Source organism: Solea solea, chromosome 15, assembly GCF_958295425.1.
Source record: "Solea solea chromosome 15, fSolSol10.1, whole genome shotgun sequence".
Taxonomy (NCBI): Eukaryota; Metazoa; Chordata; class Actinopteri; order Pleuronectiformes; family Soleidae; genus Solea; species Solea solea.
Window position 1 is genome coordinate 13,401,448 of NC_081148.1, and position 52,041 is coordinate 13,453,488.

The 52,041-nt window shown below is 40.5% G+C and overlaps 1 protein-coding gene across 1 annotated transcript; it reads left to right on the top strand.

Moving 5' to 3' along the window:
• Positions 1-204: 204 nt before the first annotated feature.
• wdr11 (WD repeat domain 11) lies at positions 205-46,121 on the top strand. Its single transcript, XM_058651707.1, has 29 exons — positions 205-414; positions 1,289-1,400; positions 2,745-2,898; positions 3,134-3,307; positions 3,613-3,814; positions 7,389-7,554; positions 8,834-8,936; positions 9,614-9,812; positions 10,596-10,696; positions 13,480-13,656; positions 19,014-19,098; positions 22,241-22,347; positions 25,081-25,156; positions 26,086-26,194; positions 26,892-27,013; positions 29,607-29,754; positions 31,726-31,832; positions 32,072-32,186; positions 33,406-33,577; positions 33,777-33,885; positions 35,492-35,554; positions 35,852-35,917; positions 37,707-37,896; positions 40,439-40,534; positions 41,417-41,582; positions 42,428-42,525; positions 42,733-42,878; positions 43,386-43,465; positions 44,330-46,121. Exons 1-29 carry the CDS (start codon positions 329-331, stop codon positions 44,527-44,529), a joined length of 3,729 nt encoding a protein of 1,242 aa, XP_058507690.1. The 5' UTR covers positions 205-328; the 3' UTR covers positions 44,530-46,121.
• The last annotated feature ends 5,920 nt before the right edge of the window (positions 46,122-52,041 follow it).

Consider the following 52,041-nt stretch of genomic DNA (forward strand, 5'->3'; position numbering starts at 1 on the left):
CATTTGTAGTTTTTTTTATTGTCACTCTTTTTACAAAACAAGCAGATTCAAATATTCATTGCACATGCAGTAACAAATGAGAATGAATTGTTTATTAGTTTTAGTTTCAAGTTGTGATTGGGGTTAATTTTTCAAGTGAAAATGTATCAAGAAACGGGAGTGTCACTTATGGAACCTTGTAACGCTGGGATTTGTTCCCATACGGGAGTCTTTGTAGAGACACCATTTCACTTCCTGTTAGAATTCACAACAGAGCCGAGAAGCTAGTTAATTTTAGCAGCTTTTTTATCAACAAACGTGAATGTAGCATAAATACTTACAAACAACAATGATTCCTTACACCGTCAACATCAAACTCGCGGCTCGAACGTTGACTGGCACTCTCAATTTGCAGAATAAAACCGCGGTGGACTGGTGAGTAGTGCACTGTTGCCGCTAGCAAAATAAAGCAGGATTATTCAGATGCCAGACTAATACAGAATGTAAACCAACTGTTAATCGCAGTATTTGCGTTTCATTGTGTGCTTTCCTTTTGTTGTTTCCTAAAACGATGACAGTGTTAATTTGAGCAGGTAGTGTGTATTTTTTCCGAACAATACAGAGACCTGCAGGATATCTTGTGTCATGTGATGTGATGTGATGTGATGTGACATTTCTGGGCCTGATGCATTTCACAAGGCTAATCTTCCAGCAGCAATCCGGCAGAGATTGTGGCTTCATCTAATAATTTAAAGAGAGTTTAAAATCGACTAACGATGGTTGCATACACGACTTTATCCCACACATAATGCTAGGATTCTTATGATGGTAAACACATAAATGTTAACTAGTGTGACCGCCTGCGTGAATACGTTTTAAGAGGAAAAATAACCCCCTATCTTCCAGTGGGATTTCAAATTTGTATTTGGATTATAATAATGAATTCTGTGAAGTTGGGATTGTACTGAAGTCACAACTTTTATTTAGTACAATATAAATAGGGTGCTGTAAATAAACTAGTACCAGGACATATGATTATTTTATATTCTGCTATCATATTGTGTTCTGTTGGTGCTATGGACCACTCACTTGTTGTGTCCCTAATAAAGAATTTAATTGAATTTAATTGAATTATTTGATGTTGTCTCATTATATCCATAAAATTAACTTTGTGTTTTTGCTCATGGTATGCTGCTTATGGACACTATATTTAATTTGCTGTCTAAGTAATTCTTGGCTCCCCCACGTACCGTGGTCAGATTTTTGACTGTTGTACTCCTCTTCTTCCATGTGACCTTCATTGTTGTAGGGGTTGGCAGGGGCTGATAGCTCAGGGATGTCACTCAAGTATTCTCATCATTGATCCGAAAACAGCTCAGACCATCCAGGTTCTGGAAAGGCACAAAGCCAACGTGGTCAAGGTGAGTTTCCGAACCTAACTATAGTAACGTGATTGTTTAGCTCTGTTGTAGGTTGCAACTAACAGCAATTTAATTTTTTAATATTTAGTTGCTTATCTTATTTTCTTAATTCTGTGAACAATTCATTACCATTCCAATTTCCCACAGCCTATAGCAATTTTACTAACTCTCACAGATAAAAGAATGTAAAAACACACAAAAAGTCATCCAATTTAAAACTAATAAAAATGTGGCCCACAAATGGTATACAAAAATGGATTCATTATAAAAGTTTGTTTTTTCAACTACTGGTAGCAGCTCTGCTCTATTGGCTGCAAAATACAATTTAAAAATGGCAATAAGTTAAAAAGTTCTATAAAAAAATTAGCTAAAAGTTGCAGGAAACAACCCACCAATAATTTTGGTGAAGACATTATGTTGAATGAAGACATTGTATTGAATGAAGAATGATTAATTCAATTCAATTCGACATTGTTTTGATATATTAGTGATATTTTCCCCAGTTGTTGTTATGTTTTTGGAGTTTTAGTGTGTAGGCTTTCTTTTGTATTCTTAATCCTTTTTGCCTCTTTATATACTAGTCAGATTATTGATGCTTTTGGAATTTCCAGGTGAAATTCAAACACATGGTTGCTGATGGAGAATTATTGCACACACTAATGTTAATTGTGTCACCTTGAGATAAGTTATTTTTGTTCCTCTTCAGTAGACATATTTAGCTCTGCTTCAACTCATGTAACATGTATAATGGTTGTACTGATAGAGAATCCTTTTGTTTCATTGTTTTTTTGTGTGAGTGTGTATGCCCACACGCGTGTTTGTTTTGTGGAAGGGTAAATAATGGGCAATAAATTCTACAGTGATTATCAGTGCCTGTGCTCAATCCAAGGCTCCCATTCCTCATTCCAAAGCACACTTTAATCTTGTGAAGCACCACTGCCACAGCAGCAGGTCATTCCTCACCCCGCAGCCTGACACAAGAAAGCTCACTTAAAAAAAAGAATTAACCGCAGTAAAGGACACGTCTCTTCAGGAACAGTTTCAGAAAGATAATTCATTATTTAAACTAAAGCTTGTTTGTGGAGTTGTAGTGTAGACCTTGCATTAGCCTGATTTCAGTGTTGCTTGTTTGGGTCTTTCTCCATTAAGCCCACATTTGCATTGACTGCAGTTACCTAAAATATTACCTGAATTTATTTCAGAAAAAGCTGAAATAGACACCTTAGACATGGACATGCTCTGTTGCCACTTGGAGAGGTAGCAAGAAGACTACTGTAAAATGCATCATCTTCTGCAAAAAAGATACATTATGCCACATAGTTACATTTGTTTTGTGTTTGGTAGGTGAAATGGTCTAGAGAAAACTACTATCACAACTTGAGCTCACCGTACTGTCTGCGGCTTGCCTCTGGAGATGCCTCAGGGAAGATAATAGTGTGGGATGTGGTCAGTGGTACTGCCCATTGTGAGATCCAGGAGCACTCCAAACCTATCCAAGGTAAACCAGGCTTGAATTTATTTATTTTTTCATACCCATCTCCGCACAGGAATGGGACAAATGGGACTTGCCACTGCTGCCAAGAGGAATCTTCGAGTTGTTGCTCTGCTGTTAGCCATTTATTTTCATTAGGATGCTCTTACCGTCACTCGCTGTCCTTCCTTCTGCTGCATTGCACAATCATTTTCTATCCTCTTCATTACCTCTTTCTCTTCTCTGTTTTTCTCCCTGTCAGATTTGGAATGGTTGTGGAATCAGGATGCGTCTCGTGATCTGCTGTTGGCCGTTCACCCTCCCAACTACATTGTTCTGTGGAATGGAGACACTGGCACAAAGCTGTGGAAGAAGAGCTATGCTGAAAACATCCTCTCCTTTTCTTTTGACCCATTTGACCCATCCAACATGGCATGTAGGTGAAAGGCATACTGACCAAAAATGTGGCTGAAGCTATTAAAGCCTAAAGCTTGTTGAAGCCTAGAATTCATCAAACTCATGCGAATTTCGATGCAATATCAGATCATATGTCTACAAATATGTATGACATTCCATTATTCCAACAACTACTGTTTATATAATACATTAAGTTATAAGTTATTTTCTATATTTAAGACAAACATTTAAATATTTTTTGCAAAGTGCAAAGTTTTTTGTAGAATACTGACAGCAGCCACCTGTGATATTTGAAAAGTCTTTACTGTCTTTTCTCTTCTGCAGTGTTGACCAGTGAAGGAATAGTCTTCATCACAGACTTTTCCTTCTCCAAACCCCCGGGCAGCACTGGCAAAAAGGTCTACATTGCCAGCCCCCATGCGAGCCCTGCCCACACCAAACCTGCTCCTGCCACTGCCCCAGTTCCCACTGGTGCCAAGAAGGCCCTCAACAAGGTCAAAGTACTCATCACCAATGAAAAGCCCACGTAAGAGCAACTAAGTTATACTCTATTTCACTGAATGTGTTCATAATATTTTTACCAGGGCAAACTGAGATGCTCTTTATTCATGCATACCCAGAAGACTGTTATTGTTGAGCATTTCCCCTGTTTTGTTTCATATTCAGTCACATACATGTTGCAATTCTTGTATATATCCCTGTTGGTCCAGATGTTTTTGTCACTGACACTAAAATGAGTAAATTTGACTAATGACAACAATAGTTTCTGGTATTTAGAATGTCACATATATTATATTCATGTAAATGTTTACATCAAATAATATATTATTTCCTGTTTCTATTTCATACATTCTTAAATATACATGTTAGACTGACCATTGGTGGTGGGTTTTTAATTCTCTCTATTTCTTATAAGAGAGAGCCCAGAAGCGATGTTTCTATTGTAGGATAAAATAACAGGCTGTGTGTGAGTTTATGGTGAATTGAATTATTTGTGATTGAACTGCATAGAATGACTTGTCTGTCTGTGGTGTGCAACTGACTGATTAAGTGATAATTAAAAAAAACACACTGTAAAACTGACATATCTTTTGCATAAAAATCTTGTGATAAATGAAGGCAAGTATCAGGAAAGGAAGGTAAAGAAGTATTGCTTGTCAGCAGTGCTTTGTTGTCCTGAAAATGCATACAGAGTATGAGCCAGCTTAATTTTATAACATTAAAAAGGATCTTGTGGAAACTACACAAGGCATTACTTACAAAAAGTAGCAATGGATAAGGAAACAAAGACTTATTTGATGTGCTGGTAGCTTCCTGCCTGAGCAGTTGTGACTGTCAAACAGGCATATTTATAGCAGCAGCACTCCGGCCTCTCTGTCCACCCACCCAAGTATCTCTAATAACACACACTCCACTTTATTTATTTTTGTATTTCTTTATTTATTTGATTTGTACCCAAATGTTTAAATGCACTTATTGTAAGTCGCTTTGGATAAAAGCGACCGCTAAATGACATGTAATGTAATTTATTTCTCTTGCCATGTCCATCCAGTCTGTGGCTTCTAATACTAATATGTGAAACCTTTTAACCTTACCTTGGTTTTTATGTTTCTTCAAGCCTGCTTTGTCTAAATATCAAGTTGGGTTTCAAGTGTTCATCAGGGTTGGGTGCCACAGTATCGCTCCTCTCCTGCTCTGTCTGGCTCAGGTTAATCATTGTGCTCTTCCAGACTGTTGTCAGAAACTCAATGAATGCACTACTATATCATATACATTAGTACATTAGTGTCTGATTGGACAGCTATTAATCTTGTTGTTAGCCAGTACAGATTTGGGCCCTTGTTCAAGATGACAGAAAGACATTGGGGGCTGTTAATACTTCTTGAGTGGCTGCTTTGTTAAGAATGATTTATAGTTCTATAAAAATAATTCTTGAGAGCTAGGGAATTATATATATATATATATATATATATACTTTTGGCAACACACAAGTTTGAGCTCCAGGTCAGAGAAAGGATCTTATCAGTAACATTTAAATCAACCTTAAAATGAACCCTTAATTAATTAATAGCCAACATTAAACGGATGCACCATGCACGGAGTGAGCTGTTTATCAACAGCACTGTAATGAATTGGAACAGTCAGCAAAGAGGATCTGAACATTTTGTTGAATTGAAACATATTAGAACATCATACTAACTTTTAACAATTTATAATAATGAGCTTTTGATTAATTTTAAGCAAGCGTAGTAGCGCACACCCATGACGCACACCGCAGCAAATGTAAGATCAACCAGCTAGTACACTGAACATTTAGTTGATTTTCAACACAGTACTTAATCAAACTGTAACCCCCCCACAATAAATTATAAATAGTTTCTTATTGATGAATCTCACAACAGTACAGCACGAAGCCTGCGGCTCATTAACACAGACGAAGCAATTAAAGAGGTAACATTCTGATTCTGAAAGTGTCGGGGAAACACTGTATTAATGCAACATTTTATGAATTTATTAGACTTCAACTGAATAACATTACCATCAGTCATCACACAACTTAGAACTTGCACATCACCTTCTTGGGGTCATCCTTCACTCTCTCAAAATGTTCCCAGACTGTGAACTTCATTCGATATACTAATTATTATTCTGGTTGACCATAAGGGGATAGTCTTACTGTTAAGTTGAAGTAGAGAAAAGGATTAGTGTTTGTTTACTTAACTTGATTAAACAACAGAGGCTGGGTGATGCTTTGACACTTCAGTCCACTGAGGTTGTTTTCTGTGCTGTCCAACTGTTTGCACATGTATGCATTGCATATAGCTGTGTATAATTATGTATGATTCACTGACTGCTCTATCCTTCAGCAGAGAGGAAGATGGGAGTCTGTGATGTTTTTAAAAATGGAAATTGGACAGCTGCATGTTTTGGAAGGGTGTGGGTTGTATAAATATTTTTTTTTACTTTTTCTCTCTGAAGATCCTTTGCTTGCATCTAAGTCTTTGACAGTTTCATATTGCCACTTTGGCTTTGCTGGCTCAGTCATCACAGCCTCTCTCTCTCCCTTGCCTGACTTCAGTGAGCTGGTGATTTAGCTCAGCAACTCCTAAAGGTTTCCCTACTGAGTCCATTTTTCTGCTACCCCCCTTAGATGATAATGATCTCCATAGTGATTTGAAGTTAGTCCTCTCTTACTGTATTTGATCTCACTGTGACCTATTGGAATGGATGTGTAGGAATGAGTTATAGCCATGAACCCTGCTCATGGATTCTGAAAAAAAAATCAGCCACATATTCCTTTTCGACTGAACTACTATGTTTTGAGACTGCTTTGATGTCATACAGACATCAAATCAGGCAGCTGCCATGGATAATAGTATTTATTTAATTCAATACATAACAATGAAGCAGCAAACAGATTTGGCTAAACTGTTTTTTTGGTCTCTACAAATTATGATTTTTGTTTTCAATCTACTGCCTGCTCCTTAATTAACCAACTTCCCACTGTTGGCCCAAATTCACTTCTCCCTTATTTGCTTATGACACACATATACCACAACAATAATACTTAGATTTATTCAGTCTTCTGTATGGAAAGGCACAAGTAAAGATTTCCATCTTTATATTGATATCAATATTTTTTCCATATTTAATTTTCATGTTGTTGTCTCATGTAGTTTACAACAAGGTGTTGTCATTATATGTTAGATGATGTGTCCATTTCATTTTAGATGATGTGTCCATGTGTGATGATGTGTTTTAGTCAATACAACTTAATTTTATGCTTTAACTTTATTTATGCTTTTTGTGCACTAAATTGTTGTACTTGCTTTAACATACTTAATTACTATGCTAACTCTCTGGAATTTACCTTTCACATACAAGTTCAACTACCTACTGATTACTTTTAGAGATGCAGCTGATGCCCTGCTACAGCCTCTGTAGCAACAGTGCTTAATTTCAAAACCTGAGATGAATTAAAATGGTTTGGCTTACCCTCTCTGTTTTACAAACCAATTATTTTTCACTAACACTGACATTAATTTTCTTTTTCTTTTTGTGTGCCTTGCCATCTCTGTTTCTCTTTTGTGGAACTGTAGTGCAGAAGCGGTGACACTGAATGACTGTCTGCAGCTGTCGTACCTGCCCTCTAAGAGGAACCACATGCTGCTGCTCTATCCCAGAGAGATCCTCATCCTGGACCTGGAGCTCAGCCAGACAGTGGGTGTGGTGGCCATTGAGCGCTCTGGGGTCCCTTTCATTCAGGTAAGACATAGTTATGTGTACAACTAATGCACAACTGCATTGTAACAATCACCACAAACCTTAAAAAAGTGTTCTCTGAACTGAAAGAGGTAGCTGTGCTGTCTCACTGTCATGCTTTCTATATCACTATCATGCCTCCCTCTCAAATGAGGGCTGTGCATATTTTCTGAATTCATTGCAACCCCTGATTAATTTTTAATCTCCATCTACCATAGATCACAAAGTTTTCATTCCTGTTGATCACCTCATCAAGGTCTGATAACTGAACAGCAAGGCCATGAAGTCCTTGGCTATAGCAAAAAAAAAAAAAGAAGCCTGTTAACCTACATATTGCTTTACCTCTGCTCCTCTTTATAGTGATATTCAGCAGCATTGGTAGCCTTTAGGTGTCAGTCCACCTCTTTTGGAGTCTGGATTTCTAATCAAAAATTGATAAATGGTGTGGGGGTATTACATAGAGAATTTGTCACAGTTCCAGAGCCAGTAACGGAACATACAGTGTAGTAAAGGACGCTTTGTTCACTTTACTTTCATTCTTAACGCTCTGTGAAGTTCTATTTTGCCGGCTTGTTTGTACTAATAAGATCTCATAGTTTTCACTGTGGTTGTTCTACTGTATTTGAGCCATGGTATTCTCCCCTAAATATAACATGTTTAAGTTTGTGTCTTTATGCTAGTATGCTGTTCCTCAGTATATTAAAAATTGACATTTTCCTTTCTGTGATTTGTATATTGTATTTCCATAAATCATTCTTTGTTCGGGTTGTCATTGGTCCTGTATTATCCATGATTACATTGTACAAATGTTAAGAACAAGACTTTGTAAGCGAGGAGTAAGTTAGCAGGAGAACAGGAGTATTGTACAGCCTCCCAGGGTCTGTTCGACCATTGCCTGTCTTCCCTAAGTGTTATGAAGTGCTTGTCACACAGCCAATTTGCATGACTGATGACACAGGTTTAACAAAAATCCAAGCTGCAGTCTGGAAGCTCCAGTAGCTGAGGAAAGACGGGGAACTATATAGACAGACGCACATCTGTACTACACACTTTCCAAGCGAGAGGAACTACTGAACATTGAGTAGCAAGTTTTGCACCTCAAGGTTATGTAGTCTGCGTGAAAACCATCAAGCACTGGTCCGAAACTAGCGAGGACACTTGCGCTGTGCTTTCTTACTTTACTTAGGGCACTGTCAATGATAGGGCCTGTCAAAAAGACAGCTGGCAAACTTGATAACAGACATGTGTAGTCACCCGTTTCCCCGACTCTCCTTTTGTTAAGGTTATTCCTTGTGCTCAGCGGGATGCTCTCTACTGTCTCCATGAGAACGGTTGTATCACCCTCAGAGTTTGCCGCTCGACTACCACCACAGAGGAGGCAGCAGGTATGAAACTCACACATACAGCCCATACCAGAATGTACTGTACTCATTCACAAACCACTGCTACCGCTGTCAACATTTATTCAGTCAAATTATAGTATTGTCAGAGCTTGTATTTTCCACGCTCCACTGGCCAATTGCCCTTTTATAGTCTCCCTTATCTTATGTATAGTGTTCTAGTCCAATGGGAGTCCATTGTCTCACCCATATCTCTTTCTCTATCTCACGTAATCTTTTTATCATCTTGCTTGTCCTCTTTTTATGCATTATCCTTTTGTGAGTCTGTAGTACTCTCATTCATTCTTGTATGGCCTTTCTTCTTCTCTTATCTCTTTAAATCCTTTCTTGTATCTCTTGACTCTGCTGTAGCTTGTACTCACAAATTGTCTCCGCTGGTCTCGCAGTTGCACTTTCTATAAGTCTTGTCATCTGCCCTTTCTCTTTCTTATCCTCTTCCCTTTTAATGTTAACATCTACCCAATGTTCTCTTCCATATATTCTCTTTTTCCTCCTTCTTTTATTTCCCATGTCTTGACCTATTTTCTCCGATTTCATCTAACCCATTTTTATCTCGCACTGTTCTGTTTTCCCACCCTCCCTCAATGTCAGCCAACCAACCTCTCTATAACTTTTATCTCAGTTCCTCAGGTTATTTCTCCATCTCCGCTTCTTTCTCTCAGACCCAGAACAGAGTGTACAGGAGCTTGTGTATGACCTTCGCTCTCAGTGCGATGCAATCCGAATCACCAAGACAGTCCGGCCTTACCGAATGGTTATCTGCCCTGTCAATGAAAACAGCGCTGGGCTGATGGTCAGCGACGGCAGAGTCATGATGTGGGAGCTCAAAGCCCACACTGGCAAAGCTGCTGCCAATCCTAGGTATGCGCAAACACACATGTGCAAATGTTTCTGTCAAGCTACAATTAAATTCTCTAGGTGTTAGCTAATGGTAAAACACTTGACTACTTTGTAAGGTGACTTTAAACTACATAATCCTCTGACCTTAGTCCTGTTATGGACAAGTCCAGGTCGGGGTGCAGAGAGTTCATTAGGTTTATGAGCCCTGCTTTGCTTAGATGGGACACTCCTTTGTAGCTCTAGAGGAGACACTTTTTTAATTTCTCCCCATGTGTAAGGCTATGTGAGGAAATAAGTTTGATTTGGGAAAACAGGTCTTAATAGAATGTATTTGTTTGAAGTTTCAGACTGGTGGGGTTTCTGTGTCTGAACTACTCAGATGATGGCAGTTGTTTTTCACACTACATTACACTGATATTCAAAAGCTTCCTTGCACTCTGGTGCACAGTGTTCCTACCCAAGTTATTGTACCCGTTTGATTTTAAGTCAAACTGCCAGCATGCCAAGCTGTGTCAGTGGCCATGAAACTATTTCTTTCAGGAAACCTCTTTTTTTTCCCCCCTCTTTTGTTCTATTCAATACAAAAAATCAGTACTCAACTTATTTCTGCAATTGCTGCTCTTTCCATTTTGGGTCAGTAACATTGATTGAAAAATCACATCACATTCATCATTTGCACAAGCAATATCAGTTCATCACTCCTCATAACACTTGCTTTCAATAATGCATGTTTGCCATTTCATTTGAGTAAAAAAAAAACAAAATGCATTTTTAATTATTATTCTCTCTCCCTCTCTCTGTCAGTGCGGGTCTATCACCACTCTACTCTCCTGTGTCATTCTGTGGAGCGCCACTGGGTCCAAACCAAAAAAGTATTCAGGATCTCTCTCTCAACAGCATGATCGGTACGACTATACGCATCTCACTCAACACCATCAACAAGTAAATGATAGTGTCACAAAATATACATGTCTCACATCAATTATTTCTTAAAGAAAAGTGAAGAAGAAAACAACTCTTTTGCCTGAAGAACAGCAATGCTTCTTCAGGATGTAGCCAGACATGTTGCTTTGTCAGAGATCAAGAGAAAACTTCATGGTGGCAGCGTTAAAAGATTTAACACAAGATGCAAACCTCTGATAAACATCAAAAACAGAAAAATCAGCCTGCAGCTCAAAAAAAAAAACATAAGACACTGGCTGAGGTCTAGACAAAAGTGTTATTGAAGGATGGAACAAAACTCACCCTGAATCAAAAGGATATGTGTGACTTAAAACCATCTACTGACCTGTCAGGCTTGGCAGTGGGACTGTAATGGCTACATGGAGACCATTTTAACTAGCACATTGGAATTCAGTGATGATGGTGCTGATTGAAGCACCATGTTGAATGCAGAGGTTTACAGTATAATTGTGTGTTTGTATTCAGCCAAATTAGGAAAATAGATATTAAAGCATTGCACATGAGTGGACGCTAGTGAGATTGACGGCTGGCCCAATAGGAGCCCGGTTGCAGGTCTGTCAATTTCTGCTTTCAAAAGCTGATATTACAATGGTCAAGCGAATCTTGGGGCTTCACAGCTTGAAGACAATGTCCAGTTTTATATTGAGTCTATGGTCCTTAGGGACTTGATCAAATGTGGACACAGCTAAGTACATATGAATGCACCCAGTGTGCAAAGAAGAAATCAGGGAGCGCAAAGTAGAAATCAGGGAGTGAAAAAAACAAGTGTATTTTCAAACAATAAAATACAATATTTTGAATGATGAAATTGATATTTTATTTGCTTCTTAAAAAGTGTTGTTTGCTTCATGAAAAGTGTGTTTGAAAATATTGACACAAATCTAATTCCATAATCCCTTTGCTTACACACTCTCTCTCTCTCTCTCTCTCTCTCTCTCTCTCTCTCTCTCTCTCTCTCTCTCTCTCTCTCCCCCTCTCTCCCTCCCCCTCTCTCCCTCCCTCCCGCCGATCAAAAGATCAATGTGGCTGTGCAGTAGAAATGGCTTTCTAGAAATACATGTTCTCCAGTTCTCAGGGAGAGTAAAGCTACCAGTGATTGGAATGCCTTGGAGAGGTGGAGCACTAGTACTTATTCTGGCACTAGAGAGGGGTTTAGCTCTTTAACATACAGCCTGCAGCAATATGTCTGTCTGACAGTTGACAACTTGAGTTCTGTGTCACTGACCTTCAGAATGTTTAAATGAAAAAAAAGCCTTGTTATTCTGACCTGACTGGTTGACATAAAGAGAGCATCCTTGTTGCTACCTCCTAGAAGAATATTTTCCACTTAATCTCTTATTTCCATTTGCTCCTCATGGTCTATGGTTTGTTTTGTTGTAATACTGCATAATGGCTATTTTTTGTAATTATGTCCTCATCTTAGTTAGTTATATTTTCAAGCTGTAATGAAGTTCATTTAAAAAGACAACACATATAAATGTTATGCTATTATGAGGCGTGAAATTATAGCAAAATTACGGCTACTAATAATGTCAAGGATTTTGCACCCTCACAGAATGTACCATACTTCTGCAGCAAATATGCAAAGGCAAAAAAAGTGTTGACAACCACAAATGGGTAATGTCAAACAGTCTAATTATGAAGAGCATGGTTACCAAACCTAAGCTCCACTAAAAAAAATAGGGTGGCATCAATTATTTTAAACATTTCAGGACCTGTGGGGGTATTTTTAAGTTCATACTGCTGTTAATTTTTGACTACCTGATTTTAGAACTGTAATCAAATTATGAAAGTACATTTAACCGAATGAAATCTGTAGATACTCCTGTGTAAAACCTGGTCTCTGGCATAGTTGTCTCAACACACTACTACATCATTAAGTAGTATAATTAAAGCTGGGAAACCTGATAAGAGGCTGCAGCTTAATGAAACAAACAACTGGTTGTTTTCTGCTCGCTTCAGGCTGCAGTAAAAATCACTAAGTTGCTGTGTTGAAAGTTTCATTAATTAATGAGCTCTGCAACAAACATCTAAAATTGAAATAAATAACTGCACACTTAGCTCTGTGCTGAAACTTATAAGATCTATTCCTCAGCCTGTGTCTCAGCTACATGAAGGTACCAATAACACTCATGATTAAACCAATTTTAAGATGTGCATTATAAAATAAATCATGTCAAGTCAACACTTTTATTTAAAAACTCTAATTTTCAAAGTCGGATGCCGCTGTGGCATCAACGAAGGGGGGAAAAAAAGACAGCTTGCGCACTCACTGCATGGCTCCATTGGTATGTGCAATGAATGTGCAATACTGGAGCGGTACAATCATTGTGTGTGAGGCATTGCTTTTACTTTTCATTTTAATTATATGTCTTTTTTTATATTTTGTGTGTATACATATATTTATTTTTTTCAATTTGTGTTTTTTATTGTTGGCTGTAGTTAATTGAAATCTGGATCACAAATGTGCGAGTAAACGAAGCACGTTAATATGAGAGGCTGTGTGTTTTTAATCACAGATATGGGTCGGGTCACAGGGCTTTTATTCATTGGTGTGGGCGGGTGCGGTATTGCATTAGACATGATGACAATTAGCGGGACGGTTGCGTTTACGGACCTTCAGTGGAATGTGTACTGGTGTGGTCAACTAATAACATTATTCATGTATGGTGAGTTGTGCTATTATGTATAATATTCACCTAAAATGTTGTTGTTTCACCTCTAGGCCAGACCATGATAGCTGGAGAGGCTTTTCCTCCATCATCCAACCAGCAAGAGGTCCAGTTGAAGTTCCTTCTGACTGGCCTGCTTTCTGGTCTGCCGCTGCCACCATTTGCCATTCGTATGTGCCCACCACTTACTACCAAAAACATCAACCACTACCAACCACTTCTGGCTGTAGGTAGGTAACCGCTCACATGCTTCCCACACACACACACACACATACAGCTACTAAACTCACTAATGAGCAAGGCATTGCAACTGTATGGGTTTAGGAATCTGTATTAAAGCCGTGGTCTGTATCATAAGACAATTCTGGGTGATATCTTGAAACATCACAAACTGTGTGGATCCCATAATGTGCCAGCGTTCTCATCAGACTTTGGAGCTTCTCAGTGTGTGGAACAAGGGATGGTTTTAAATGTAGTTTCTGTGTTGTCACTTAAATCTTAAGTTTGCACTTATCTTAAGTTTTTTTTGTGTGGTTTTTTTGAGAAAATGTGAATACAATGGGGTTTTTTTCTAGGTCAACAAATACAAAAGTTGGATAAATTTGTCTTAAACACTGGACCTGAACATAATGTAACACACTGCTAATTATGCTCTTCACAGCAAAGTCTATGTAAACGTTTTGGTCGCAGTTAAAAAAGGGTTTTCAAACCTGCTGATATGTTTGGCAAAACCCCTTGATATATTTGAAATTATCTTCTTCTACATTGTCTATGAAAATTGAATTGATTCTTACTGTGTGGTCTCAACAAATGATGCAAAAGGCATTGACTTAATCTGAAATATCACCCTCTGTTATTACTCCCCCTAGACAGCTGCTAGGCAACAGCAAGAGGCAGTGAAAATTTGGATTTATTTGATTCAGATCAGCCAAGCAATTTTCCTCAGAAGCTGTTCCCTTATCTTCACACAGTAATGATGCATAACATTATGAAAGTCTGAATTGTATAAAGTGTGTGTGTGTGAGAGAGAGAGTGAGTGAGAGAGAGAGTGTGCGTGCGTGCGTGTGCAATCACACAGAGACATAAAATTCCATTTAAGGCCCTGTCATACTGCTGTTCTCTCCCCATTGTAGCAAACCTCCAGTTTAGATGTCAAGCTGAAAAATAGGGTGCGCTCACTCCCCTTGACATAGACCACGTAAATTAATCATACCTTGAAGATCCATTGCCTCCTTTAGACTCACATAAAAGCATTTGAATAATTACTCCTTCACCAGACACATCTTGCAACCATTTTCTCAATTAACAGAGATCTCTTAAATTATCTTCACAGTATTCTTTCATAACTGCAATGCCTTCAAAAGTCCTTAAGGGGTGACCACCACCGCTATTCATCACTTGTTTCAAATTAGCCCTGTCAAAGATTGAAGTACATCTGTAAAAATAAATCGAAAGAGGACAATTCTCCCATAAGAGCTGTGGTTGTGAGGATGTTTAAGGGTGAAGAGATAATAAGTTAACCTAACTATTATGTTAATTATTATGTGAAGGACCAGTGTGATTTGTTGTGATAGTTTCGGTTCCGAAATGTAACCAAACAAAAAAATAATAAGATAACAATGAAAATGATAAAGTGACAATAAATAAAAGGGGATTTAAACCACAGTCTCTGGAGCAGGTAGGTAGTAGGAGCACATACTGCTGCATATGGTGTGGGGATCACTTGGCACTGCTGGTTCCCAGTGGCCTTCTGAATCTAAGTAGAACATGACATCCCCACTGTAGTCTTGCAGAGTCAAGTAGTTTTACAGTCTCTAGCAGCTTTATGAAATATCCCTTTTGTTGAATGTTCTCGATGCCTTCCTGTGAATGTTTGAACTGTCTTAAGATAAAATGCGCCTTTTATGTTGAAAAGGGAAGAGTATGTCTTGGCATTTCAAAAGGCGAAGTGTGTTTAACTAAGCTGGCATCTCAAGGGTTGTATATTTCTTTTCCAGTCAATGTCTTACTCTTGTTGGTTATGAGTAAGGCCTGTATCACAGCAAGACAGTGGAGTTACAATAACATGTATGGTACAGTTTAAAACTGCCATATTTGGAACCTTGAAATGTTACACTTTGCATTGCTGTCATGCTTTATAAATTGGATATGTTCCTGGGTTACAATGACAAGTGTCACCTCCACAGTAATGACACCTGGGATGGTACTGTGACAGGTGCAATTGTTGACACCTCTCCATCATAACCTCTCCTGTATATCAAGGCCCAGATCATACATATTTTCAGTAAATCCAGAGCAATCCAGAGCAATCCAGAACAATCCATGTACCAATCCCTCACAGTTGCAGCTCAGTCACTTCCTTGGCCCCGGAAACCCACTGCATTAGGTTTTTACCTAATCCTTAGGTTTTTACCTAATGCAGGTTGAAAGTGTCTGCACCAGGAAGAAACTTTGTTATAAAAGCGGTCTATTGAGTCTTGGTGATGCAATGCCAGTCAGAGGAACAGCCATGGGAAACCAAGCTTTAACACCTTCTACTAGGTGCAAATAAAGCAAGACATGAGCTCAATGCTGAAAGTGTAAAAGCACTGGGGGTTGAAATTGCCATCCACCGTTTCATTACAATTAGAGCGAGAGGGCTGGGATTCTTGTCTCAGTTGTCTCCATTTCTGTTTTCCACACTTCCCTTTCCTTGGCTCTAGCAGGGAGGTTACAGAAACTGAGAAACCTTCCCATCTGCCTACTAACACTGCTATCTGGCCTCCTCTCTGAATATCTGCATGAGATAATCTGTACTCTGTATGAGACCTGACAGCACTATTACAGATCTGCACCCAGACCAAGACCCAGGGCTTTCTTATTCAGTGACCTGCACATATTCAGTGATTAACCAACATGCATTTCTAATATTCTGATGGTAACATGCTAAATTCTTTCATTCATGCTTGCTTGACAGCTATTCTTTGCTCCATTGATCTGTGGGAAATAAATTACAGCAAAACGTATATATACATACATACATGCATACATACTGTGTGTGTGTGTGTGTGTGTGTGTGTGTGTGTGTGTGTGTGTGTGTGTGTGTGTGTGTGTGCATGTGAGTAAAATATGTCATTTGCCAAATGTGGGAAATACAAACAGTGTGCTGATTTGATTTTCTAATAGCCAGCCGAAGCATGCACTGCAATAAACAAAACAACAAACACATGGACTGATTATAACAGCTTTGTGACAGCTCCAGTAGGCTGACAGTGGAAATATTAATTGTATTTTTAGACCACAACAGAATCTATTCAAAGCTTCCCTTTTAAGATGCACTTTATGATTGCTAACTCACACTTACCTGTGTTGCTGGGTTCAACTGATTGTGTTATCAGCTGTGGTTGTCTGTATCCGCTCGGTTATTTTAACAAATCAGTTACTTGTCTAGGTTCCGATTTAAATGTAATTCAGTAAATGATGCAATTTAATGTTTCTTATACTTTGTAGTGATTTCTGACTGTGGTCTTAACATTAGGCTAACTTTAAGGATGAAAACATCAGTATCACTCTTAACACTAATTGTGAAGCCATCTTAATTCAGCATATAATGGGTTAAACCTGGGGCACAAGAAAAGGGAAAAAAAACAGACTACTTATTTCCGACTAAATAAGTAGTTATTTCTGACTACTAAATATTACCGTTCTAGTCACATCAGCTTTCAGGCCATATGAAGCGGCGTCTTCTTGATCATCTTCACAACAAATGTTTAGGGAGAGGATTATGTGCTTAGTTATCTATCTTTCTGTTTGTCTAACTCCTGCGGAAATATTCAGACTGCATGCCATCCATTGGTTACACAGGGTGCAGGAGAACAAACACACACACAGACAGACATGCATACACATAAATAATCCATGCCCATGTGGCACTGCCTGTGGGCATTGGCTATCACCACCTCCAGATGTGGTGTCAGCATGTGGTTGTAATGCTTTAGCCAAGAGCAGACTGAGCAATGTGTTGCATAGAGTAATATTTCTGCACCTGCTCTTAATCATCACATAAATAAAAAATAATCCCCAAAAACTTGTGAAACCTTACGGACATTATGAAAATGAACATATGAGTTGCTTCCACAGCTGTGCAGTTTACTGCAACAATTATTATCACTGTCATTTTTGCATTTTTCAGCTTCCATTATAAAGTTGTAACTTCAGCTGTTGTATTTACACCTGCTTGCTTTTCCCATTAATGGAAAGAAATGATTGTGGCATTCTACAGAATCATAAATAATAAAATCCTTTCTAATCATTTAAGGGATTTATTCAGGGAGATTTCTGTGGTTAAGTGCTGGAAGGTAGAGTAAGCAAGTGCTTTTTTTTGCATTTTCTTAAAAAGTGGACCTCACTTATTCAAATCCCCTGGATATGCAAGATCATTAAAACATTCGTTTTATTTTGTCAGATGAGCGCCTTAGTAAGGATTTGATATGACTGAATTTAAACCAGGCCAATGGATAAAACCATCCCCAGCATATTTTATTTTTTATAGTTACAGTATAGTTATATAAATTATAGATATACAAATCAAAATGTAGGTTTTGCTCACATTTTCTCTGCTACAGTATGAACAAATCTGTATAAACATCACTGTAAAACAGGATGAGATTCTGATCTATGTCATATGTCGCCTGCATCATTTCTTCTTTTTTTTTTTGCTGTTTCCTCAGCATTATATGAAATGTTGTTATATTCTGTGGTTGTGAATTGTGGTATGATGTGCTGTCTCTCCGCCTACTGTGTTTCTCTACAGTGCAGGATCTAAATGTGTGGTGCAAGTGCATTTTTGTTTTGCTAGTTATACTGTATGTCACGTAATCTCTGCAATAAGTGAGGCACAAGGCACAAAGGGGTAGTATTTAGTGTTTGAATTTAGTGTTGTAGTTGTGTTTTGGGTGTAACATCAATTAAGCCAATCAGAATTCCGCTTGTCATTCTCTTTAAAAGCTTGTTGCACCTGTCTCTGGCATGTGCAAGAGTGAATCATTCTCTGCTGAGGAGAATGCTTGTGCGCCTTCCGTGTGGATGAGGCTGGTTGGACAGCAAGCTATTGGGACAGATGTGAGTGAAAGACAGGAGAGACAGAATTAAAAAATCAGCAGAATAAGCAGTGTTTAAAAGAGAAAACTCAAGGAACTTTAAAGAAATGTGCTAAAGTCAGGTTTGAAGTTAAGAACAAGGGCCAGAAGTTAATGATACAGGTGATGATACAGGAGTGCACAGAGCATCCCTGTGTGTTTAGTGCATGCATTGCATTGTGAACCCGCTTATGTTGGCACATCTAACGCACCGTTTAATTAAGCATGAAAACACGGCACCATTGACTGTAGACCGTGTTTTTGTTGGTCAGTGGTTTACTGCTGCCTCAAGATAGCAATCCTCCAATAGTGTCCTGTGCAATGCTTTGTGCCAGGTGTAAGATAAAGCCAGTTTTTTTTTTTTTTCTGATGCTGCTGGAGGTGAGATGCTACAAGGATAAGTGAACATTTATGGCTTGTGACCTCTCGTCTCTCTCTTTCTCTTCTCTCTCTTGCTCTCTCTCTTTCAGGCACGAGTAATGGGTCAGTACTGGTCTATAACCTGACCAGTGGTCTCCTCCACAAGGAACTCAGCGTTCACTCTTGTGAAGTCAGGTAAGGCCTGTGTTCAACAATACAGGACATTTCCATTCTTCCCACTTCACTTCTTACCAGGTGAAATATTTATCACATGACATTAAATTAACGTTAAATTAAACAGGTCAGTCAGCTCAAGGCAAATTAGTGTTGGTGGAGGCAAGTGGCACTTACATAATTAGAGTTGCAATCACATCAGCCCTTGTGTGTTTAGTGCAATAATTCCCTGGCTTGATTTATAGGGGTTGTATCTGAATATTTTAGTGCTTCAGCTGAGTAAGCTGTCTTGACTTGAACAATTATAGAAGAATCACAAGAGCTAATGAAAACAAAAATCTAGACTAATATCAAGATTGTGGTTAAATATTTATATATAGTGATATATGTTGGCAAGGGTCACAGAAAAATCTCAGCACCATTTTCGAATTGATCAATTTCAGAGGGTGGTTTTAAAAGACATGTAGGAGCCAAAGAAAATACTGCATAGTTGCCTTGATGTATTTACCCCAACAAGAAACTGAATGGTGAGTGTGTGTCCTGATGTGTTGTTAAACACAAAGTGGGTTTAGATGCAGTGGAAAATGTAACCTTATTTGCCTACAGTGCAGAACATTGTGTGTGTGTGTGTGTGTGTGTGTGTGTGTGTGTGTGTGTGTGTGTGTGTGTGTGTGTGTGTGTGTGTGTGTGTGTGTGTGTGTGTGTGTGTGTGTGTGTGTGTGTGTGTGTGTGTGTGTTTTTGTGTACTTGGAGTAAAGAGAGGAAGACAGTGTCCTAGATTAGTGATATTCAACCTAATGTGTGATATCTCCCCAAAGATGCTGATGTAAAACTGACGATGCAGTAAGTGGTGTAATATTTTCCCAGTTTGCAGTCGCAAACATACTGTTATTGCCGGATTTGCCCATTCACAAATAACTGAGAAGAAATCAACTGCAAACACAAGCATAGTTTATAATGTAGCATGCTTTCTCACAGTAAACATGTCAGACATGTGACTAATGTGACATTACATTAGTGTCATGCTTTGGTATTGAGCATGCTACTTCACTGTAACAGCGCAGCAGAACAGCATCAATGCTATTAGTTACACTTGTGTACTTGTACTTGTTTCCTGCCATGACAAATCAAAATGTCTTCAGGGATGAAAGTCTATTTATTTCTCTGTGAAATGTGTGCTGTATATACATTTCATTTTCTATTTTCACTCGAAATAAATTACTTACTTGGTTTGTTTGTAGAAATTAAGCCAAATGTCTTGTAATATTCTAATAACCTCTGATTACTCCACTATTCTCCCAAGCCTAATTAGCTAAGTAATGAACCTGTCAGTCACAGATCAAATAGACCATTCAATGAAGAGCAATATACTACATTAGGAAGGGTTTTCCTTCTGTTTGAGCTAACAAAAACTAACAAGAGTATTATTGAACAGTTTTTGATGGCATTTCTAGGAATCAATGAGAAGACTGCCACTACAATTAAGAGCCGTTTAGTTTGGAAAGTCTATCTGATACAAATTGAAGCTAAACAATAATTTGTACTGAGCACAATAATTTGTGCTCAGTACTGCATAATAATGGATCATGAATAGATCAATGCCATGAACTATGAAAACTCCCCAGTGTTTCTCCTGCTGCCCTTGATGTCAGCTGGCAACATCGACAGTGACTGTGATTTTGATTAACCACAATTACAACAGAAAGTGTCAGAACAAGGGATAACTCAGAAATTCAGGTGGGACAAGACAATACATCTTCTCTAATTCCATTAGTCTACATGTGTGCTCCTTAATTTTTAAGTATTTTTTGTAATTTTTTTGTTATCGTTGTTTAAAGTTTAATTAAGCTTACACAATTAATGTCAAGAATGTGTACTTTCCTAATGAAATAGGTCCCAAAAAATAAATTGCATTGGTGTGCTTGACTTAACTCACGGTTCGTTTCAGGGCTGTTTTGTTATTAGATTCCTTTGTCTCACTTGGCCTCTGCTCAATGTACTGGTAAATTATGGTGGGAAAGGTGGATCACACTGAAAGGGCATGAAGTTAGAATGCAGTCTCCCACAATGCAACAACAAAACAGCAGCAAACAACAGGCTGTGCTTCATTAGTTAGTATTCTCTAATGAGCAGCAAAACTATTTCACCATGATTAATTAGGCACGAGATTGAATCAATTAATGTTGTTCAGAGATTGATTGGAGGCAAACATCATCTGTTGGAGCAGAGTTATGCTTTTTTAATGAGTGAAGTTGGTATACACAAATGTGAAGCTGCAACAAACTTAAATGAGCTGTGCAACATGAGATACTTGAAATGTGTGTATCTCACTGCATACAGTTTTCTGTATGTGTGGATTAAAGTGAGTGATTAAGTCTGGTTTCTGAGGTCACTGTAGATTTGCTTTGCGGTCATGATGCGGAACGGCTGCATCTTCCTCAGCTTGTCATCTTTCACTCGATGCTGCAGAGCGGTGGAACCTTGTGCACACGCGTGTTAACGCATGCAAGTATTTACACATGGTGTACTTGCTTGGTGTCGCAAGCTGCTTTTGTTTACTTGACCCTTCATGTTTAAGTATATGCAATCGTCAGAAGTGGATCATTTCACAATAGATGAATAACACAACCATATAGTACATGAACCCACCAGACATTCATATCATTATCATTAGTGCTGTAATATCAAAAATGTCTCTGTAGAGTGCTGTTATTTCCAGTGTCTTGTGAAATAGTTCAAAGCTGTGTGTTGGGTAGAGCAGAGGTGCTTATGGAAATTAGCCCAGCAGACCTTGCCCAAGCACAGCCATGCCAAAAAAAGAACGGGCTTTTAGCATCTCATTTACTTTTAGCTGTGAAATTGACTAATTAATCATGTGGCTATTTACCCTCTCATTACAGAGAGTTAGTGGGTGGGGTCTCCCTGAGCTGTACCCACCCAAAAAATATTAATATCTCATTCTCATACTTGCTGACTTGATTTTCTATGTATTATTATACCATTATGAAGAAGTAGTCTCAGATGTACTTTGCTAGGATGTAGATTATTTATTAAAGTAATACATATCTCTCTCTTGCTCTCTCTCTCTCTCTCTCTCTCTCTCTCTCTCTCTCTCTCTCTCTCTCTTTCTCTTTGCCTGTTTGTGCGCTCTCTCCTTCCTTAGGGGGATTGAATGGGTGAGTCTCACCAGTTTCCTGTCCTTTGCGACTTCTGCCCCCAATAACATGGGCCTGGTACGAAATGAACTGCAGCATGTCGACCTGCCCACTGGTGAGATGCTCTCTCTCACACACACACACACGCACGCACATATGGCCTTTAAGGGGAATAGCTTCAGCTACAAAGGAATACAATAAACAATAATGCACAGAGAACAGTGCTTCTACTTTTAATCTACCACTTCCTCATTTTAACTGTCTTCCTGTGTCTATGTGGTTCACTGAAGTACTGGTGGCATTGTTGTTCCACCTTCTTGCCAGCGCTGGGGTAGCCATAGAGGGGAATGGATGTCTGTGTATAAGGGTGAGCAGACATGTGACGGTGCTGTTGTGAAATTTTCTCTAAATCACACACTGGCATAGCAATATGTCATCTTATTTGGTTCACTGTAAATAAGCAAAGGCGACATAATAAGAGGGTCTACTTAACAACGGTATAGTTAGATTGCTGGTTAAGAAAAGGGCTTAACAAACTCTTTTTGTTTTCCCCAAGGGCATACTTACACACACCTCCAAATTAGGTCCAAGCTAAATAGTGTTTGGGTACCACCAAGGGACAGCAAGCTCTGCAAATGAGATTCTATGCTGAGTTCCTGCAGAGTGACTTACAGTATACCTTGCCAGAGCCTCTTGATGGGTCTATAGAATAACTGCACCAACATGAAAGTGTCTCTGCCTCCTTCAGGGATTAGAAATATACAGTGTTACATTTTATGTGCTATATAGGGGACTAGAGTTCGAGAGTAACTTTATTGTAATCAGGCAGAGTTGGTTAAAGGATTTCCTTGAAAACATGTTTTTGCATACAAATAATTGATGAGAACTTGGATCATTTTCTCAAAGCTATGTAGTATGAACATTTTCTACCAGCACAGTAAAAACCGTGGTCATTGTAATGACTGGTCACAAAGCCTTTATACCCAGTTCTTTCAAGACAGTTGTAAGGTGAAGTCACTTCTTCAAAGAGTCTCTGTGGCAGTCATCAAAATTAACAGCCCACGGTAATAGCCTTGGTTACAGACACACATTCCTTCAAACACATATCTACCTAATTGTTTTTCTTTGTAGGTTGAAGTAATTGAGATCCTCTCAGGCAGTGATTCTCAACCTGGGGTTAATAATAATTTCTGGGGGTGCAAAGAAAACAATGAAACCAAGTATTAAATTAGACAGGGAAATGGCACTTACCTTTACCTAAAAACAAAGTTTGTGGGTGAGTTTCTGTACAGAAATAAAACTGTTGGCACTTGTGCTTTTGTTCATCATCATCTTTAAAGCTACATTGTGTAATTGCTGATGATTTTTTCTTATGTTGCTGTTAATATTTTAATGCCTACATATAATATAAAACTAACATTATATATAGGCAGTGTACCTCATCTGGCAAACAGGCTCTGGCAAACAATGCTATTATATATGACGGCGGAAATGGTTGTGCATGCATCAGTAGTGCAGGGGCTAACAGAGGCAAGAAGCTTTTATCCCATCTAACAGCTGAACAACCGGGTTTTTTTGTGCAATTGTACTCAGTTGTGAAACCTCTGTGTTTCAGCTATACTTCAACTTGTTTGCAGCTGTCTGGTTTCATTGCCCATTGTTTCTGTTCCCCCTCTCTGTCTTCAAATTAAACAAATCAGTTCCAGTGTGTGGTGCAGGAATGTTGAGATCTACTGAGAGAGAGAGAGAGTATTGTGTGAATTCATTTTACAATGGTGTGAATCTCATGGACTTTTGTTTATATTTTAAAGTTACACACGGTAGTATTTCACATGAACTGACAATATCTTCAGCATGTATTATGCAAACCAAGTGGGTCTTAAAACGTAGTGTGTTGTTCTGGTGGGTCAGTTGTCTCTCTCTAACACCCCCAGTCCTCCCATCTCTCCACTGTGTGTCCCTTGACTTCCCTTTTGCCTGTGGATCTACTGCAGAATAAGATTCAAATTAAATTAGGACAGAAAGTTCTATTATAGTCTTGACAAGCAAACAGGCTGAAACCCCGACATGTTCTGTCTGTTTATCAATCTTCTCTCCTTTGTTTCAGCACTAGGAACAGTATCAAATCTCAACATGTCCTATTAATAGGTGGCTATTTATACCACATGGAGAAATAAAAACAAGATTGAATTCTGATTGAACGAGCTACATGTTGAGGTTTTTCATAGATGAAATCAGCTTGACACATGTACAGAGCCTTAGTTGATCAAGAGTCTGAAGAGTTACATGCCATAATTAGCACTTTGTAATCAGGGCATACAATCCCATCCACTGTGTATGACTGTGAAAACACAGGAGGGTTGTAAAGAATTAGCCTCTTATGAGCCACAGGTCTCCAAAGTTTTTAACGCACCATATGCTACCTTATGCCCCACTGGTACACACACACCAACTGTCATCTCAACTCAACTGTTGGAGGTCACCCCCCTTTCCCAAATCATGACAGACTGCTCTTTTACTTGGACATTTAAAACAGGCCACCTTTCCTAAATAAATGTGCAACACAAAATCAGATCAGCATTTTCCAAGGCAAACATGGTACAATACACCTGAAGGGCATTGTTGTTTTGTTAAAAGGGGCACCTTGACACTCTGCATATATTGTGCTTCAGTGGGTGAAAAGCTTCCTCCCTCTGGAGAAAAAAGGTGAAATCATGATGCACCATGAACTTAAAGGAGATGAGAAGAATCAGTCTTTTCACAGGTGTAAAGAAAGATAGTGTCATCTGCTTTCCATCACCACCTCCACTGTCACCTTTTCTCTCTCCGTGTCTGTTGTGTTTTCTAGGCAGATGCTTTGCATTCAGAGGCGAGAGAGGAAACGATGAGCCACCCATTGAGATGATTAAAGTGTCCCATCTCAAGTGAGTTGTGCCCCCACCTCCACCAAAAAAAACAAAACAAAACAAACACGAACATCACAGCCTGTCTGAAGCTTTCTGCTCTTACCTTAGAAATGCACGTACCTGTGAATGCACATTCTGTATGAAGTATTTGCACCCACATAGAGCATTTCTTACCTGCCTCGAGCCACCACACTGCTTACCTTCATTCATCTTTCTACATTTAATTCGATACCTATTAAAGTTTAAAGATTCCCTGTTTGTTCCCCTTTTGTTCCTGAAATATGTTTATACCCTGATCTGAAATTTTATTGGTAGTCTGCTAAAAGACCGAAAGCACACGTCCACTATTACAGTGAGGTTGTTTATTCATGATTATCCCTAAAAACCTTTATATATTCATCCTTGGTATGCAGTGTTCCTGCTCATTAATTTTCTATTAATATTGTGTATCTTAACCAGTTTGTGATATTAATGAGAATAAAACATTTGTTTTCTTTTAGAAATGCCATACACGCAATTCGCTGTCTGCTAATATTCGCTTGCTATTGATATGATAATATGTTTTGTTTTATGTTGAAGGGCAACATATTCTAACAACAATCAATCCGTCTCTCTCACTCTCTCTCTCTCTCTCTCTCTCTCTCTCTCTCTCTCTCTCTCTCTCTCTCTCTCGACCATATCTTAGTTTTGCTCGTGGGCATTTTTTTAACTTCAAGTCACAAGACTGAATAAATGATTCAGATGTGCAAGAAAATGTCCGTTTTTACTGTACAATTGAGATAATCAAAAAAAAAAAATTCTTGTTTCAAATATTAATTCTTGGTGCATTTAGGTTCTTGTGAAAAGGTGCAAATAATGAATCAGTGTACAAAACATATTGTACTATATAAACACAAGGTTGTCAGGTAATGATGACAGACATGTACGTTTGTGGTGTCCATCCTCAGACAGTATTTGGTGGTGGTCTTCAGAGACAAACCCCTGGAGCTATGGGACACCAGGACAGGGACACTTCTCCGGGAAATGGCGAAGAACTTCCCCACTGTTACTGCACTGGTAATGATACATTTACCTACCAATAACCTTCACTTGTCCTTAAACCAAAGGTGCTGTGCACTGTATTAAATGAGGCAAACAGAAATTGCATTTTCCAGCCGGTGTTTTTGTGTGAATCCACAGCTGGATATCTACATATCTCCAATTTACATTATTACTTCAACAAAACACAATGTTGGTGTTGCTGACTTCTTCCCGTTGGTTATAGTCCCTTATACTTGTTGACTCCCTCCCCTATCTTGTGTTTGTGTGGACCATTTGAAAGATTAGTCTGATGTTTTTTTCCTAAGCTCAGCAAAGAACAGTGGCTTCATTAGGCCAGAGGAATACTCATAAAAAGAGAGTTATGCTAGGCAAACCTACCATTGGGCTGTAAAACTCTGCACAGTATGAATAAAAATGCCAGGAACCTTAATAATACATGCCATCTCCTCCAGCCCCATGTTGATGTTCATTTCCATATTGATTACAACCTTGAGTTAACTAGACCACAGCCACAGTGCTCCAGCAGTTAAGAAGGCTTAGGGAAAACCGCTGTTTTGCATGCTCAAGTTTAACTTATGTAAGCATCTACTGTAAATGCTGTAAATTTGGGTGATTTCTGTATCTCTCTGTATAGGTGTGTTGTTATGTCAGCAAATGAAAACTCCCATACATCATACAATCGTAACCTTGCATGTTTTTCTGCGTAAAACAGGAGTGGTCTCCGTCGCACAACCTGAAGAGCCTAAAGAAAAAGCAAATGGCAGCAAGGGAGGCCATGGCTCGGCAGACTGTATCAGATGCCGAGCAGTGCAGTGTTGAATCCTCCGTCATCAGGTCAGCATCATAACCTATAAGAATTTAGTTCTTGGTTTTGTTCTTGCAAGACATTTTGCATTTGTTATAATTGTGAAGTGAAGTGAAGTGAGACATCAATAAAATCATCAGCAGTTTTACACCCATGTAATATAAACTCAAGTGTTCTTTACCCTCCATATAAATTAATATATATTAAAGGGGACATATTAGACCATATTTCCCCCATTAAAATAGTTCCCTGGTGTCCTAATGAACATGTCAGTGACATGCTTTGGTCAAAATACCATAAGGATGAAGAATCATAGTAGTTCAATAACCCTGCTAAACCCGCCCCTTTCAGAACGCTCGGTTTTCGTGCAAGGTCCCTTTATATGCAAATGAGACACAGGCAAACACACACCCACTTCTTCCAGGGGGTTTCTGATTTGTCCTCTTTACAGCTCTATTCGTCTCCCCCTCCCTCCACTAGCTCTCTGACAATATCAACATGTCAGCGAGAGTGCCGTCACAGGAAGAGACGTCCTACATAAGGATCGAGCCGAACACTGTCCAACTGTAAATCAGTTAAAAACACTTAGGAACAGAAGATCAGCGGTGACACAGAGAGTGCAGCACCGCTGCACAGAGAGTGCAGCACCACTGATCGCCACCGCTGATCGCCAGCGGCGCGCTGAATAAACTGTATGTTGCTGTATCAGACCGGAGACTGTGCTCCGGAGACCTCACCACCGCTGACCAGCTCCGGTGCTCCGGCGAGCTGGCGATCAGCGATGGCGATCACCGTGTAACGCGCCACCGCTGATCGCCAGCGGCGCGCTGAATAAACTGTATGTTGCTGTATCAGATCGTGTGTTCGTGTGTTCGCACCACTTCACATCAGACTGCAAACAGCGGTCGCCGCATTTAGTCAGGGGACGTATTTCACCGACGTACAACCACACACATTGTTAAGAAAAGATCACATAGAGCTCATAACTGACCATTCTGACACGTCCTAATTAAACATATTTGTTCAGTACGTCCTCCATGACCGGAGCACAGACTCAGTCTGATACAATCACATAAAGCAGCTGTTTATGCAGCTCGCCGCTGACGATCAGCGGTGCTGCACTCTCTGTGCAGCGGTGCTACACTCTCTGTTTCACCGATAGCCTAAACTGCCGCTGGCGATCGCTGATCGGCAGCGGCGCGCTGAATAAACTGTATGTTGCTGTATCAGACCGGAGACCTCACCACCGCTGACCAGCTCCGGTGCTCCGGCGAGCTGGCGATCAGCGGTGGCGATCACCGTGTAACGCGCCACCGCTGATCGCCAGCGGCGCGCTGAATAAACTGTATGTTGCTGTATCAGACCGGAGACTGTGCTCCGGAGACCTCACCACCGCTGACCACCTCCGGTGCTCCGGCGAGCTGGCGATCACCGTGTAACGCGCCACCGCTGTATCAGACAGTCTCCGGTCTGATACAGCAACATACAGTTTATTCAGCGCGCCGCTGCCGATCAGCGATCGCCAGCGGCAGTTTAGGCTATCGGTGACACAGAGAGTGTAGCACCGCTGCACAGAGAGTGCAGCACCGCTGATCGTCAGCGGCGAGCTGCATAAACAGCTGCTTTATGTGATTGTATCAGACTGAGTCTGTGCTCCGGTCATGGAGGACGTACTGAACAAATATGTTTAATTAGGACGTGTCAGAATGGTCAGTTATGAGCTCTATGTGATCTTTTCTTAACAATTTGTGTGTTTGTACGTCGGTGAAATACGTCCCCTGACTAAATACGGCAACCGCTGGCCGCAGTCTGATGTGAAGTGGTGCGAACACACGATTGCTGACTTTATCCGGCACATTAGCTTCATATATAAAATCCTCTGTAAAACACTGTGCTCCACTGTGCAGCCACCAACAGCACACTTGTCCCGCCACGTTGACATAATACCGCTCTTCCTCCCTCGCCTGCACTCTGGCAGGGACAAGGTGGAGCTAAGGTGGAGCTTGCGAAGTAAACGTACTGGTGGGGCGGTAACATTCGCGGTGAAATGCGCATGCTGACGTCATAAGCGCAGGGAATTCAACATCGAGCGTTTTATCGCCTATACTTACACTAAGCGGAACCACGAAAACATGACTGAGTATTGTTTTTCCACACTTTGGCGACTGGTAGGGCCCCCAGAGTCCCAAATATCAGTATTAAAATGGTTAAAAAGTTGATTTTGCATAATATGTCCCCTTTAAGGGAACAATGTGGCTGTAATAATTTTTATGATGTTGGACAGTGTCTAGGTTTGCATTTGTACTGTTGTACACAAGTTGCTGTTTCTGTTATGTATCTATTATTGTAAGCTTTTTTGGACATGTATCCATCGTCTTTCCATCTTTTTTCAAATGATACCTTTCTGTTATCTATTCTATTTTTCACAAACTGATTTGTAACACAGAGTTACAATCTGACAGCTAACTCTATATGTGGATATATTGTTTTGATAATTAATTTATTGCTTCTTTATAATCTAGAAGACAAAGATATCTAGCCAAAATATATCACTCTGAAAAGTGTGTAAAAAAAAAAAAGAAAAGAAGACAAACGTCTGTTTGTTCGGTTTCTTTGCTACAGTCTCCTGCAGGATGCCGAGAGCAAGTCAGAGACCAGCCAAGCCATCTCCGCCAGGGAGCATTTTGTATTCACTGACACAGACGGACAAGTCTACCACATCACTGTAGAGGGCAACACAGTCAAGGATGGTGCTCGAATTCCCCCTGATGTGAGTCTCGAGACTTGGTATCTTTTTTTATGTCTCTCTCACTGATCCTTGCGTAGAGCTTTTCCTTCCTCCTTCTCTCTCCTTTCAGTTTAATGTTGGGTAGTTCCTCTCCGCACATAAGCTCTAAACCTTGTCTTCTTTTTCCTGTTCACCTTCTACATATCAATACTTTGACCTTTTATCCTCTTGTCTCTCTGTACATGTTATCAGTCAAATCTATTAATCAATACTTTGTCTCAGAATCGTGATGTACACTATCACCTTTACACACCATCATCAATCTTTTTCCCGTTTTTCATCATTAACTCTGCTTTCTTTTTGTTCATACCCATTTTGTTCTACCGTCGTCTTTTTATGGTATTTACTAGTCTTTTTTACTCTCAAAGAGGATGCAGGATAAGATCCTGTGCTGTTTGTTGGATCAAGCATCTGCATTCAAAGTTCTACTTCTGAAACACTGCTTCCTGTTTGCTTTGCTACTCTTTCTCCTCTATATAATAAACATCTTTGTGTGTGTGGTTATGGCTTCCTAACAAAATGTGGTAAAGTTCTCTGCAGTAGCAAAGTGCATTGAATCAAGGTGAAGTTTCATCTAAATCCTGCTGCTTTATGTTTTTTTATGAGAGTGGGAGAGTGCTTCTTTGGCCATCAGTTTGTCACAGATAGTGTTTTTCATGTGTTTTCTGTACAAGTTCAGAGCATGACTCGGGCTCAGCGAAAGAGAAACAGGTACTGCATCTAAAATGTACTGTTACGACCCGGCTCGTTTTGGAGAGCAGTAACATGTGATTGGAATTAGAGATAAGGTGGAATACGAAAACTGGAGCGGTTTAGGGGAAAGTCAGGAGTTTAATTAAACAAGGAGTGTGCACTTGCACGAGGAAATATAACAAAAGGAGGCTGTACAGGTGCTGACAAATGACTAATACACAAAGTAAAGTCGAATAAATGACCGCTATTTAGCTCTTGGGTAAAAAAAAAAAAGAACACTAAAGAACAAAAGGAGATCAGCACCCATAAGCTTACAAAAATACAACGGACAAAAACAAGAGAGTCAAACCCTGCTTAAATTTGCTTTAGAAGCAGATTCAAGCTGGATGTTTGCATTCGATTGTTTGTGTTACACTTGATTACATTTGATTGAGGTGTGTTTTGTGGTTAGTCCATTGTCCTTAGAATAACTTGGAATCAAAGCTGTTATTTGGCCGTTTAGAGGTGTTGCAGCCGTTATGAATTATTGCACCTGAAGGTATTTGTATGGGTGTTCACTGGGGCAGGAAAAGGTGATAGGGCCCAGTGGTGAGCACACAAGTTTTTGATCGTGAAGCCGTGAGAGGCAGATGTTTCATTTAAAAGCTACAATGGAGTGCATACATCTAAACATCTTTACCGACCCTATCAGTGGCTTTGAATAACATTAGTCACCACAAGATTTTGTCTCATTGTGACTTGTTATTATGTTGAGATGAGTTATTTGTTCACTATTTCTGCCAAATTGATTTTGCTCCATAAAGAAATAAGAAAAGATAAATAAATAAAAATAAAGCCACTCTCAATTTCTTAAGTAAAATTTTGAGCGGTGGGTGGAAATGTAAAGCAGTGTGTGGTTTTCTACCTTCAGTTATTCACACCACAAAGACACACATTGGATTTCAAAGCTTTATCTTTGTGACAGCTGCAGATTCATTGCTCAAAGACTTGCATATCCCAAAGCTTCAAATATTCTTTTAGGAAGATGGATGATCTTCATATTTTTGCCTAAAAAGTGCACAGCGAAGGGGGATCTGACACATAATATGTTCATTTTAGTGCTCCATCTGCTGGTTTGTGCAGCCCTGCTCAGATGTCATGTTTGTTTTTAATATGATAATCACACTTGACCTGATTTCGAAATGAATGTCTCTCTCTTTCCTCCTTTTGTCCTTTAACAGCTTAAATCAGTAAAAATCCTTTCTCTTCCTCATGTTGTAGGGAAGTATGGGCAGTATTGCCTGCATCGCCTGGAAAGGTGACACCCTGGTGCTCGGAGATGTGGATGGCAATCTCAACTTCTGGGACCTCAAGGCTCGTTTGTCCAGGTGAGAATTGAATATTAGGATTTTGCTTTTAATTTCTGGCAGAGTGCAATAATCTATGTGCAATGAATATTAAACCTCAGCAGAATGTCTGTGGGTTGATGCTTGGTCTGTGGGTGTGAATGTTTAACCTCAGTACAAGGATCGAAACACATAACTGGACGGTAGAATACAATTTGTCGGAAAACTGCAAACCAAGTAAAACAATTGATGAACCCCCGTGATGGTTTGGATGTTTTCAGGGGAATACCGACACATCGTGGCTGGGTGAAGAAGATTCGCTTTGCACCAGGGAAGGGCAACCAAAAGCTGCTGGTGATGTACACAGATGGAGCAGAGGTCTGGGACACCAAAGAGGTGAGGATCCATGCACCATCTCAAGTTGATGTTGATTTTATCAAAAGGCAGCAACATAACAAGATGTGTAAAAAAACAAAAGAGTCTAAATGCCTTTTGAATGCACTGTTCATTTTCAGCATACTTCATCCCACCACACTGCATAACTCAAAGAAAGGCACAGAAGCCGCAGTGTTATGTATTTACTGTGAGAGAAATGATGTGTTTCTCCAGTCCTCTTAATAACTCAAGCACCATAATATTTCTCACTAATATTCTCTCAAAACATTACCAATAGTAATAATTGTCTTGGTGTGTTGAACAATTACGTTGCTCTGTGAGTGCACGTGCACAGATGCTGCACAAATGCTTTTTGATGACATAAGTAATCCACAGCAGGACGGATGATTGTGATTTCTGTAAGCTCTGTGTTGCCTCGCTCTCTCCTTAACTTTGTTTACTGGTGTTACCCAGAAGGTCCTGTCTCTGCACATGTTTCATTACACTTCATCTGAGAAGCCTTCTGGCTAGTTTGCACTTCAGCACATAATTCCATCTCATGTCAAAAGCTAGAGTGTTTTTATTCCCCACTGAAATATTTATTAGCTTACCCAGCAACAATGAATGTTAAAAACTGAAGAACAGATGAATGTGGACATCCTCTGGTGTATTAAGCAACATGCAAGGGTGGAGGGAGATGGTCCCAGTGGAGCACTATTGTCTGGATGGAGGGAAGTACTTTCTTGGGAGAAGCTGAGATAAGGCAGTTTTCACCAGAACCCAGTTGTTAAACCCAGACAACAGATGGATGAAACTGCAGAGGGAAAGGAGCAACAACAGCAGCAGAGCAGGAGAGGGGGAAGGAGAGGAAATGCAGGAGAGATTTACGAAATGCTTCAGTGCCCTGCTGACAGCTGGGTTGTGTTGACTTGACTTCCATACAGCTGCATTAAGTGCCAGAGAGGAGGTTTTGGGAACACCTTGTAAAAAGGTTGAAGGTTGGATAAAATGGTTTGTCCAATGAGTCTTCCATTGTGTATCGTTTTAAACATAACATAAATTAGTTTACAGTACCACACGTTTTTTTGTTCATCCAGCAGGTTTGTATTGAATCCAAAAATCATCCACTTTTCCTGCTTTTATTTGAATAACCTTTTTATTCAGACTCCTTGCAGATGCTGTTGAAGCAGCTATTAGGTGACAGCTTGTGTTGAACCACCTTGGCCCTTCTGTCTTACAGGTCCAAATGGTCAGCAGCACACGAGTTGGTCGCAACGTGAACTACCGTATCCTTGACATTGACTGGTGCACATCAGACAAAGTCGTTCTGGCCTCTGACGATGGCTGTATCCGTGTGCTGGAGATGGCCATGAAGTCTGCCAGCTACCGTATGGATGAACAAGACCTTACTGGTGAGCCAGGGGTGAAGTGGAAACTTTAAAATAAAATAAAAAATATAGGAAAGAGAAATTGTGATTGGAGTTAGTAAATTCCCATGTCATAGTATGCTTTTTAAATTACATAATACATAATTTAACACCAACTGTGGTGTTATTTACAGCTTTTTACAACTAACTGTTCTATCTGTCTGTTCATGGGGAACATGTCCAGATCCAGTGTGGTGTCCCTACCTGCTAGTGCCCAGAGCTGCTCTAACCCTCAAGGCATTCCTGCTTCTGCAGCCCTGGTCAGGAACCTTCACCATGGACATAACTCAAGTGTAAGGCCCAACTGTTGAATACATTGCCATAAATGAGTCCAGCCTACTTAATTGTGTGACATTAAATGTTGCCAATGGGCGGTGTTCTTTTATCTGTGTACATTCTACAAGCTTTGCCATTAGGTATTAACACAACAACACAACTCCTTGCTCTATGACTGTCAGATTCAGTAGCTATAGGATAATCGATGCAAAAGTGAAGGCAAGCATTGTGTATCTAGCACTTGTGGTGAAAAAACAATATCCACCAAAGAGTATTAAAAAAGTGAAGGGGCGATAACATCCTGGCACATCCTGGTGATATGTCAGATGTCAAGATATATGTTGTCATAGAAACCCATGTTTTTTTGATAGTGCACTCTCTTCTGTTGGAGAAAAGCTGAATGTGTACACCCTCAGGAAGCTCAGTCAAGAACTAAACATCAGGATGTAAATAGACTTTTTATTGCTGGAGTTGCCCCGTGCCAGTTTGCAAGATGAGTATCAGCTTGCCAGTGCCTTCTTTTATTTTCTTGGCCCTGTAAATTCTAATCAAGCCCAATCCTTAGTTGTGTACACTGGCTGTAAAATAAAAACATAAATATTGGTGCATATCCCTACAGCCAAATCTAGTATGCTGAGAAACACATTAGTAGAGACCTGTAGTTTCAATTATTCATGTCCACACAGTTTGCATTAGTAAACAAGCAGAACTGCTATGGTTTTAAGTGCATTTAAACTTGCATAATGTGCATTGATCAGCCTGGAGATTAAGACATACTATGGACACTTTTAGTACAGTGTCATTTTAGATTAGAGGCTATTTTTGTAACAAAGTTTAGCTGTGAGTACACAAATTGTGTAAAGATCTAATGCACTAATGATAATGCAGTAATACAGTTATAATATACTGTATGAAATAGAGACTTATTGCAAATAAATCAATTTCTACTAGATATAGAACTTGCCTTGGTGTATTTTCTGATGTCATTGCATTTTTCCATAGTATTGTTAGAGCATGCCTCTGCACACAGGTCATTTGTTGTAGTTCACTGTTTATTTCTAGTTCCGAGCATACAGTAGATGTGACAGTGCTTGGTGCACAGATGCACAGTAAAAATGGTTTACAGAGCAAGTTTATTTCCATTATAGGGATTTAAATGACTCTGTAAAGAACAACATTCGGAAATTGATAGGCATTATACTGCACACAACAAGCTACTTATGCTTAAGACATGTGTGTTATCTCATGCAGCAGCTCACTAGATGTATTTTCCATCACTAGCATAGCATGTGAGCGTTGGAGTTAATTTGCCTTTATTAAAAACGCCTTTGTAGTACGTTTTTGTTTTTCTGGTGTAAGAATGCTCCACTTAACTTGGCGCTGTTTCCCACTGCTTTTATTCATTAACCACACATGGCTGCCTTATCACGAGTCAGGCAGCTATATTAGCAGCAGTCGTAAGGTGCTTACCTGACTTCAGCATAAATGCTGTAATAGAGCTATCTATTTCTGCCTGACTCCGTACATTCTCTGAACAAGCAGCTTTTCTGCCGCCAATTTAATTTCAGGTCGGGTTTTATTTTAGGGAGACATAATTGACTGAGTTTGATCCCTCTGTTTCAGAGACTACAATGAGAAAGAGGAGATAAAAGGCCTCATCCAGGAGCAGCTTAACTCCTTGTCTAAGTGAGTTGTTACTCTATTGCCGTTGTGTAATTGTAATTATACTCTGCAAACTACAATATTTGATGTTGTCATTATGCTGACACCAGTAATGACAAGATGGTGCATATACTGTGTATGTGTGTTTGTGTGTGTGTTTGCCATTGTCAGTTGTTATGTAAAGTTTGATAGTAGATGCAGTCTGAGGGCTCTTTGCATTTAGACAGCGGGCCTTCTTATAACAGCCGCATTGTGCTTGCTGTGTTTTAGAAGTGTATTTTGCTATCACTGTATTCTGATTGTAAGTCTGTAAATCCGCAGTGATATGAAGAGTGTGCTACTGGATCCAGAATTGAGTCTGTTACAGCGATGCCTCCTGGTCTCACGGTGAGTCACAACTCAGCATGGATGCAGGACAGTTTGTTGTCTATGTAGACAGCAAACAGATCTGCGTGTCATTCACATCTGTCTAAGGCCTGAGGACTTGACCGGTCGGTCATGATGTCACCCAAAGGAATCTGAACTCCTGTTCAGAAGCCTCAAGATTCATGATGTGACCAGCACCATGTTTAGGAGTTGCAACTAGAAGTTCACCAACGTCACCTGCAAACAGGCAGTTAATCACATTGGTGTCCACTCATATGTGCCATTCTTTCCACCTAAATGGGAAAATAATTTGCAAAATCATGTTCTTTTGTAGAAGAAAAACAATTGATTTAGACTATTAACTCCTCAGGAAAATATTTACTGATGTAAATCAAGTGAAAAGTAGGCTCAGGTCCATTCAAATGTATTTCCTTTTCAACCAGTGGAGTTGCCCTCAGGTGGCTATTCATTATATCCTGGTTGACCTCAACCAAAACTTTTGTTTATATTTGTCTATATGTATATTAATATATGGTAAAATAATACACAGCTGATTCAACATCTGACTTGATTGATCTAATCTTAAGTGTGAATGCATCTGAGAAGCATCCAATCAATCAGAATCAGTTAAATCTACTTCATTCTAGTACTGCAAGTTGATTCACTCAGTCCATTCATACTCATCATCTTCAAAAACTAAAATGCATTTGGTATTTCCAGATGAGCAATAATGTTCACTTTGATTTATACACATATAGCGATACATTCTAATGCAGGCCAGGTATGAACAAGGGTCTGAATGACTAATCACACTTCAGGATCAAACACATTTTTACTATCTCTGTCATTTACTATAAAACTATGTTATTGTAAAAAAAAAAAGGAGCTGTTTAGCAAAGCATATGAACTTGTGTCAAATAACATCTTCCTTGGTGTTTGAATATCAAGCTTAATCAGATTGAGTTTCTTTATTAGAATCTGATTTGTAGCTGAAATGGATTCATTATAAGGATCACCATGGTTCACTGAATGGTCGCACTATAATTCAGCCAAACAGGACATAATTAGGTCATTTTACGAATGATTTATCCTCAGAAACTGCTCGGTTGTATATTTTTTATATCATCGTTTTAGCTTCATCCGCTGTGTGTATTAATAGGGAAAGATAAGCATACTGATGCAAAATTAGGAGCCAAATGTGCTGTTAAATAATTTAGGTTTTAAACTGTCATGTTATTTGCCACATAACAGACTTTGCTGTGCTTTCACTGTACACCCATGACTCCTAAATTTCCACTAAAAAAAACATGATGTGAGAGCTTGTGTCAGCAACTCTGATGTCATCTCTGCTCCAGTTTTCCTTTCCCTCAAGCAAGTGACAAATCTAGAACAGCCAGTCTGAGCAGAAATGCAGAACACTCCCTCTTCTGTTTGCATTATATTACCAAAGGCTCAATTTACCTAGAAAGTCCAAGGGAACCTTTTGTACCATTAATACGTAAGCTCATAATTATGTCTAAGGATTTGGCTTTCCTAGTTTCCCTGCTGTTGTTAATGTGGCAAAGAAGTAGCCTAGCAACAGCTGTGTGTCTTTACAGATGTGGTAAAAGAAAAAGAGTAACATAAGAAAAAGCAGAGGGATGTGAAGAGTCAGACATAGCCTGGAAGACCTACTGTATGTCCTATGGAACTATGGTCATTAGTGTACACATTACTTAGAAAACCAAGTGGCATTTTGATTCAAGCTGCGCCATTTGAATAACTACTCCAGAGGCAGCATTATTACAAAATGTGTTGTGGTAAATCACAGGTTGTTTGGGGATGAGTCAGACCTGCACTTCTGGACAGTGGCATCCCACTACCTCCAATCATTCGCCCAAGCTCGTCAGCTCAGTGTGTCCACTGCAGAGGGGCAAGTCCAAGGTGAAGGAACCCTGACGTCAGCTCACAACCACCTCGACATCTGCAACGACATCCTGTGTGAAAGCTCTTACTTCCAGGTGAGGGTGTCTCCCGATTCTTTAAAAGTCTTAGATTTGATTGTTTGAGCGTTTTGAGCGTGTTGTATTTACACATCACAGATATGGGAATGAGCAGAACTATGGCGTCACTGAGTTGTCTTTAATATTAGAGTGCACACAGAATTTAGACAAGCACAGAGACAGGAACTGACTGAAATTTGAGGGGTTAAATAATTTGGTGAAGATTAAGGCTGTTATAACTATACAAGATTTAGCACAGATATCAAGGTTACTTTGATGTCTCGGTCTGCTCACTTTGACTTTAGTTTTACCATTTTACCGTTTCTTGTCTCTTTGGAAATCCTCTTTGCTCTAGATTTATATATATTTTTTAATTAGGAACACATCATAGATAAAGGCTAGACAAGATGATTGCCTTGTATATTGATTGCTCAGCTACTATGACCATGCTTACTGGGCTCATATTTTCTGAATGTAACATCTTAAATTTGATCAATTCGGGGTCTTTAGCTTCTTTTCCTCTTCCTTTTTTCTGTCTGTTTTGCTTTTTTCTCTTTGATAAACAGAGAAAAATACATGATCGTGTCCTCTACTCAGTCGCACTCAAACACCAAAAACCTGTCCCTCGTTATCCACATTGTCAGCAACATGGCCCGTCTCGCACAGTATATCATTAATGTCACTGTGCATCACCCCTGTTGTTTCTCTAAGCCCTGGTCTTGAAGCGAGGCACCTCACTTTTTAAGCCCTAGAGGTAAAAGCCATCTTTCACTTCAACTCTCACTTCATTTATTTCCTCCCCCTCAATGATTTTAGTCCACACCAGGTTATTGTCAAAATAAATAAATGTTCTCTCTTGTTTGATCGCTCGGATCAATGCGTCGTGCTAGTGACGTTGCTGAAACAGCATTCGGAAACTTAGTAAACAATAACCCAAATCCTGTGTAATTATCGACCTATCTTACCCTGTGTTACAACAGTTTCTTCAGAAGATGCTTATTGATTTGCCTTTGTCTGCCCACATCACTCTGCTGGTTGGCATGGCAGCTATATTGAATAAAGACATCCACCTTAATTCTTCCGCAGTGAATGGAAAGGACTTTATTTTCTTGTAGATGTCCATAGTGTGTTTCTGTCTAGGCTGCAGAATAGTTCTTTGGACTTTACTTTAGGAAACTTGTCTTTTGGAAGAAAAAAACAGTAATTAAAAAGATGCCTCAATATGCAATTAAAGACAGGCATCCACTGGTTTGTAGCTGGTCTGTTTTTCCCCCCACAAGTACTTATATCGAGGGCACAGTGTTTGGAAATAATTACCCCCCCCCCCTTTTTTTTTTAAAGCATAATTTATTTTGAAAGGGCCGAGTATAAGCCTATTTATATTTCAGGATATTTATCTATTATGCATCCATTTTTTGCGGGGAATTTCTCCTCCCTGTTAATTGGGGACCACACAGTGATCACAAAGTTGGGAGTTTCAAAGAGATACCCAGACAGTCCACAGCTACATTCAGCTCCTGTTGTCATGAAACAGCTTCAATGGCAGCAAAATGACTGCAGTGACTAATATCCAGGACTCGAATACAGAACACACAGCTCTGCAGCTACGAAATGAATGTTCTATCTCTGCAAGGATACATGCCCGCGGCTGTTACACACAGAGGAATTAATCTGTATAAAATGTAAAGACTGTGCCACATATAGATATTCACACTTGCATATGCGCACATACAATATTTACAACTGAACCCAAAGGTGCCATTATCAGTTTTTTCATTCTATACTTTTGTGTATACACGGTGGTGTAGTGGTTAGCACTCTCGCCTTGCAGCGAGAAGACCCGGGTTCGAGCCCCGGTTGGAACAAGGGCCTTTCTGCATGGAGTTTGCATGTTCTCCCCGTGTGTGCGTGGGTTCTCTCCGGGTTCTCCGGCTTCCTCCCACAGTCCAAAAACATGCAATGTGGGGATTAGGTAAATTGAACACTCCAAATTGACCATAGGAGTGAGTGTGAGAGTGAATGGTTGTTTGTCTCTATCTGTGTGTGGCCCTGCGATGGACTGGCGAACTGTCCAGGGTGTACCCCGCCTATCGCCCGATGTAGCTGAGATTGGCACAGCACCCCCCGCGACCCTCTAGCAGAGGATAAAGTGGTAGATGATGACTGACTGACTGTTCCTATTTATTTTTCTTAAAACCTGATAAACTATTTACTATTTACTCATATTTGCTGTCAGTATCCATTGCTGTTTTCGTGTTCCCTTCACTCTGACTCAGACTCAAACAGACTGATCTCTAGTGTAGTGAAATAATGAGCGAAAACTATTGAATATGAGATCTGCATTCCTATTATTGTATTTTATCCTTTAATGTCCTTATATTATCTTTGTAGATGATGTTAATAATATATCAAGTATCAAGTCATTTTGTTGCTTTCTCACTCACAAACTTCCACATGCAGCTGAGAGGGGAAAGAGTCAAACATAAGCTTTGACTATGTATGTTGACAGTGTTGGGGGGAGAAAAAAAACCCTAACATCGTATCCACTGTCACTCAACAGAAGTTCCAGCTGGATCGAGTTCATCTACAGGAGGTGAAGCGCTCCAGTTATGAACACACTAAAAAGTGTGCGGACCAGCTCCTCCTGCTGGGTCAGGTAGGTACTACACTCACACTCACTTTTCTGTCACTTATTTCCTCCACACATTATAAAAGCATGTGCTGGTATGATGGCATATGTATTTATTGAATAGTCCTGCACTACATACAACATTCCTTATGATGTGATCTAAACATCTGTCCTTGGTTACTACATGTAGTAGCACTCGGGCCTCATTTAAGAATAAGGATAAGAATGCATTTAACTTGTGATCCATATACTGTTTTTTACAGTAATGCTATGACTCTTTTTTTGTAGTCGAATTTAGTTCCATACTGTGCACACCATAACTTAAACAGCTGCTATAAACCTGCACTATAGGCTACACTGACCTAGACTGCCCACAAGGATTATACTGTATATAGGTAAACCATGTACCTATATACTGTGTACACTATGTTTTTAACAAAATAAAAATATATAACATGTTTTTTTGACAATGTGACCCAAATTTTGCAATCTCTCTCCCTACAAAATGACCCTCTTAACTCATGCTTACACGTCGCACTCCTTAGCTGTGTAAATAGCTCAGACTAGTGCTGCGGAGCCTAATGACGCAAGGTGGACAGTAAGTGCTGCCTCTGTCATCCTTTGTGTCTCAGCCTCTCTCTCTCTCTCCCTCTCAATGTCATCACCCCGTTCTGTAATCACAGGCAGCAATCAGTAGCCTGTTGTTTGGAGGTACAGTCCTCCATTAGACAGACAGTTGGAGGCCAGCCTGTGCTGACCGCAGGGTGATTTTAAGTCATTATCACCACCATCAGATGTAAACAACTATAATGTATTTTTTTTCCTGAAACAAATAGTCTTGTTTAGGTCAGACAGTGGTCATCTGTCTGAGCTGCTAAATGTCTTGTTTCTCTTTCTTGATGCTCTCAGACGGACAGGGCTGTGCAATTACTACTGGAAACAAGCGCGGACAACTCCAGCTACTACTGTGACTCACTCAAGGCTTGCTTAGTGACCACCATCACCTCCTCAGGCCCCTCACAGTCCACCATCAAACTAGTGGCCACCAACATGATCGCTAATGGCAAGCTGGCAGGTGTGGGTGCTTTCTACTCGGTTACAAGTTGGCGTTCGTATGATTGATTCTTTTGTATTATTGTCTCATGCATAAAGAAAATGCCCAGCCCAAATGGGCATACAAGACACCATCATTTAAACAAACCAGAGTAGAACACAAACCACAAATAACACTTCCTTGCATTTTTATGGGCTTTAGAAACAGAGGTCACCAACTTGTATACATTAAGCTTAAACATTCATTTCATTCTGTTCTCATCAGTGCACCAGAATGTTTCCGGGTTTTGAGAATGCATGTCATTCAGTAAAGGTGTTCTTAGATCATCATAGTGAGCATAACGCTGAAGAAAGTGTGACTCAGTTTCATCTCGTCTGCATAATTCACACTGCAACTGTTTTCTTCATGGACATTTTTAAATCTGCCAACTTCGAGGGAGAGGGAAATGATTCCTGTTCTTTCCTGAGAGACAGAGAACGACTGCTGACTTCTTCTTTACTTTAACAGAAGCCTCAACACAATTATTATGTTTGATTTGAATATATGGACTTAATTTGGGTTTTAACGAAATATCTTTTTGCCATTTTTCTTCAAATGTAGCTGTTAATTTGCTTCCAATCATCATAGTTATATCTTCATGTAATTACTTTGTCATTTGGACCTGTGAAATTGCTTTTCTTCTGCGTCAAAAAGAGATGACAGCAATTTTCCAGCTGAAATTTCAAATGCAGTCTCGCTAATCTGTGATTTACAATGTACAGAGAATCCATCACAACTAGGCAAGAGTTGGCACGACAGGTAATGACGGGCTCTCATTTCTTCATGTCACATCAATGCACACATTCTCTCCTTGTGCTATTCAACAGAGGGAGTACAGCTGCTGTGTTTGATTGACAAGGCAGCCGACGCTTGCCGCTACTTGCAGACCTACGGGGAGTGGAACCGAGCCGCCTGGCTGGCAAAGGTAACTCAGCATGACGACTTCCATCAGCAGGAAACATTAGATACTGTGTAATGTTTGGACACACACAGAGAGTGTGTGTGAGCATCCGAGGGGTATGATGGCTGGTGGTGAAGTTAGGCATGTCGTATGTGTGTCTGAGTTGTGAATTGAATGTTTTAGAAATGCAATGACATGCAGCTGCTGTTGAAAGACCCGTTGTGTTTCTAGGTGCGTCTGAGCCCGGCAGAGGGCTCCGATGTACTGAAGCGTTGGGCAGAGCAACTGTGCTCCCCGCAGGTCAACCAGAAGTCCAAAGCCATCCTGGTGCTGCTTTCATTGGGCTGTTTTTACAAAGTAGGAGAGATGCTCCACAGGTAAGAACCAGCTGATGCTATTATTAGCCTACAGGCTAGAAACTGATATTTGGCTTTGTCTGTTTATACTTTAAATGGAAATACAGACAGGGTTCCAGAATTAGGATTTTCATTTAAAAAAAAAAAAAAAAAAAAAACTCTGCCTGTGACTTTTTTCTTTCTGCCTGACCTTACTCTTCCTTTGCTCCCCGCCTTTTCCATCCATAATCATAAACATCTCAATTGGAAGGACACTTCAGTTTATAGTCTGACCCCATTTCTTTTACTTGGGCATAGATCTGCTCTTAGTCTGCCTCTCTCTTCCTTTCTGACAGCTCGTGTTCTGAGTTTTGTCTTGCAGCAACAAAGCTCTCACAGAGAATTTAAGAGGTGTCATGATATCAGTTTGATGTCTGCGTTAAGATCCCAGACTTTAAGGAATGATTTAAGTTTCTGACAGTCACACTCTCCTCCTCCTCATGTCTGTCTTTCTCTTCCTCCTCCCATCTCCTCCCATCTCCTGGGCAGTATGAGGTACTTTGATCGTGCTGCCCTTTTTGTTGAAGCCTGTCTGAAGTATGGAGTGATGGAGGCCAATGACTCGTCCAATATCCTTTTTAGAAACCCATGAATGTGCTTCAAGCTGCTAACGCTGCCTATCTCTGCTACAGACGTCAATGCCAATGCTCCACAGATCACAGTTAACTAGATTTCACAGGTTCCCAATAGGCAATATTGCGTTACTGTCACAAATCTAAGTTGCAACACAGACGTATCACGCATGCAATAAATGACACCAGCAGTGATGGCATCTGTTGATCAGTTTGTGTTTGGTCACAGCTGATCAGACTGTTTCTGTTCGTCTCAGCTGTGAATGTGTTTACACTTCACAGACAATGACACAGTGGGTCTCGCTCTTACTGTGACATACTGAAGCTTATCTTGTTCTACTCCTCTACAAAAGTTTTATGACTCCCCCAGCTATTGAAAAGTTAAAATATATAAATTATTTGCAAACCATTGTGCATCCACTTAAATTACAAACACGGACCCTTTGGCTTGTTCGCTGGTCAGAACTGGCTTGTGGCCATTATGTCAATACTGATATATGGAGACTACACCAGAGCTGACTACGACCTCAGAGTGGACATAATTGTGCGGAACACATGCTTTATACACTGTACACATTTCATATAATAGTAATTTCCCTCCTTTAACGGGTTTACTCACTTCTATTCCTTTAATTTATCGCCCATTATCCCGATCAAGAGCTGTGATGTAATAACAAAGTGTACACTGATAACAAACAGGCGACCTGTCCAGGGTGTACCTCAGCTGGCATTGACCCTGCGACTGTCATGTGGAGGATAAAGTGGTAGAGAATGAATGAATGAATGAATGAATACCTTTGGCTGAGCACATTTGCTATGCCACGCTAAATGTTCCAACTGCTCCTTGACCTATATTTGCACATAAACTCATCGAGGCTGCATTTTTGGACTATGCGCGGCTGCTGCGCTCGCTGGGCCTGCGCGAGGGTGCTGCTCTATGGGCATCACGGGCCGGCAGTGCTGGGGAGCTGCTGATGGAGGAGCTGTTCCAGGGAGAGGGAGGTGTTCCAGAAGCCATTATTGGCGAAGAAGTGAAGTCGGGCCAGGAGAACACAGAGTGACCTCAAGGGCAGGTGCTTTGAAACAGATAGGTGGACTATTTCGGTGCAAATCAAGCATCAGCCAGTCAAATGAAATAAGTCAAGTAAATTCACATTTGTAAATTAACTTTGTGTCGGGCATCCTTGGGAACCTTGGTCAGCATCTCCACATCAAAAGAAAGAGGTATGTGGAGTTTCCTCTATGTGAAGTTATTAGTCGGTGACTGATGTCCGTCTGTCTGTCTGTGACTATACTGAGTTTATCATTGTTTGGTATGACCAGCGTGAGTTAGTGTGCATACTGTATGTGTATGCATATCACAGCCCTAAAAGAAACATACATGTATCCTGGTTCCCCTTTAAAACATGAAGTAATACACATTGTTGTGATTCACTTTGCTGTTGACATGTGATTTTTGCCGGTAAATTTAGCTACATTCATTTTTTTAATGGTTGCTTGTTAACATTTAGTTTGCGTGCCTATATTAATAATTGCAAATTTACAGTTGCAGCTCTACAGGGTTTTATTTGCCTTTTTTAATTTAAACCAAATGAATATGTTCACTATTTGATTTTGCACTGCCATCACAATGGGCCTCCATAACCACTCCATGCTTATTCTGGGACTGAATTCCATCATTAGATTTGGTTTGTATCTTGAATTTAACCTAAAACTTGTCAATATGAATGATTATCCAAGAGACACACACCAGACTGGATGTTTCCACCACAGCAGCTGATGCTTTAAAAGAAAGCCTCTCCAGATGTCACTATGGGATGGAAGCAAAGATACTTAGGCAGGCTCACCTTCGCCAGCTCATTTATATACAAACAACATTAAGGAAAACAGTGGAAGCTTGTGAGGTTGTTCATCACATTTCCAAAAATCTGACACACAGTTTCAGAAGTAGTTAAGGTTTCCCCATTATGACTCGTGCTCTGCTTGGATTTACACATTAAAAAGCTGTCTACTACTGATAGTCTGTACAACAATGCAACAGCTTTAATGTTTTGGGTTTTTTTCACTTGTCCTGAGTGAAATGGGACACCAACTCCATCCACAGGACTTTAAGTGTGTTATTGTGTTTCATAAACACGTCAGTGCTTGTTTTTCTGCTGTGTCGCATTTTAACCCCCGGATATTTTTCGCTACGGCAAGCATGCCTATCCCTCGGGACTACATGTCGATCCTGTAGATCCATTTCACAGTGTTCCGCCGACATAGTGTAGGATCACGTAGAGCCAGCAAAGGATCCCATCAGATAATCAAAAATAGTTGATCTGGTGCTGTGTATTTTTCTCTAATGTTGTGATGCAGTAGTGTGGACTGTACTGCCTGTTTGATTATCACTTGCTGGTTTCCGTTGTACAACATGACATGAGTATTGATGTTTAAAGTACAGGCATGTTAGACGAGTGAGAAGAAGACATTCCATACACAGTATGTTTTGTAAGAAGACGACGACAAATTATTGTGATGGTGTCAGAGCTTAGTCTCCTTTCATTGTTTTGTTTTTGTTTACACGGTGATCTTGATGTCTTAAGATATACAAATATTTCAAGAGAAGAAAGTATATGTATATATGGAATGCAATAAAGTCAATATAATTATACCGGTGTTTTCCGTGTGTTTGTCTACAGATGGTGACACAAGGGGGAGCTCTTGCCCCTCTGCTGTGTCAAATTGGCTGCGGCCCTTTGCCGTTTAATTGCAGCCACTATGAAAAGACCTGTTCTATCAAGTGTTCTTTGCAATTATCCTCTTTCAGTTTCGGTGTCGGTAGATTGAATTTGAATGTTCACTCATTTATCAAACTCTCTTAAATGTGAATTAGCTCCTGCATGAGCTGCTTCCGCAATTAATTAGTCCCTTTCTGCTCAGAAGGACGGCCAACAGCTGGCTTCAGCTCGCTGCCCACAGCCAACCGTTTTCCCCGCTTTATTCGCCTCAGATTTATTCATTGTCGTGTATTCTGTTTCTCCTCTTGCTTTCTCTCCGGCAAGAAGCACAGAGCACAGCGAGAAGAAAAATGGCCTGAAACAGAAGGCCACACAAATGACTCGGTTGTGTTCCTTTAATGGCTTAATGAATAACTGCCGGAGAGATTCAGCCGTTACAGCCGGGGTCATCAGTATGCGGGGCCTCACAACAAGATTTCTCTTCTGTCCCACTGCTTATACAAGCTACCACCCAGCTAGCCAAATGGCTCTGATAACAACTCCCATCCAGACATCCACACTTGTCACCTAAATGTGCTTTATCCCTCCCTTTTCTATTAGCGCCTGCTTTTCTTCCACTTAAAGAAAACGGGCCGACACCATGCCAACTCATGTTCTTGCTGCACCCCAACCTTCACTAATTTCCTGGAAGACTTGTTTCCATCTGCTACTTGGCTTTCACCTCTCGGTAGCCCTTCTTTCAGTGAGACTCAAAGCTGCATTAAAAACACAAGATTAAGTGTGTTTGGTTTCAGAGCAGTGTGAAATATTTACGTTCATCCAACAGATGGAAGTCACTGGCCTTCCCTGCTTCACGCAGCATATGGTGAGAATTAAAAGCCGGCTCCAATAAATCGACTTGTGCATTCTCTGTTATGCCTTCTTAATCAAATGTGTAAGTAGCCATTGATGTGTGTGTGTGGGGTATAGACTCTGACGTACATGAGGTCATCCGATTCCCATGAGCGTGTTCTGCAGTGCTGCTGACAGATAGCTTTATCCAGCAGAGGAGGCAGGTCCAAACCTGCTCTCTCAACTTAGCTGGGAACCCACTGTCTGTTTTGCAGTTTGTTTTCCCCAGTTCTCACTGAAGGTTACCGCTGAGTTCATACCTCATTTTCTCTGTAATTATCTCATCTTCTTTTGTTTTCTCAACACCTGCCCAACACCTTTTTTTTTTTTTTATAACGCGGCTCACAACTCATGTAGAGGAATTATTTGGCTGGAGCGATGCTGCGTTTATGAGAATAGTTATGTGCCTGTGTGTGCGCTGTTCACTCTTGTCCTTTTGACCCGTGCTGAAAAACACATTACATGGACATGCTTTCCTCTGTATTGACTTGCAGTTTCTCATTCTTAGATCCATGCAGTCTGTGCTCTCTACATCTCTAATTGTGGCTCACTCGTCTCCCCTCTCTTTGCTGTGAGTTTCTTATTGCTCGTACGCTGCTGTGAGCGTGTTCTACATTTGTAAAAGTAGTTTCCATTTCTCTCGCACACTCACCGTGACCCCTGCATCACCTCCCCTCGCTCACATGTGGGGGTATTGCATGGTGCAGAAGGAACCCACAGGTCTGATACCATCTTTCAGTCGCTCCTTAGGGATGATTTCCCCCCCCCTCTTCTTTTCAGCTCTTGCTGTTCGTTGAGCTCCCTGTTCCCCCTGATGTTTTCAGACTGTGCTGAGCAGTGCAAGGGGCCCCTGCTTAGGGGCTCGAGGTGATGTTTATGTTGAAAGTATTCAGGCTCCCACCTTTATCAGATTCCTTTTAGATGAATGTCACAGTGTTCAGCAGACCATGGGCTCACCTCACCACAACAACACCCTGCATTTAAAGAGAGACATGAGTGAGGGGAAAGTAAAGTGGGGACAATGGGCTGGAGAGGGACGGCACACATGGAGCAACAACAGGATCTATGGATAATAACCGTGTGATGACAAACTCTTATCGAGTTCCGGTTAATGACTTGTGGACAGGAAAATATTTTAAAAAGCTCCTGGTATCTCTAGAGCAGCTCTATTGTGGTTTGTACGTGTGCATGTAGCGGGCAGGGCCATTATTTACAAAACCAAAGAGGAATGAATGAGCATATTGTGTCAGGAGTGCGACGCTGCCTCTTGTCATTTACAGCAGTGTGGTGTGCGGTCCCCGCACAATGTTTTCCGCAGTTTCTACACAACTAATCCCCAGAGAATGATCACTGTTGTGCTGAAGAAAGAGACAAATGATCTGCAAACAAGGTTACAGCTTGCACAGACAGCGGGGCACCGGGGGAACATTTTTCAAAACTGGGAGTATGAGGTTTATCTCGGCGTATTATTAATAGGAAATCCTCACTGCTTTGTCAACAAGCGAAGAATACAAGGTTGAAAGATCTCTTCCCAATCTGTTGTTGACGAAGCTTAAACCACATCCAAACCCTTTTGTGGTCGCATGTGTGTGGGTTTTTATGTGCAAACAACAACCAGACACAGCAGAGATCCCATTAAGGGCGGCAAAGTCAACTAGAAACAACTGAACAATGGCAGTGCTCAAAACACGGGAGGGGTAATAAATACCTAATGAAATATTAGACATATCAGGGATGAGGAAAGAGTTGCTCTCGATCGGCTGTGATGCACACACAAGAGGAACCGTGGGATTCAGAATCTAAATTATGGCTCTTGTTAATCCCCAAATGTGTGTGTGTGTGTGTGGGGGGGGGTGGTTGTTGTTGTTGTTGTTCTTGTGTGTGTCAGTCAGTCAGTGACTGGTCGTAAGGTCATAGCGATGCCACAGATGCCCCTGCTACAGTGAGGCACTCTTTGGACTAATTGCCACTATCCTTTGGGAGATTAGAGCAGGGGAAGGCAGGGATGATTATGAAGGAAATGGCCTCTTATAAGCTGAGGTAAGCTCGGCCAGGCCGGCCCAGGGCTGCGGAGACGACGGTATTCCCTTTCACTGGAGGACAGTGGGAGACGATGTAAAGGATACCTGTTCTGCAGCTGACCCATTTCCTGTATTGTTGCTTGGGTATACAGCGCGTCCATGTATGTGTGTTTATCTGTGCATCAATGAACGTGTGCAAAAAAAAAGTGGAGTGCGATCCCAGTTTTAACTGCCTCGGCCTCTTTCCTGTGAGCACAGAGAGACTACCCTGCTGTGTCGCTCACTCTCACTGAGCTGCGTGTTTTTGTCTCTAGTCAAGCAGAGTGTGTGTATTTCCTCTCTGTGTGTAGTGTGACCGGAACACACTGGGCCTGTGTGTGAGAGCAGGTCTGTGGGGGGCACTGGAGGCTCAGGAGCACTGGGCTGTTTTGGCTGTGGCCCGTGCAAGCCTACACCCCTGGGGATAAGCACGTGCTACATGAACCATGAACCAGGTCCAGGCCCAGCCTTTCTCCTGTGATTTTGAAAGGAAAACATCCGCTGCACTGTTAAGTTGAGATGGCAATTCATCATAGACTAGTGATATTTTACAGTATGGGGTAAAAAGGGGCATATGTTGTGTTTTTATGGCTATGATTTCTGATTGTGTTCACTGGAGACGAGCACTGTGTTTCTACAAGCTCTAACCATTAGTTTAGTGGGCTTCGTTTGTAGTAAAGCAATGACATAAAGTGTTTTTTTCTTCATGATGTCTCACGAGACAAGCAGACTGAGGTCTTAGTTGCTCCTGACACAAAGTTATAAATACTTTGAAAGTCGTTTATTGAAGCTGAGATGTGAAATTGGCAGTTGATTGTTCAAAGTAATCTTTTTTATTATTAATCATAACAATGATAGTCATTATGATAATACAAATAATAACAATAATTGTAGTTGTAGTAGTAGTAGTGATAATAATAGTAGTCAGTACACAACTAGTATCTTCAACATAATTATGTACATACTTTTTTTATACTCTTCTGAGTGCTCTGAGTCCACTAGGGGGCGGCAGAGGTCTGGATAAAGTTTCTGGTGGTGAGGCCTCCAGTTGCAGCCACTTGGCACTAAAATTCCCCCACATCAGCCTCCTGTAATGTATATAGATATATGAAGGTAGCTTGTACTGCAAATGTAACTAATACAGACGACAAAGTACAGAATAATGTATGTTCCTATCGTAACAAATTCACAATAATACATTATCCTCCTTGTCAAAAATAAGCTGTATGCATTTTCTTAAACGATTGTTTGGTTGTCTTTCATTGATTCAATCAGCCTCTCAAGTCAGCACAAAATATGATTCTATTTTCCTGGGACTCAGGCGGTACAATCTGTCTGTATCCCATTTGAGAAGAGTCGCATTCCTCTGTGTCTGCTGTGTGTTTCTAGTTGGCTGAGGTGAGAGTTGGAGGGTCATGCAGTGAGAGAGCTAACCAGAATTTGCAGGTCCATTTCATAACAGCTCACTGTGTTTGTGCATGACGGCGCCATGTTCCCTCTATCACCGAGACGATCTGACACCAGCAGCACTGCTGCATGTTGCCTTATCTGGCAATCAGCGTTGCATCTACTCCTTATAGCCATTGCTCACGTAGCTGTGTGTGAGTGTGGGGGGGGGCATGGACAAGCTTCGCTTATGCCAAGTTAACACCTGGAGGTCACCAAACCCCCGCCTGATCTCACTGAGGACTATTAGCGATATTTGAATGCAACACAGCTGGAAGAAATGCTGGCACGCCGCTGGCACAGTCAAACAACATAGAAATGAACTAGACAGGGAGGAGACTAAAGACGCAGGAGACGAGTATTGAAAGGTAAAGTGAGGAGGGGTAGGTGAGGGAGGGGCCGGGTGCTGACAGTGTTTTGTTGGAGTTATGTAGATGAAGTACACTCTGGTGGGCAGGCCAATATTGCTTGCTGCACACATGCAGACGTGATACACCCATACATGCACGAGCAAGAGGCGTACCATGTGTGTTTGTGCAGGTCTGTGTTCATGCATGTCAGCTGAGCCCCTTGTTGCAATCTGACAGGGCCGTGAAAAGGGGAACAAAGGGGTAGATTTTCTTTTTTTTTACTAAAGCAACGAGGACCAGCCCACAGAGGAAAGAGAGATGGATCTTCTCCAAATGCCACCGTGGGTGTACTAATGCCTGCTTTGTTCGCCACAGTAATTCTATTATGGTAATGGAGGAGGAATCCCAGCTTTCCTTCCCTTCGTGCTGTATCACAGAGCCCCCCCCACCCCCAACCCCCCCAACAAGACACCTTCCGGCACAAGAAGACAACAGTAAAAATGCCCCCAGAGGCCCTCGAGAAAGAACTGTTGCACATGAAGTGGGTGGTGAAGACTGTGTCCAAGGCAGTTTCAAATTTCATAATAAAATGTGTCCATTTGTCACGTTTATTAATTGGTCATTATGTGCAAATCACCAGCAAATAAAATAATAAGGATGTTCTGCCCCAGTGAGGGAAATAGATGGCAAGATTTGGAAATCATCCATGACACTAATTTAATAACTGTCCAGGACTTGGTCTGCCATCCACCGTGCCGTGTTGGCGAGAGGGTGAGTGCGGGTGAGTGTCTGGCGGGACCTTTAGGCCGTGCAGTGACTCAGTGCATATTGTTCACTCCAGTGGGATTGTATTCTCTCTCCTTCAGTCAACACTCCACCACTTTACCCAGCAGCCCCTAGAGCCCCTAATCTTTCCAGCCTGGGAACAAACCCAACTTACAGTCCCTTAAAATGTCTTGGCTCATACACTAATAGATGCTATGAATTACACTTTGGGACGTATGGAAGGAAAACATGGCAACTGGCAAACATGGCAGTGATAAATCTGAAATAATGAAACAGGGCTCTAAGTAGAACCAGGAGGCCTTCGCTGACCCAAAATTGTG

Bases quoted from the DNA above. Each gene is read 5' to 3' on its own strand.
- wdr11 (XM_058651707.1), top strand. From the start codon at position 329: ATGATTCCTTACACCGTCAACATCAAACTCGCGGCTCGAACGTTGACT. The intron at 19,099-22,240 runs GTAAGGCCTGTG...CTCCTTCCTTAG, and splicing joins GTTCACTCTTGTGAAGTCAG to GGGGATTGAATGGGTGAGTC. The intron at 31,833-32,071 runs GTGAGAATTGAA...GGATGTTTTCAG, and splicing joins CTCAAGGCTCGTTTGTCCAG to GGGAATACCGACACATCGTG.